This window comes from Nesoenas mayeri (assembly GCF_963082525.1).
Source record: "Nesoenas mayeri genome assembly, chromosome: 5".
NCBI lineage: Eukaryota > Metazoa > Chordata > Aves > Columbiformes > Columbidae > Nesoenas > Nesoenas mayeri.
Genome location: NC_137548.1, coordinates 44,232,494 through 44,304,246, shown reverse-complemented (window position 1 = coordinate 44,304,246; position 71,753 = coordinate 44,232,494). Strand labels below are relative to the sequence as shown.

Here is a 71,753-nt window from a genome sequence, read left to right as displayed (position 1 = left end):
ACCGTGAATGACATCTGGATGTCACTGAAGTTAGCGGCACTAACTAACATACAGTGAAGTTACATACCCACTCCCATCCCGGGCACTAGATCTTTATCCCCTCACCCATGAAGAAGTTTTTCTTCTTGTGAATGTAAGGATAGATGGATCATTTGTTCTCAGCTGACCTGTTCTCCCACAGACCATCTTTGAAGCCTGGTGATGTATGTGCATGTCCATTACTCATGACATTGGTAGGTTTTCCTGGCCAAAAGACAGCTCCAGGAACTGAGACTCCTACCTATAGGTGGCTAGTAAATTTGGAAATTTCCTGCAGCAGGAGGAGGTGGACCTAGGTGAGAGTATACACAGCACTGAGAAATAAAAGTCATAGTAAGTTTTGTGGACTGTTCCTGGCACCTTCCCAGGATCAGTGGTGGAAAAGCAGGTAGCCCCAGGGAGATCTGGGAATGGGCTTTTGTTGTCAGAAGGTAGTTACAGATCTTACTTTGTTCTCTGCCTATATTCTTTAAAATTGGAAAAGCTACTTCTCTCCTTCTGTCTGTGGAGTCTGGGGGTGGGAGACCTGCCCCAGCTGCTCCTCCTGTGCATGGCAGAGGTTTGCAGAGCCTCAGAGATGCCCGTTGCCTAGATACAGGGCAGCCCAGCTTCTCAGTCCCCCAGACAGCCCTGCCTGGGGGAGGGCCTGCAGCGGGAGAGGTGGGGGAATTGAGTCCTGTGCTCCTGTGCACTCAGAGGCAAGAGCATTAAGTCCACCTGATGCAGCTTGTAAGCTCAGGGTTTCCTTTTACTTTGCTATCATTATTATTATTTATCGTTATTATTAATAGGGGAAAAGTGCAACCCAGCTGCTCAGTGCAGAGATCTGAGTGTTCCCGCAGGGTGAAGGGCTTCATAACACTTAAAAAAACAGCCATTGTGCTGTCTCTTGAATAAGCATTTTATTTCACATGCTTGTTCTGAGCCTCCTGCTGTTGCTCACACTACAACTGCTGACAAGTAGCCCTCCTGGCAACACAGCATCAGAGCCCCTGAGCTGCCTCCCCTCTGGCTGAGAGCCTGGGAGCACAATGTGAAGAAGACAGTGACTGTTGAATATTTAAAATAAAGTATTTCCTCTTAAACATGAAAATGCTCTTTGCATTTCATACACATCACTGCTTGGTGACAGTAGTTGGCCAAGTCGTGCATAATTCTTGTGTGCAGATAGGACGATGCAAACTGCACTGCAAGAACTTTCTCCTCTCTTTTTGGGTGAGCACATGAAAGCTCATCAGTAGCAGGATGCCCTTTTGCATAGCACATGTGAACTTTACCAAATAGGTTCAGTCAAAAATAATTTTTAAGCTCAGTCACTTTAAATTTGGGCTGGTTCATGTTGTAATGCAATGTTTTTTGCTATATACGTCTGTAGAGTACTGTGCTGTTTCAAACAGCACTTAGAAACCCTGTCAGTGAGCTTTAGTAAAGTAACTGTAATTAAACTTTAAATTGAGATAGCACGCAAGATCTCTAATAACGAACCAGGGTCCTCTTGTTTGAAGCACTGTAAATTTGCATGACAGAAATACTGTCTGATCTAAGACCATGTACATTCAAGTTTAAGATAGGATAAGAAAACGAATGAGTATGAAGCAGCAGTGGGGAAATGAACACGAGCAAAGCCATGCTGAAGTCAATGGCCTTACTAGAGACTGGGCTTGGTCTTATATAGGTTCCACACTGAGCTTCTAAAAACACAGTATCATAATCTCTGTGACATGGAGCTCAACAATGGACAAAGTTCGTACTGCATGAAGATTGGATCATCTTGCTGAAAGAGGAGAACACCTAACTTTGAGTTAATATTAGAAACAAAACTGTTGGAAGACTGAAAACCTGAAGGGTTTCAAGATAGATAGCAGAAGGTCAGGAAACTTGGAGCAGTTTTCCCCAGGTCTTTAGAAAACATTACTTCTGAAGGTATTTGCATCTTTTCAAAATCAGTGCAAACTGATTGATGATGCAAGCGTATTGTTCTGATGTTGTAGTTCACACTTTGTATTTCTATTTACACATCTATGAAGAATGGCAGAGGATGAAAGATGTGGCTCACTGAGACTCCTTGTGAGGAGACCATTGAAAGGCCGGGATGTCTTGGCTTGTCTTTGTGTTGGCTCTATGTGTATAAATATACATATATACATACATATATATCTATGAAAATATGTACACAAAGCCACTGGTTGTCTGCAAATAACACTGTTCACAGAGGCTTAGTATCTGCTGTAAGCAGAAAGGACAAGTCCTTCTCTCTCCTACTGGAGGTGAGGTTAGACATAAAATTGTTATAGACTGGTAATGGGGTTTTGTTGTTTACGTTGTTTATTTATCTCTTCTTCCTGTCTTTATTAATAAATTTGTTAAGTATTTTAACAGTTTATTTTTTAGGTAGGTAAAGCAAGGACATGCTAACTAAAGGTATCAATAAAATGTTATATCTTAATCAGATTTTAGTATTTATATCGCTCTGACCTGTTAGATTCCTTTAAATTCCTATTTAAAGACACACCCCTTTATCTTCCCTGATTTTTGTTTGTTTATTTTTCCCTCTATAGACAGTAGGCAAAAGGGCTGCATAATTTCTGGAGTGAAAGAGTGAGTGGGAGGAGAGAGTGTGCACTCTGGTTCCTGCTGAAATGAAGAGTAGAATAACATCTTTGGGAACCAAATTAGCATGAAGGAGCTTTAAAAGCAGTGACCAGAATGGAGATGAGATTCTTGCCTCCGTAGACAGATCCATATGAATAACAAGACTGGGCTGAACATCAGCTTTACGGAGAGAGTAATGAATCATCACTACTCAACTGCCTGTTTACTGGGGGAAAAAAACATAGCTCACTACATACAGGTGGACAAATAGCTATGGAACTGCAACAAATCCTGATTAAAAAAAACTGTTTGAAAGAGTTCTAAACCAGAGTTAGCTATGCCACAGCACCTCTTCTTGTGGCCAACCTGTAGTTACAAGTGGTGATAGGAAATGAATTGAACATGTGCGATACTGAAACACTGGATTAAAACAACAACAAAACCCAACAACAGCCAACCAACCAAAACACACACGCACAAAAATAAACAAACAAAACAAAAATGAACCTTATTTCAACTTTTATTCCAAAGAAATGGTGGGAGTTTTGTTTGTGGTTTTGTTTTGTTTTTCCAGAGCACATACAACAGGTAGATCCAAAGTCTGTAAAAAGCTTGAAGTCTAGTCTCAAGGTTTTATTTAGTGAATCCACAAGTACAGTACTCACTAGCGAAGATTAGCAGTGTGTTGAGCTTCAAATCCTTTAAGCAATTAACCCCTCTTTCTAGGTTTAGCACCATCCAAAATTCTAAACTGAAACTAATGAAAGAGAAATGGTACAAGATTAGTGAACTTTTAAGTGCTATCTTTCCCTCCAGCTGTGGGACATCAAAGATGTTTAAGCCTTCATTTTCTGTAGCTTTATTGAAAATGCTCTCTTATCCTTCTGAGTGATGTGGAAGGGATGTTACAGCTGTGTTTGGGCATGGCCTCAGAGCATTTTGCTGGTCTTTCATGACATTGCAAAAGCTTCTTTTGCCCATTATTGATTTTTCTCTTTTTGAGACAATTTTTGTCTCTCTTTTGAGACAATTTGCCTAGAAAAGAAGAAGGTCTTGGTTACCTTCAGAATGATTTGTGTGATGATGATGACTTCATGCAGTGGAGACGTCATATACATACATTTGGAGTTGGATTCACTGAATCAAATTTTTTAAATGAGTAAGACGCAGTGTATCAGCCTGTTAGAACCAAACCTACCCTTAAATCACCAATTAAAGGAAAATAATTAGCATTGAATGCTAAATTTAGATTCGACTGTACTTCAGAGGAATATTTGTTTAAAGAAGAGCCACCACAAGGAATCTTGGCTCTGAGGATCACCAGGAAAAAGCCTATTTATATATATAATGGCCATGTAGCAACCAGCTCCAGAGGCGAGTTGCTGGAAGTGACATCTGATTTATTGCCCACTGCAGCTTTGAGAGTGTTTGCAAGCTGAAGTATCTGTTATGTTTAGGATCATTATAGCTGGGTTTTATTTGCTTTTAGAGGGAGAAAGAAAATAAATACTTATCCTTTTTTTTTTTTTTTTTTTTGTGGCTTCTGGGTGTGGATGACTTCTGTGGTTGCTTTTGGTTCTTAAGCAATGCCAGCCTGGGCTACTCAGTGTCACTGGCGCTTTGCCTGCACAGGGAGCTGAGGCTGCTCCATGGGAGGAGAGCTCCAGTGCTTACCCCATTGCCGGGGGGGCAGAGAACCCGAGCATGGTGCCCCAGAGCTTACCCCATTGCCAGTGGACATCATCCCAATGGGGCTGTGCCAGAGGCAGGCAGGGGTAGGTCTGGCAGGGTAAAAAAAATATGTTGTTACTCTAGCGTGAATTCCCAAGTGGGGAATTAGGACCCGTGCTCTCAATAGAAGTTTTCTGCCGATTCTGGTATATCAGTAAGTTTACAGCTGGTTTTGGTTCTGCCTCTTAAAAACACAGTTGTGTCAGTGCATCGCAATTTGAAAGCATCCCGCAACATCCAGGTGGAGTGGTCTGTGGAAGACGCTAAGAATCTAGCTAATTAGTTGTTTTATATGCTATTCACACCAGTGCTATCTTGCATCCTAGATTCCCAAAACACTTCCTAGTCTGTACGCAGTGGAATTGAAAGTGGCCTTTTAAGTAGTGACATAAGCAAAAAACTGATGCCTTTCACTGAAAAATGTTGATTTCCAGACTTGAAAATGTAAAATGTTACATTATCTTTAAGTTAGGGTCACACAGGAAAGGTGTGTTCTGTTTCATCCATCTCATGAAGCAGATGTCATGTTTTGAAATTTTATAAAGATTCTCTTCTGTTGTGGTCCAAAAATATAAACCCTGCTATAGTTTTAAATAAAGAAACAAATTAAAAAGATATAGATCTCTATCACTACAAGATGCCTTTTCCAAGAACCACCTTGGTTTGGCCTGGCAAAATTTTTAGGTCAATAACCTAGCAATTTGGTTGCTTGTGTTCCCTGGTGAGAACTGGGAAGACCAGGAATGTCAGCCCAAATCTTCTGTGTCTCAGGTTAATGCCTGATCAGCCACACCTGGCTTGTTAAAACTTTCTCTCTTGTTTTGATTGAAAGTTCCATCCTGGATTCACAGAAATATAACAAAGTACCTGTTTTCAAGTCTTAAGCCAAAATGAAGCAACAATTCTCTCTCCCCAAACTGAAAGAAATTCTCAGCTGGAAGATTCAGGCTTTGTCTGGAAGATGTGACAAACTCCCAGGAAGTCCATGATATTCTGTAATGCAGAACGATAGGAATAGAGGAGTGGTCCCCACAAACTCACAGCCACTAGGAATGCTGTCCAGATAGTTGTGTTTGCAGAAGGTTAGAGTTCTATTTTGTGTGGTATCAGAAACCAAGCAGCTGTTCATAAATTAGTAGTCCATATATCAACAGCCCTAGCTAAGATTTCACTGTGCAAAATCCCACTTGCACACAGTTTGTACTGGAAGGCAACCTCGTTTTAGCTAAATAGAAAAGCTATACAGGTGATTTGGGAAGCAGAATACAAAAAGATGAAGAGACTTCAAGAAGTTACAAAGTACATCTCAGAGCTCATGTTTTCAGCTTCTGGCTAAGCTATATTACAAAAAGGTTCAAACTTTTTAAAAAAAATTCTGTTTGTGCCAAAGGAAAAAAAAAAGCTAATGAAAGTAAATTCTTTCATATAAGATCCACCTCTTTATGCCACCTATACTGCCAGTATAGGTTTGTGTTTTGCACAGCCCTGAGTAAAATTAACTGAATGTCCAGCATAACCAGAGAACACCCTTGCTAGAGTCACTAATAATGAAAAAAAATGAACTGTTCTCCTATAAACTGTCTGTTCACTGTTCTTGGCTGAACCCTTCCTACTCATGTATTTTAATATCCTTGTCAGGCTGTTGGCAAGACACTGAAGCAGCACCAACCATCCAGTTAAAATATAGAGTAGCCAGAAGTTTCAATCAACTCAGATTTCCTTGAACACTTACTGGACATTCATTCCAATTCCTATAAAAATGTCTAGGCAACTCATTGCTTAGTGTTTCACCTAATTTTGTAGCTGCTACTTTCCAACAGTGATTTTAAAATGTAATTTTACAAGTGTTACTTTTACTAACTAGATTTTATTTTTTCATTGTGCAGTTTTAGTTGCCAAGAGTATGAGGAGAGTGGAGAAGGGACCAGTGTTGTAACAGGCAACACAGAGTTCTGGTCATTTTTGGTTCTGCTGCTGTTAAATATATTTCCACTGTTTCAGATGATTGTAAAAAATAGTATATTGTGAATATTCAAAATATATTTTAAAAATAACCCATTATTGGGAAGAAGTGTTCTGCGCTTGGTAAGACTGACTATAACTAAAATCTTGGCTGGTCTGATAGCTCTGGGAAAGAATACTCTCTTTTCCTTTTCTGAGAAAAGCTGTGTGGTCACAGGAAAGTACCCCTGGTAAATCAAACCCAACCAAGAAAAGGAGAGGAGAATTTTTCACCTATGGACACTTTCATCTTTCATGAAGTTGTAGGGTCCCAGGATCCAGCAACAAGGTGGGTGCTTCAATGCAAGACGTAGATTTATCTGAAGGAGAGTCTGGGTGTAGTGTGGAATCAGAAGATGTGGTGTGGGGACTGAGTGCTGCAAAAAAAGCAACATGAGGGTGCCCAGAGCAGGGCCCATCCTGGAAGCTGCCTGCGATTCCCCTCCTTTGATAAGAGGGGCTGAGCAGGGAATGGCAATGGGGTTTGTGCATTAGAAGAACAGCTGGCTCTGTGCCCTTTGCAGACAGCCAGCACTTCTCAGACCTGGGACTTCTGTGCTTCCTGTCCCTTGCTTTCCTGAGCAGTAACCTCCCCGTGCTACCCCCATAAACTTAAGAGGAAAAATGGGGGAGCAAAATGGTTTATTGAAAATCTTATTCTGAGTGGAGCTGTATCAATAAGCCCATGTACCGGGTAAAGAAAACCACCCTCAACATGATGAAAAATAAATCCCACTGAGTCTTCAGCATCCTGCCTGAGTCACTAATTCCCCAAGGCAGAAAACAAAGCAAGTAAAAAAAGTTTGTTTTCACATAGCAAAGCAAAAACATGTCCAGTTCTGATTTAAGATGAGTCCTGGGACTCCTGGGAGACATCTCTTTAAAGTAATGTGGGGCCAGTAGAGGTGAGTTGACAAATACACAAATTGATTTTTTGTCTCTTGCTTTAGAGAAAGCACCTACAAATTTCATCGGGACTCATGCCTACATGCATTCTGTGACTGGAGCTGCCTCAAAGCATATGAGGAGCAATGACTGTGAGCACTAGGGTGCAGGGAGGGTTTAGATGTGTGAGTCAGATTTTCCATGAGCACGGCTCCTCGTCTGCCTCCAATGGCCAGCACCAGTGGGACATTGTCCTGATCTTTCCTCCCATCTGGCTGCCTGCACGGGCTCTCCTCATCACTCCTGATGCCACACTCCACCCATGGCTCCTCTTCTGGTGCTTTTTGCTCTTTCCTGAAGTCCCTGGCAAAGGCTTCAGCATCATAAGATTTCGACAGATAATATCTGCAACTCATGAGGGAAACAGCGGAATAGTCCTCTGGTTCCTTGAGGCTTTATAAATATTTCCCAACTAAAGGCGGTTTATAAATTTACTCAGCTCCAGAATTGCACAAGTTTGATGGAAATTCTCTGCTTATGATGCGATAAGAGAGCAGAGAGTGAGATTTTGTGCTAGCAAATGACCCCTGGCTGGAAGCAGTCTGTTGATGCTTTTAAATGAACTACGGCTGCAGAGCTCAGGGCTCGAGCCAGAAGCACAATAGAAGGTGCATTATTATTACTGTTCTGATTATGGCAGATAATTTTGCTGTTCTCATTTGCAAATTTAATGGTTTGTTAATAATGTCTGATTTGGGAATATAGTGCAGCCTATCAACTACGGGTGACATAATGGCATTGATAAGGGTAATTGAGGTTGTTGCTATAATCTTGTTTGCTCTTCGATTTGTTAATTGAAAATGACTTATCTTAATTTATGATAGAAAAAATTTGTTTCTCTGTAAAGCCTGGGCATCTTGAAGAAAAAAGAGATGTGTCGCTCTGCCTTGTTTGTATTCTGTTGCGATATCTGTACAGCAGTGAGCACACAGAAGCAAACCAGTCTAATGTGTGTCAGCTATTGTATGTCTGCGTTTATATTTTGTGTAAATAACAGCATGTGCTGTTACTTATGGCTGCGTGTGTCTCTTGTGGCAAGACTTGGTGCGTTAGTCTGTCTGGGATATGTGGGGTTGATTAGAGACTGTTGTGGGAGGAAATGGAAATGAGAGACAGGCTGCTGAGTATTTAACACTGGAGAAGAAACTTGGCATTTCATCATCTATCAACGTTTGCCCGTAACTACTATTAACATTAATTATGGAAATACTTATGTGAGCACCCTGTTAGCCCTAATTAGAGTTAATGGAAGATATATGTTGATGTTAACAGGGAAAGGGACAACCAAGCTTCCATTTCTAAGGTTAAATATTCAGTAGCTCCCCCTTAGACACCTCCAACATCCTATAATCATGCAGTCAGATTTATGCAAAAGCAGAACAGTTTCTCCTGCCTTTTTTTTCTTCCCCAATTATGGCCACCTTACACTATTTTTGCTTAAGTTAAAGAGCAAACGACGTGTCAGTGGCCTCCGTTACCTATACTAATGTAATTATACTAGTGCTCCTCTATTTACAGTGCACCTCAGAATCAGACTTTATTAGCAAACCATTTGCTGTCCCTTTTACTGTCTTAATGAATGCTAGTAGAGTCACTTAAGAGGAGCTGGAAGGACTTGGCTTTGTTCTGAACACAGACCTTGTGATTAAGAGCTCAGGGTCTAAGCTCTTGAGTAGGTCATGTAATATCTGAGGTCTGTAAAGTTCCTATTACTGTGCTATTATTTGAAGCTGTAAAGCCAACAAACAAGCAAACAAACAAAATTTCCTTGCACTCGTTAGCTATCTTTGGTATTTTGAAAACCAGCATTGCTGAAGAATTGAGGCTGCAAGATTTACAGCTTGTCTTGTTATCCTGCTGTTGTGTATTGGCATGTCCCAGCAGGTCAGTTGTCCTTGTGGGATGTGTCTTTTCAGGACTGACTTGGAAACTTGTAACCTGCCCTGCAACACCTGAGCCTGCCTTAGGTGGTGTCACACGCACTTCAGGGCACAGTCTGCTTTCTCATGGTCCATTTCCTTTGCCATGGACATATGTTGTGATCTCAGATGGTGTATTGGGTAAAAAGTGCTGCTTTTTTTTTTTTCCCTCATGATCTGTTACATAGTTATGGGGCTGCTTGTTCATCTGATCATCTCTTATTACTACCCACGTACTGTGCAGGGCCCCTTTGAATGGTGCTTAGTTGCACCCTTACAACCCATAGCTCCTGGGTGCTTGTTGGCTGGAGCTGCAGGAGCAGCATCACCCCAGCTTTCCAGCTGCGGAGGCTTTCTCCTGAAGCAATTCCAAGTATCAGCACATCCGCGCTTGGCTCAGGTTGCAGAGTCTGCCCCCCAGCCTGTTGCTGCTGAGGTGGGCAGCGCTCACACGTGGGGAGCAGCAGGCGAGTGAGGGGACAAAGCCACTCCATCCTCCTGCAGGGCTCTGCTCACCGTTACCCAGAAGTGAGGAGGATGGTAGATTTTGATTTAGCCATTTGTCAGTTTATTCGCTTGATGTTTCTACTTTTTTTTTACCAAGTGTTTCAATACAAGTGCCTGTTTTACTTTGTGATGCTTACAGAACCTCTTCAGCTTTGTAATTATATATGACTTTCCTGACTTAATAAGTAATGCTTTCACAGGTCAGATCTATGTGGACTTTTTTCTTTTTTCTTTTTCCTTGATTTTTTTTTTGTTTGCTTGTGGTTTTTTTGTTGTTCATAGGTGTGTATTTTTAATGGCCATCTAAAGTGCCTGTATTTTAAGCTGGTGGGACATACCAGCTTTTAATAGCATTTTGCTCTAGGATTTGGAGTAAGCTTTATCAGTTTGAGAGCTCTTGCTGGCCATTGTTTAAAGTGAGCAGATACTAAGAAACTTTGTTCTATGCTATGCAAGGCTGCTAATTTAGCTCTTACCTGTGTAATTAAAGTAGCAAAATCTCCTACTGCAATATCACTTCCTCCACTTTATGTTAAAGAACAATTTTTTTTCTGGTGTATCTACATTTAGATTCACTAACAAAAAGGATAGACACATCACCTTTAAAAAGGAAAAAGCCCCTGCATTATAAAGTTTCTATTAAATTGTTTGCTAAGCCTTCAAGTACAGTTGGAAAGAAACTGATGCTCTAAAAGGAACATAGTCATGACATATCATTTTATTTCAGCTAGAAAAGTGTGGTCTCACTTGGAGCAGAAGCTGCCTCTTTGAGGACACGGTCTGCTTGTGTGGTTGGGAAAATAAAACACTGAGCAAAGATATTGTGAAACCCACCCTTTGCTCCAGGTGAATTCCCTTGTTTTTGTAAGCCACTACAGCTGTGCTGTAAAACAGAGATCTCTAAGCAAAGCTAGGGTAGTAACCACTGGTGGTAACTTAAAGCTGCCTTCATGAACTAAATCCTACATTTTCTGTCCTTAAAATGAACAGAGAATGTGTGAAGTAAATTCCTTCCTATCTTGCTTATGACTCATACAGTCATAAGCAGATATACAGTTTCTCCAGCCAAACCCTTGCACATCAATGTCTTAATTAAAATCAGTTTGTTTTGTAGGTTAATTGCTGATACCATACCCACAAGTGTAGTAATTTTTTTCTGTTCAATGGCTGAATGAGCTCTGACATTAAAAAATATCCTGTCCTAAAATGGATTATTTTTTGAATCTCTAGACCAAACAATAGTCCAGGTGAAGGCACTAATTTCAGAATCACTGAGCCAATAGTAAAGGTTGAAATAGTGCAACTGTCATTATTCTGGGTGTTTGGTATAGGCTTAGCAGTATCACGTTGATTTACAGAAAGGAATCATCCCAGTTGGTACTGGTATGTTCTGTAGTTATCTGGTCACCTCTGACTTGCCTTCTTTACCAGAAGGATATCCTGGCTATTACCCCAAAATGCTTTGGAGCCACCTAATTAATTTGTAATCTTCCCAGTATAGGAGGGAAAGCAGCAGATAAGTATTAGCTGAGAAACCCGAGCAGTTTCACCCTGGGGTAATGGAAAGTTAATGTATTGTATGAGAAGACATCATCTCACCAAAAAATGAAATTCAGGAGCTGGTATTTCATCATTATATGTAAAGTGCTTAAATGGGGCCTTGCTTGGCATTCACTTTTTTCCTTTCATTCATTCTTTTTGACTCACATATTTGTTTGGATGTTTCTGAACAAAATTAGTCTTGCTAAATGACAACACATATGCAAAAATCAGGTGACAAAAAAGATGAATATGGTATACGATATATGGTGCAGATAACAGTGTCAAGACACTGCTGTCCATGCGACCAGAGGGCAGGGTGGTGTATGGGATGCTGTGGTGCTCCTGCTGCTGGCATGAGTTGAAGTGTAACAGGTCCATGGATGTGTGGAGTACACATGGCCCTCCCACAAGGGTTACGTGAGGAAACTAACTACCATCTCCCCTTGATGTCACTGAGAAGCTCGTATGTCCCTCCAGTGTGCACTGAGGCTAAAGGGAAGAGGAAGATTCAAGCCATGAGTGATGGCAAGGTGTGTTTTCACATCTTTTGACAATCACCAAGTTGCTTTTGCCCTTCACCGCTGGAAGTCCTGTGCTGGCCCTTTCCTTACCCACAGGCTAGGTGCTGGTAACAGAGCTGCTGCAAGAGTAAGATGTCAGTGCCTCCAAACAGAAGGTGAAGTTTCAAAACAGGTTGGCAATACCTCTCAGCTCCTAATGATAATGCCTTTTGCCTCCAACACAGGAACACCTTTAGTGCCATCTGCATGCTGTCCAGGAGCCCTGGGGCACGGGCAGCAGTGGTCAATGAGGAGCCTCAGCTGTGGACAGTGTCCGATCTCAAGATGACATTGTTTGCTGTGTCTCTTCCTATCAGTAGAGGGTTGACTTAGGATTCTCCTAGAGAAGACGTGACACTGTCAACCCGCAGAGAAAACTTGTAGGGAGTGTCTGTGAGGGCTGCAGGAGAGCATTTTTGTAGACATCAGCTCCACATGGATACTTCCATAGTTTTGAGATTATCTTTGTGGAGAACGTGGCAAATGTTCAGTACAAGCCATCTGATCTTTTTCTGTCCAGTTGTCATAAGCTCAGAACTGTGTGGTTCATATGAAGGGCCCCACCTGGAGTTTTGTACCTGTACATTTTTAAATAATACTGGCAGTCACTCAAAATGCTAACTTTCATCTAAAAATGACAATTTTAAAATACTGTCTTTCCGGGTATTGCCTTTCTTGACTGTTTTCAGTATAGGAAGCGTGACACTCTCATAGCTTATTGCATTAAATCTCTCAGATTCCATGGGTGGCAGATAAGTGGTGGTGTTAATCATATTAAATACAATGGGCTGGGGAATGATCACAATACACCAACTTGAAATGACTTGCCGGAGTCTGTAAGTTTCTGTGGGAGACATTAACAGAGCTGGGGCTATAAAGTGGTCTGAGCACTAGACGGGACACCACAGAAGCTGCCCATGACACTTGTGGGGTATCCTGGAGCAAAGCTTTATAAAGGACACCGTGCTTCAGAGATGGCTTTCAGACTGTAATGTGGAAAGCAATCTAAGGCTTAAGTGGTATTAATGTTCTGATGCAAGGTGGTTTGTGTGTCATCAGATATGCAGAATGGTGACGACAAATCTTGTTTTGAAATTTGTCATAAAATTTATCATCAAATGTATTTGCACAGCAAGACTCCATGATGTTTTCAGAAAGATTCTTCTCCCTATTCTGGCAGCAGTGATTGGAGGAGATGCTGTTAAGTGCTGTGTCACTTGAGGTAACTTTTCTTGTCCAGGATGCAGAGTTTAGAGCAGCTCTGCAGCCTAACTAGGAGAATGCTTTAGAAGGCTATCTCCCTGCTGGGAACAGCTTCAATATCGTGTTGTCTTATGTTTTCTCAGCCTAAACCTGGGCTGCTTTGGCTGTTTGCCTTGTAAACCTGGCTTTTATACTTTCAAACTATATGCTTTTTAGCTGAAAGGCAGCACTGCTTTCAGATTTCATGCTGATAAAGAAAAGAGACATAGCAGAGGTGGAGGTATAGAGAACTTCAGCCACTGAAAACCAGTGTGATTTTGCAGTCATGGAGGTTAGCCTGTTGAGTCCTGCCCTTTGCAGATCTGGTTTTATCATTATTCTGTTGTCCTCCCTAAACAGTTTGCCTAGACTTTGTAGAAACAAGAATTACTAGATTGGGTCAGACTGTGTTCTGGCTACTTTTGGGTGTGAAGAGCAAGATGCTCAGCAGCCCAGCTACAAATTGTTGGGTTTTTTTTACTGTTTTAAGGCCATGTGAGCTGCTCATGTCTTTATCATTTGTTGATACATTTTGAATTATTGCAGCCCCCTTGATTTGAATTAGAGGAGTTTTTATGTCTTCAGTTTCTAATTCCTGACTTCTAGTAGGTAAAATACCAGTGAAGACTGAATAAAAGAAAATTCACCAGCATCCAGAGGATTTCCGTGGTTAAATTTGCTGTTTCAGTTTTGAAAGTGTCCTTATGATACCCCGTCAGTACATGCCAATTCTTACTACATGTATGATTGATGGTGCTTCAGGTTTTGCCCCAGGCTATACCCAGTCTGCTTGCAAGCGATGCTGATGGTGAAGTTTCCACTGCTGCCATTATGTGTTATTTAGATTACAATAGAGCTAAAAACCTGAACCACTTCCCAAGGAGAGAAACAATCCTTTCCCCCCAAAGCTCACAAACCTTAAAACAAAGCCTGCCTGGGGACACTCTTTGGCACTGTATTAAATATCCTTGCTGAGAAATAGTTTCTTACAATTATGGCCTTCCTAATAGGCACTGTGGGTAGTATCAACACAAAGCTGTCTGTATTACATGGTTTGACCTGTTTTAACCTCAGTCAGTCTCCTGGAGATGTAGAAAATATCTGTGCCACACAAAGGTCTTGCTTTTCAGGCGGAGTAGAAGTGGGTTTTTTAGAGTGCTAGCTTTCTAAGAGATGTCATACTTTTTGTGGGTGAAAGTCACCCTGCTGAGGCTATCTGAAAGCCTGCGCATCCATGTCATCAGCTCATGAGCTGCTCTCTTTGTGTGCAAAAATGAATTGGTCCCCAAGTCTCTTTGCTTCAGACCACTGCAGATGCGCTGTGCTTAGGGAATAAGGGTATTTTGGCAAAGCGGGTATATTGTTCAGGATGTTCTCCTCATTAAGGGGAAATAAAGGTATGTTCTTTTAACTTTCAGCTAACGTGAAGTGTCTGACCCAGATTCAAACCTTAATGAAGACTAGATCCCTGATTTTGCTAGGTTTTTACATCCTTAACAAATTTTTTTTTGTTTTCTTTCTCCCCTGAAGAAGTTTCAAGTCTGTCAGCAACATAAGTGGGATTTGGATCAACCTCTGAGCAGTTAAGTAGTAAGGAGATTTCTGTAAGGTTACTTTGATCCCCTCCCTGTATGTGGAAGGATGAAGTTATTGTGAGGGAAGTGTTATAGGTGGCAATTGCAGCGACCTCCCCTGTACTCTTGCCTCAGCAAAGTAAAGCTGTTGCCTCCTCAAGACTCTCCAATGTGTGTACCCTTACTGCCTGGTTTTCCTGCAGCATGAAGCAGATGCCTTCAACCTCAAGAGCCCCCCGAGTGGGGCATGGAGGGAAGCTCAGCAGCTGCGTGACCCCACGCTGCGCTCAGCAGGATGCCGGTGGGTGCAGAGGGGCGGCCACAGTGTGCAGAGACCTGCTCCCCTCTCCTTCACCAGAGCTGCAGAGCCAGGCTGTCCGTGCCACTTCGTAAACATGGTCGGGGCATCAGCGAAGGAAGTTTAATTAGGCATCTTTTATTTCCGAATTCCTGACAGTGCTGAAGCGTGCTCGCCTGGGCTCGGCAGCAGCCAGGCTGCCCGTGATGGATACTGGGAGAGGTGGACGTGTTGCCATGGCACTGGGAGGTGTCTCCGCACCCCACCGCGCCGGCAGCTGAGTCGGCTCCCAGCAGCATGTCCTAATTGCGGCTGTGCAGCGACAAAACAAATACGCGGATTTCCATAAAGGCTGTAATCAAAGGAGCATCCCTTGCTTTTTAATATGTGCTGAATGCGTTCATTTGTAAGCTTATTATGAGTTCAGAGAGAGAAGCTATTAGGGTGATCATTAGCTGCCTGTGCAACTAGCAAGGAAAACCATAGCAGGTTCCAGAATAACCCCCTTTTAAATGTCCGCACTCTCAGATGCATTAACAATAACCAGCTATGCTGTCTTTCATGTTTCCCTTGCCATGAGTAAGGACAAAAGAGAAAGAAGAAGGGGGACAGTGAATTGCACGCTTTCAAAATAAGTTCAGATGGAGAGAAAAATGAGGTGTTAAGAGAGCAGCAAATTCACTAGCATGACATTGTGTGTCGTGATGCAGTATCTGTTATCCATTGGGGAAGCAAAAGCAGCTGGGAGCCAGCCTGTGAGTCTTGGCTCATATCTCACTTAGTCCCCCTACTCCTGTCATCTATGTATTAATTGTGCTGAGTGTCTTTTGTCTGCCTGGAACCTGATTGTGGCTGGAGTGCTTAGATTATACATCTTTTGAAGGAAGAGAACATTTAGAAACACATATGCCAAGATTATGGGATTTATTAGCTCTCGTTTATTTTCCCGTAGAACATCTGAAGCTCTGTTGTGGGCTGTGACCATGGTTCTCTCTCTGCTCCTTCTTCCTCTTTCTTAATCAGAAATCAGAAATATCAGTAGCAAAATATGTTTGATATTCATACCTTAATTGGGACAGTTGTGGTGGAGATCAGTCACATTTACCTTTCAAAACACATTATCTGCAGTTTTGTGTCTTAGAGTAAGTTAAAGGTGCTGATTGCAGTGAAACTCAGCTTAGATTTGCACATGGAATATATATGAGACGTATAGCAGTTGACCTATATGTAGAGTAACTTACACTTCATGTCTACCTCTCTTCCCTAGGTCATTTCACATGACCTTTGCTGCATTCAGGTTTTTCTGGACATAACACACCTATAGCTTGTGAAATGTATTTATTTCCTAAATAAATAAATCACTCTGAATTGTAAGCTCAGTGGGATAAAGACTTTTCTATTGTGTTTAGAATCCAAAGCACTTTGGGATGCAATATTAATTTTCTTGTTAAAAACATTTAAAAGATGACCAGAATTAGACAAATAATGCCACTTCTCAGATTTCCAGCAATATTATTTTCTGGTTTATTTGGTATTACTGAGATCCTTCATTTAAGATCTGTTTTTCTTTCAAGATCTTTTTCCTAACCTTTGCTTTCTAGACTGACTAAACCTGACTAAACTGACTGGATTGGTTTTGCATCTGTGTGGGCAGTTAACTTGAACAAAGGGAGGTTTTTTTTTTTTTTTAATTATTAATTTGGTGGTGGTGATGGTTTGGGGTTTTTTGGTGGGTGGGTGGGTTTTGTGTATGTGCTTGTGTTATTGTTGGTTTGGGTTTTGTTTTTTAATCCCTTCGAAGTTCTGTTTGGGATTTCTTTCTTAAAAGCAATTAAGACTATCAGTCCCCCAATTAAATGGTATTAAAGGGTGGGTTTCTCTTTCCCCACCTTCATCTTATGAAAAAGCACTGAGAACAACAACAACAAAAAGTTAACCTACTGATCTGGAGCTCCATTCTGCATTAAAACAGATGATAAAAGCAGAGGTTTCAAATTCCTTTGCCCACGGGCCCTTGGCTGTGCCTTTGCCCAGCTGGTCTGGGGCTGCTTTTCCTTGCTAAGGAAAGATCATCATCATCTTTTCGATAGGACAAGGCCCTGTGGCTTATAGTAATCCATTTTGATTGCTTTCTTACTTTAAAATCAATCATTTTCTTCCTCTGCATTGTTTCCCCAAAGCCTGCAAAGTATCAAGAAACTTCTTAAAATATTGGAAATCATGGGCTGAGGAGGATAAGGTTGCCACAGCAACTGCCCAGTGTTTCTGAGACTTATTCCTACCTCTTTCAAAACAACCACGAATGCCATAAACTGCTGAGGCATTCGCTGCAAACAAAGCAAGGCTGTAGAAAAAAGAAAATGGAAAAGAGCACCAAGGAGTCAGTTGTTGTTAAGGCAAGATGTGTCAGGCTAAGGGGAAAAGTGGCAGGTATTTACACTTCATGTTAAATGCCCTAAGCCTCTGGAGTGCCCTGCAATCATCTGGAGTGTTTGAATACCACAGTACCTGACACGACAGCGGGTAATATCACTTGGCTTGTGATGCAGCTCCGTGATCCACTCGAGACAGTGACATCTATTCTGTCCTGAAGGGAAGTGTTTTCAGACATAGGAGGCCAAAGTTAGCCACCTCCCTTTTGGTGTGCTAAACAGGCTTTTTTCTGGGACAGAAGATGCCAGTCACAGAGTGTAACTTGTCAGCCAGAAGTAATCAACTTTTTCACGGGTTTGGGACTGGTCTCAGTATGGACTGGTGAACTGAGGGCTGTACTGTGGGTCAGGAGATCTAGCACATACATTCTCCTTTTAGCTTTGGTTTTCTTATCTGCTAGACAGAATTAATATTGTTATATTATCAGTGCATACAATCTTTGGGTCATCTATTTAGAAAGACAGACAATTAGTACCATATGGTTCCATTGTTCTATGGTTAATAAAAGGGCAAATACACCTGTGAGCTATCTGAGGACTTTTTTTTTTTAAGGAAGAAAACTTAAAAGGTTGCAGGCTATCAGATGTGTTGATTCTGTATGCAATATCTTCTTTCCTGAGGTGGCTGATGTCTGTGTGTGAAAAGATGTACGAAAGAGCCAGACATGATGACCTGTTGAACATTGCTTGGGAAGGGGCCAAACTGAGCGGTTCGTGTTTCCAACAATGCTGTATGCACATTTGCAGCAGTTGAAACTGAGTGGCTTGTGGTCTGATGCTATACTAGCACTTCAAACACATACCCTAGCAATTTACCATGACATTTGGAAGAATGAGTTCTGCTTTGGGACTTCTGAATACCCATTTTCAGTGTCTGTGCAGGCATGGGAGATTCTACCTCCATATGATTTCATGTATTTTATGCACACATTGTGCAAAGTTGCAAATATAAAACATAAATGGTAAGTGTTGTGTTACTGATTCTCTTGCAAAGTTGGTGTTTTTTCTGTGAAGCTTCAAGAGGTTCAGTCCAGCCCTCTTTCTCCTCCTGTGTGTGACTGGTGTGCTCTTATGCACAGCCTTTTTGTGGCAGAAATGTGTCTTGGTTAAAAGCAGACAGACAAGAGTCAGGATGCGACATGGTCCAGTTGTCCTCAATGCTCTGTTTGAGTAGGAAGCAGGGTAGTTTTAGCAGCAGCTCAGATTCATTTAAATACCATCCCAAGCCTCATATGATTTTAGTGTTATAAAAGCCAACCAGGTTGTTGTTTTAAGGTATAAGATGCCTCTAAGGGCTTTGCTCACTCAACTGCACTGAGGAATTAAATGCTCTGAGGCAGTGCAACAACCTCATTCGCTCCAGTGTTGCAAGGCAAGGCAGTCATGGCTGGTAAATGGACCCATATTACAGTGACATTAGCATTTTAATACAACTAAATAGGAGGTAGATTGACTGTAATTTAGTATCTAGTTGCATGGCCTTGTGCAGGTCCCCTCATCACTGCTCCACAGGGGCCGATTATAGTTACATAGTGCACTTTGGAATCTAATTGGATTTACGTGCAGTAATATAGTCGTGTCACAGCAATGACTGCTATGCAAGCACGATGAAATTCCAGTGCAATTAGTTATTTATGTAGGAGCAATAGTTACAGGGTAATGCATAGGCTGACAGCTTGTTCCAAGCTCCAGTCCAGGAGCAGCAAATATTTTAACTTTTTTTTCTGAAGCCACTGCAAGGGAGTGGTATATCCATCCAGATATATCCAATCCTGCTTCCACAAAGATGTTTCTCCTCACCCTTCACCACAAAAGCGCTGACCTGTTGCAGAGGTCCAGCAGGACATGACTTCTGTCTTCAGCTTTGTCTGAACATACAGGCTGGCACGTGTTTTCCTTTCTCTAGATTCTGCAAATGTGGTGAGCAAAAGGCACTGGCAGTAGCCAGAGGCACATGTGAAGCAGGACACCTGCATGCCATTCATCTGGTGGCCTTCCTGCTCTAGTTAGCATGCCAGGAGACTGGAGTTCTACCAAAGACAGGCCTTGCTTCTCTGTCTTGCACTCTCCATTAATTTCTTGTTTCCCTTGCTACCTGTTGAGTGTATCGGATTATTTTGCCCCCTCCCTCTTTGTTCTGGCTCTCCAACTCTCTGTCTTGCTACGTGAGACCAGCAGGAGTCACAAGTTTTGCTGCTTTTCCTCCATCAAAGCCCACTCCTCACAAAGAGCCGCCCTGAGAGCAGTGAGTGTGAAGAGGAGCCAGTGCTCAGCAAGGCTTGTTGTGGTGGCTGGAAGATGAGCGAGGAGGCAGGAGAAGGTGCCAAATGCAGTCACTTGGCCGGCCCAGGTGGCAGCCCCGAGGTGGGAGGCTTGGCCTTGGCCATAGCTTCCGCTTCCACTGTCTCTCCCCAGTGATTGTAATTGAAGGCACCAGCCTGCTCAAGTCACAATTAGGCATGGTGGTTTTCACTTTCTGCAGTTCTCCCTAATGACAAAATTGTAGCTATTAACCAAAGGGAATCTGTTTGGCAAGGACTTCCTCCCCTTTTGGGCCATAGAATAAGATGGAGTATTGATATTGTTTGGCACCAAACATGCTCTTTTATCCCTTCTGACACAGTACCTGCTGCTACCCACTAAAGCATTTAAGCTCTTCCTCTCTGTGGTGCGGTAATTTCTTTAAAATGTTGTGACTTAAGAGGAATAAAAGAACAAAATTCCTCTCCCACGCAGACCTTTGAGGGCCTGTAGGAATGTAATTATATCCAGTAGGAGCAAGAATGCTATCATTCTGGTTACTTTCCTAATGATAGGTTTGTATAGCACACTGTCACCTCTGCTTTAAAGTTGGAGCCATCTTCTCCTGGCAGCAGCTCTCCCAGGATAGTGGCATCACAGGACAGGACAACTGAAGAAATTGTCTCTCAATTGGACATGCAAAGCACAGGGTGAAGTGTTTCCACATACAAAGAAAAAGATAAAAAGTAAGGGTATGCACTAGGTTCCAACTGTCACAAAGGGGCTCTCTGCTGTGGAATAGTGACTCTGGCTCTTGTCCCAGCTGTCGACTCTCCAAGCCCCTCTCTGGTGGTCCTGGCACCTGCTGCAACCATCTCCCAACTGGCGACATAACAGCCTCTGAACTTCCACACTGGTAGTACAGCCGTAGTGATCCAGGGCAGCCTTCGTACACAGTGTTGTGAAGCAGGACAATTCAGACACTGCTTGGCAGATGCTTTCAGGACTTTGCAGGAGAGATGGGTCACTTGGCTATGGATGTTTGTAGCCTGCAGATTTCAAAAAGGAAGCTATCCCTGCACTTCATTCAAAGATGCAGGCCCATGGTGACAGAGGAAGGACATTAAATGTGAGAGATTAATGCAAAACAAGAAGCCTATGAATATTCATTATGCATTTTATATTGTAATAATTTCAGCCACCTTGAAACTCTTTGTTTGCTTCCTGCCAACAACAAACGATAGACTTTTACTCACAGAAGTCTTAATGGGAGGCAATTTTCAAAGGCATGTTCACAAATGTTTGTGGAAAACAGATGTTAAATGCCCCCCCCTCCAGAAATCATGATGAAATGCTGGCAGAGAGAGAAGAGATAGACCCAGGTGATCCCTCACAGGAACTCAGTGGCTTCAGCAAAGCTGCGAGTATTCCAAAACAATTTGCAAAGGATGAGTGAATGAGTTACAGTGCTGAACAACCTTGCATGAATATTGGACCCTTACGGCATGAGGCAATGTTTGAATAGTTAAAGGCTTCTCCTTTCTCACAGGCCCTGCAGTGTGGGGCTGGGTCTGTGTTGTACGAGTGGAACAAACTGCCTGGGAGATGGTGCCCTGAGAAAGGAAGGAACAGTCAAACAAGAATGTTTTGCACATTGGCCTGTAGTCTCACCTCACCTTTGCGTAGCCGAAGACTGTCATTAACATTGTGCAGGCAGAAATTAAAATTTACTGAGAAAATTGTAACTCAAGAGCAGCAGCAGTCTGCACCCAGGTCTCTCTGCCTGCACCGGTTTGGTTGGGCAACACAGCGGATTCACTGTGTCGCTTGTGCCCTGGCAGTGACAATGAGGCAGAGAGTGAGGAAATGGTTTGCTCAATTTGGCGTGAACGCTGGCTGGAAGAGCGAGGGATAGAGCCCAGTGTCTCAGGCCGCTGCTCCTAATGGCTGGGCTGGGCTTCCCAAAGGTGCTTTCCATCTCCCTTCCTCTGCCTTTTCCATTTTCCTGGTAAATGGGCTGTAAAGTCACAGCAGATTAAAGTTTGTCTAAACCTCCTATAAAATATTGAAGGTGCAGCTGGTATTAATCTAGTCCTGTTGTGGTATGAGGTGCATGTGTAATGGGACTATAGATTTAGATGTGGTCTGTGGGCATTTAAAACACCCCAAAGGTTATTAAAGAGATTCTGAAGAACTGAATCCCTCACTAGGTATTAAAAGCTCTTCATTAGTGCTAATGTACAATAAATTAAGGTGGCAATTAGACTGAGCATATTCATCAGGATGGTGTGTTTTAATAAATTGTGTATTTAACATGATTGCATTTTATTGACTTCTGCAGTAATTGCTTATTTTTCTCTTACAGGACAAGCTTGGCTAGAAGGAGATACATGGGACATACAGACAATTAACTAGAAAGACACTGAGCTTCAGGTCTCAAGATTTGTGCAGGTGGGTCTTGTTCTTTCTGCCTGCTTTCTCTGATTCTCTGTCAAGACTGTTTAGGTGCAGCTATGGTGTGCAGGAGGGGAGGTGGGAAATACACAGCTCATCTGCCATCATGTCACCTGAGAGGTGTACTGCAGCAAGTTGTCCCACTTTGGTCCCCTAATCAAACTGTCTCTATCTCTGTTCTATCTAGAGGACCACACTGTGTGTAAATGATACTCTGAGAAGGTTTTCTGGAAGATACCACCTGCTACATACATCCTCTTAGCAGACCCTACCACTGTGGTTTAAAGGGGTTGGATATTGCTTGCAAATAGCAAACACAAAAATCTACCTGAGAGGGGGATACTCTGTGAAGGAAGGTGAGCATGCTGAGCCAGGTCCCCATACCTGCAAGCCAAAGGGTGGGCTGCCATGCTACTGGGGAGACGATGCGATGGAGTGATCCCGAGTTGTGGTGGTCCCTCACCACTGGGGCAGCTAAGAGCTTCAGAGGTGTTTCTGGTCACAGCTCAGCTGGGACAGCCTCTAGAAATTGGAGCACTTACCTGGAGGAGAATCTAGTCCACATTTTCTAATTCCTTTTAAGGCTGTCTGGCAGTGGTTCTGGAGAGCTTCAGACATGTCTTCTGCTTCTACTTGGTTGAGTTGTGTGTGAATATGAAAGTAGGTGTGAGCTAGCACCATTTGCTCCTCAAGCTATTGGCTAATATTTTTGTACTGCAGAACCTCGGTTTAAAAGAACCAATAGATCAGTTCAGTGGACCAGGTATGTATGTTGAAGGCAAAGAGATATTTGTGTGCAAGGAAGATACACATCGACAATGTGATAAAAGATAAGTGACTGAAAAAATGGTTTGCCTGAACGTGAGACAAGGTGACCCCTAGAGATCTCCTCCAATCTTGATAATTCTGTAATTTCTATCAAGTATTAGAGGTGGGCCAACTGAGATGAGCCATTAGGTGAGTTCACAACATCTGGATTCTATTCAGTGAAATACGAACAGTCTGCAGAAGTATGTTATGGTTGAGGATTACATGGTTGGAATAGTGGGCAAGGAAAATGGTTTACACACAGGTTTTCAGTAGATGGTAGGAGTGGTATGATATGGAAGATGCAAGGATTGAGACTGATGAAGATAAAGTGCTCATAAGAGTTCTTATAGACTGGCACATCTGAGGGATGCTCTTATTCTTCGCACCACAAGGGAACTTGGATATGTCTTGGGGAGCTGTTGAGAAAAAGACCTTTCACAGGGAGAGTGGTCAAACATTGGAAGAGGTGCCCAGAGAGGCTGGGGAATCTCAGTTCTTGGAGATACTCAAAACTCAACTAATGTGACCTCGAGAAACCTGCCCTAACTTTGAAGTTGGATCAAATTTTGGAGTTGGTCCAGGTTGAAGGAGGTGGGTGTTTGTACTCAACATCATCCAGAGGTCCTGTCCTTCCTATATTTTTCAGTGATTCCATCTCCAAGGCAAAGATAAAGGAGCAATCAAAGTAAAACTGCAGGTTTCAGTCTAGTGTGAAAGGGATGTTGAGGTAGAAGGAAATGTCAGTGCCAGCAAAGAGAAACTTGGAAGCAGTTTTTAAGGGTGTGGCTGAGCAGCTGCCTTTAGATATGTGAAGTTCAAGGTAGCTGCAAGGCATGCAAAATCAAATTTCAGAAGGAAAGAAATAAATGGTGTCTGGAGAACAAAAAAAAAATGCATTGCCTTGAAAAACTAGACTTTATTCCTAACTGATTACAGCAGCTGGGGTATGTTTCCTGGCTACACTGCTGGGAATGTTTAGGCTCCCCATCCCTTTGCAAGATAAAATTCGTATTACTGGGGGAAATGTAGAATAATCTGTCTAAGAAAAAACTGAACATTTATAGCTACATTTCAGACAAAAACAAATGCATCTCGTATGTCTCACAGGTCTGAGCTGGGACAAGCCAGGGAAAGCATCTGTCAGCCGCTGTCTTCTGCAGTTCTGGCTGTTAATATTTGCTTAGCGTTAAATGTCTCCTGCAGAGGAGAACTTAATCTGTCACAAGTTTGAGGCCCGGAGGAGGGGAGAGAAGATATTTTTAAAAGGTAGATTAAGGCATAGGGGTTCAGTTTTTATTGCTCTTGCATCGATGTGTAGTAGGAGTAACTTTAAAAATGTATCTTTTGTATGTGTGGCTTAAAAAGAAAAGTGGAAGGAAGAAGCAGCTCCGTGGGTCAGGACTGTCCTTATATCTCAGTTATTTTCTCCATTCGGCCTGTCATCAGGTACATTCAGCTACTTAGTAAGGCAGCAGTTGGCACAAATGATTTCACAATTACATTCTTTGTAAGTAACATTATTTGCATTTTGCTTGCATTGTTTGTAAATAGAGTTAGTTATATAATCTTCACAGTCTAGAGCACTACTACGTATATGAACTAAATGGTGATATATTTCATATACCCTGGCATGCTTGAGCTCTGACATGAAGCAGTTTTATGTGCTGTGTAAGAGGTCAGATCATGCTTTTGGTTTGGTTTGCCCTGTTTTAACCAGTGCAATCACAAGATCCAAATGGTGAATCCCGCATATGCTGTCTGGGAATCTGGGTCTGCAGCAGAAACTGGAAGGGTGTGTTATTCTGATATGTGCGGGTCTGTCTAAGCTTCCAGTTCCAGCACTGAAACAGTTCCTCAGAGCTCCTGTTTCTCAGATCAGATCAGTGGGTTGGCATTTTTTGGGAGTCTGCATTGAGCTTGCACAGCGTGGAAGCCCTGATATGTTCGGGTTTTGGCTTTGCCAGCCCAGACCTCGCACTGTCGCCACTGACTTCCATTTGCACATCCGGAGTTGAAGGATTTTGGCATTTGTGAGCTGCACTGGGTGTGTTCCTGGCTTGAAGCACAGCACAATTAGTAGGGTTGCACTTGGTTGTTACTTTGCTGTGTGAAGCGTGGTGGGTTTAGAAAATACAAATCTAAGCCCAGCACCACCACTGTGGACAATTTCTTGCCCTGGCAAACAAGGGAGTCCTCACTTGTCAAAGGTGAGTGTGCCTGTGTTCTGCTGCTCCCAGGTTACTATGACCGCCCAGCCCAGGCAGTGAAGTTTTCAGGACCTGATTGCTCAATGGATTTAGAGTCTCCCTTCCCTGCTCGTGTCTGGAAAATGTTTTAATATACTGAGTGGCTGCATGGGCATGAGCAACGCAAGGAATCATAGCTTAGGTTTGTCCTTGAAAAGACAAGGAGTCCTGCACTCAGCTTGTGTAAATCAGAGTGGTTCCAAGGGAGGCCTCTTGTCTTGCAGAGGAAGCAGGCTCAGACATGGCAAGTAAAGTAAGGCGGGAATGTGATTTATCAGCTCTACAAAGCAGCAAGACAGCATCAGACTCAGGAGCTGCTGCTGCTTCTTTGACCACAGGCAATGATTTTCATGTGGGTGCCTCTGCAGAGATGAGTGTGACTGATGTGGAGTGGCATGATACGGCTAAACTGGATTACTTTTTATTCCTTTTTTTTTGCTATGGTGGGGAGTGGGGGGGTGAGGGTGGTGCGCAAGGCAGCAGGACTCAGAGGTTTCCCGGATAACTTTCAGACTTTGGCTGATATGCTGAGGTTTAGCCATCTTCGGTTTCATTGGAGCATAACTTCTTTGTGTGGCGATGGGTGCCATTAATTCTGGGGCTCCTGAAGTTCCAGTATCCTATCAATTTGTCTGTATTTTCTTATTCCTCTCTACTATAGTATCCAAGCTCATGGGTTAGAGGACCTGAAGGTTCACCTTTCCCATGAAACTGAAGAATTCCCTCCCCAGCTCTTTACTCTTCTGGACTTCAAGATCTCCTTTCTCTGTGAGATTTGCAGACATGACTTGAAACACTGTCAGGAAGCTGTGGGCATCAACTCCAGGCCCATGTCAGAGCTCTGTGCCCCACTCCATCTCCTACAGTCATGGTCTTGGCTTTGAGTCTCTCTGAGCAGAACAGATATACATCTGATATATAAGAAAATAAACTTTGTAAAGAAAAATATTGCCCTCATTCTCAGGTTCAGATTCAGGTTTGTGTTTCTCCAGAAGTGAGGTGGTCTGTAGGACTGGCTTTATGGAAGAGATGGGTTATGAAGCACCTGGGGTTTGGGAAGGCTTCTCTAGGGATGGAAGCAAACTTGTGCCTCTGGGTTGGCATATGTATGCATACAGCTGTGCACAGTGCCATGAATGCATTATCTTCTGTTTCAGTGGAAGTTTTACTATGTTACGTATTCCTTTGTCTGTCCCTCTCAGGTATTTAGTGATGTAATTGCATACTGTGAGACACAGTCACTTCATTAAACAGCAAGCAGAAACTTTCTTCCAATGTAGCCTCACCTGGTCATGATTTAGAGCTGCCCTTCCAATAGAAGTACTGTCCTGAGCAGTTTGTTGTCTAATTGAGACATGGGTTTTCAAAACTGGTTAAGATTCCTTAGCATTTTTTTCATGATTTTAAAAGCTTACCAACGTTGATCCACAGGCTGTGCCTGCAGAAGGCCTGTGAAGGTCGGGTTGTAGGCACCAGAACTTCACTGGCACAGTGACATTTCACACTGCATGACAAGCAGGTGCTATGCCCAGGCTGAGTAACTGTGAGGACAGCCTCCTCTGGCCTTCCCACATCCACACGCTGCAGTCATTCCCAGCCCAGCTCCTCCAAGTGCCTACAGATTTCCCTGAAAATGTTGTCCATGTTTGTGTGGCATTTGTTCTTTAGAGGGAGCTTGTGTGGAGCTAACTATCTGAAATGCTTGCCTGTGAGTCTTTCAAATGCCAAAGCTGCTTCTCGCTCCTGTATCGATATGACCTTTCTTGGTGTGAAGTAGACAGGGACATTCGGTGTTTCTTAGACTCAACAGTCTTTAGAGACTGGGGAAAAAAAAATCAGCTAGAGCTTTCTTCTCCTGAAACCTTCCTCTTCACATCTGCATTCTCCCTTATAACTGGAAAAATGCAAAGGGACTTAGCAGCAATCATTATCTCTTACTAGTGTGTGCTGTGTTGCCTTGTACGTTGTACCTGTACAGGTGCCTTGTACCTGTACAGTATTGCCATGAACCATATGTTGACCTAAAGAAAATGGGAAGAGCAACAGTAACTCCAAAGTGTCAGAAAATATCTAACATTCAAACTTGTTTTCACATGGACCAAAAGACGTGCTGTATTCAAATACAAAGGCTCTTGTCCTCAACAACTGTGACCACTTTAGAATGAACCAGTTCATTGAATGCTGAAGCAACATTGTTTGTCAAGAAACCAGTTTCTGGCATAGCGCTATTTGTAGTTACTTTCGCTTTCTCTGAGAGACTGCAAATAATAAGATGTAGACATTAACACCTCATGAATGTATTTAACCTTCCATTTAGCTATAGCTTTATTCATCATGAGTGTAGATAAGGATAGCAGCAAACAATCACTGAAGCTTAAAGAACATTTTTAAAATAAGTACCAAGGCCTCATATTTGTTCTGAAACTGTTTATTTTCAGGGAATACTGTCTAATTGAATTGTCTTGTGTGTTGTCTTGTTCGGGCAAGAAATTAGCCCTTCTTTTTGATGTATGCCACAGGATCTGGGGGAAATACAAATGGAGGTAGGATTGTGTCACTCGAATAAAAATGAGTGTGCTAAAGAAGTGCTGGTGTTTTGCAGGAAGACTTGGATCAAGGAGCCTGAAGACCATGGAGGGAGACTGCCTGAGCTGCATGAAGTACCTGATGTTTCTGTTCAATTTCTTTATATTTGTAAGTGTTTAGAATCCACTTTCTCTCCTGAAACCTCTGTTTCCAGCAGCGTGCTGCTTCCCAGCAGGGTAGGCTGTAATTTGGTAAGGTTGCCACAGTACAGAATATCCCCTCAGCTTTGCACTAGCAATCACCGAGGGTTTCACAGTGTCCAAAGATGCTCCGACATTCAGCAAGCCAGTGCAGCGGTCACTGTTGTTTGAGTTATTCCTGTCCTTGGCAAGAGAGACGAGGGGGAAAGCTGTAACTAGTGGTGTATGTGGTCTGTCTTTGAATGGCAGAAGAAATTATTTTCCAGTCCTGGGTGCCCTGCTGAGGTTTTCACTAGGAAACACAGTCATTTTCCGACCTTATGTGACCCTGTTGCTCCTGTCTATGACAGGAAGGCTGGGAACACCCAGCCATCCTGGGCTGTGTAGCGGGGAGGTTCCCATGTGCCCCTTCACTGTGCTGTCCCCTGCAGATGTGGCAGCAGCTCTAGACTTGGTCTTCCAGCATTAGGGGGAGTAAACAGCTGATGTGTCAAGGAAGAAAGGTGGTTTTGCTATTTATTTTCACTTAGCAAGAAAGAGACTGAGTAGCATGTTGGCAGTCACCTGCTTGGTGGAGAGTATACGCCACGAAGAAACACAAATTCTCCAAGCGAGCACCTTTGACCAAAAGATAGTAATTAATCCAATTTTCCTGCAGCTGTTGCTTTATGTTGACCTGTCTCGCTCTCTCTCCTCTCCTTGTGCCGTGACAGCTGGGAGGAGCATGCCTGCTGGGCGTTGGGATCTGGGTCATTGTAGATCCCACAGGTTTTCGAGAGATAGTGGCCGCCAACCCTCTGCTCTTCACGGGAGCGTACATCATGCTGGCTATGGGAGCGATGCTCTTTCTGCTGGGCTTCCTTGGCTGCTGCGGTGCCATCCGTGAGAACAAATGCCTCCTGCTTTTTGTAAGTGGCTTTGTGTTTTTTGTTGGCCTTTTGGTGTTTCCCAAGAATGGGAGTGATTGGATAGTTGATGTTGTGATAAGGGCATGAATGGGTGTCTGTTATTTTAGCCATTATTCCCTTAGATAATAAATAGGTTTAGGGTGCTTTAACATACAGTTAGAAATACAGAGAATTTGCTTTTTCCCTGTACCAGGCTTGAGCCCAGTGGATACAAAGTCTAGGAGTGTATTTTGACTTTGTTAAGCTTTGTTTCAAAATGGTCCTCTTTCTTTTGTTGTTGTGGGATTTTTTGTTGGACTAGAAATGGTCGTCTTTTGTCCATCTAAAATGCACAGCTCCACTTGTGGATTCATTCCTCACTAGTTCCCAACAAAGCAAAGGGACCATACAGAGCAGAGCATCTGTGCAATGGAGCTGCCCGTGTCAGCAGAAATGCCCAGCTCGGAACTGTGTGGTGGCCTTGCACTGCAGTTCCCAATAGCTGATCACTGCCCTACACAGCCTGCTCTGTTCCTAAAATAAACCAGATTTGTTATCTTTGAGCAGTTTTCCCTCTGGATGATAGGATTAAATTTCAGCCCATGTGCCCATCAAGTACTATTTGCAAAGAGGTAACCTCTAAAATAAGTAATTTTTGACATCCACCGTAAGTTCTTATACTGCAGGTTTTCCAGCCATTATCTCTTACTGGGAAACATTACCAGCTGTGTGTTGAAACACAAAAATCATTACTTTTCTTTTTCATATTTGTCAAAATGTTTCTCCCTCTGGGTCTGATGGGATTTGGGGGTTTGTTGTGTTTTGGTTTGGTTTCTTTTGTGGTGTTTTTTGGTTTGTTTGTTTTGTTTTTCTTGCTCTATATTGTTTTTTTTTTATGATTATATCTTGCACAGTTGCTTCATGGTGCAGAAGAGCTTTGTCTCTAACTTTAAACAGAACAGGAAAGTCCACTTTCATGAAGATAAATCCATTTTTTCCTAGAGATGAGCCTGGCTCCACTGAGATAAATTCTCTCTCCACTTGGCTCTCTCACCCCTTGAATTCATAACTTGCACATAAAAGCCCTTTTTTGGAAGGCATTGTATGTTTGATTTCTAGTGACTCACCTCAGAAGTAAATCAGAAAACCAAATGTATCACCTGTGAAGTCACAGAGATCTGCCCAGGGGAACCTAATAAAATGCAAAAGGTCAGGGCCAATGAGCCTGAGGTTATTCCAAAGCCTGTCCCTGTCAGTTTAGGGAACTAAAAGTTATGTTTGATGAGAAGTCTTGATTGTAAGTGAATGGGAGAGTAATATTTTCAGTTTGGACCACATATGCTGCATACAGATTGGGAACCTGGCTGGAGGAAGAGAGCTCTGGGCTGTGCTCCCTCCTGATTTAACATCACAGTTACACTGTGGTTTGAATGTTCCTCCTGGTGTTTTAGTTATACTCTGGTACACTCCATTTTGTGGTTATTATTTTCCTGACTCTTAGAGACAGTTCTGAGCCCTGATGCTTTATTTATTTGCTTGTATTATTATTTTATTTCATACTTGGAATGTGAGAAATATATGGGCTGAAAGTAGTGCCTTAGACCAGGAGAAACTCTGAAATAATTACTGGAGGAGGAATTAGTGTTCCACTTTGATCAGGTCTTCCAGGGCTTCTGGTATTAAAGTCAACTGTTTTAAACAACCTGCCATCTCATGTCCAACAACAGTGAAGCACTTGGACAAGAATCAGTGCTGATATCAAGTGAGAAGAGGTATACTGCTAATTTCTGCTTTTTGGGGGGCCACATCAGCTGATGTTAAAATGCATAAAACATTTGTGAAATGAGACGTCTGATGGGAGTAAGTTTTAGGCGTTTTAAAGGCAAACCATTCATGAGTGTACGCCAGAGAGACTGCACTCGAGTAAATTGAATGCAGTAGCCCCTGAAAGTTTTCAGCATGAAAATGTGGGTCCTTTGTGTTAAAGGCAGCTCTTTTTGGAACAGCGTTGCTGAAGCTGGGACAGTAGATGAGTTGAGAAAAGGAAACATAAAAAACTGATTTGTGGAAAATTCTGATAAACATGTAACCATTGCCAGGAGCTAAGGCAGGATTTTGACCAACACAGGAGACCCCACTCCTCAGGGTGTTCACCTTGGATGTGGCACCTGTGTTTAAGTGCCAGGTCTCAAACGTGAGTTTGAACTTGAAGGTGCCATGTCCCATACACTGCACTATTTAGTGCTTTCATATATCAGTAATCAATTTAATTTTGGAAGGCAACACATAATAAGCAGATTTTGACTCTCCTTAAAATGCAGAATGAGCAAGTTCTGAAACACTGATGATCCATCTTCTTTTTCTCATCAGCCCTAATGGCTGCTCATGTTTTTTCTACAGTAACTGTTACAAATCTGTAATGCAGACTGCACAATGTAAGTGTAAATCAGTTTGGGAATGATAATGAAGCTTATCAGAGATAATCTGGGAATGGCTGCTTCTACTTCTGCAGAGGCCTGTGCTGGAGCTTGGGTGAACATGTGTCTCCCAGTAATCAGTAAATGAAATGCAATTAGCAGGGTGATGGGATTAATCACTTGATCACCACCTTAGACCTCTTAGTGACTATAGTGAGATCCCTTGATGGATGATGATGTAAATTTGCAAAGCACCGTTCATTCTCATCACTTGTTCTTTGCCCTCCTGTGGTGAAATTAAAAACAAAACAGTCTCTGAGCAGGGGGAAAAAAAAAAAAAAGTGACACAGAAAACTCCTGCGGTAAGAATAAATTATAGAGTTAACTACTTCAGCAGTATCAAGCAGCAGCGTTCTGTTAGCACCAAAGTCTCTGCTCATCTGACTCTTCTTGTTTTGTCATTTGAGCCCAGGATCCTTTTATTTCCACTGCAGAAGCAGGAAGACAAATGGGACAGGGTGGTGTGCGCACTTTTCCAGTGGGGAAAAGTTGCTTACAGCTCTGATAATTGACAACAAAACATTTTGCCCATTCCAAGCAGGTAGTTTGAATTGTCTCTCCATTACCAAAATGCATGGTGCACAGCATTTCAGACACTCTTTATAAATCACTGCTTGGGGATCACAATAGTACTTCTGGTCCCATCTGCCTTCCTTCTGTTTCAGAAAGACCTTCAATAACCTTCTCACACAAAAGACCCCATCCAGACTTCTCCTGTGTTTATTTTTATTTGTTCCTTCAACCACCTTCACTGATAACATGGACCACATCTTTATTACCCTCCATGTGATGTGGGTTCTCCCTTCACTTATGTTTTTCTTACATGGTGCCAAAACCTGAATTCATTTCTAGACATTGACTCAGTTTTGTAAAATATTGTTTGAGTCTGTGGATTAATTCTTGGGATCTTTGAATTTAGAGGGGATGAGTCTCAAATGGTGATTTTTCTTTTTGGCAATAAGAACATAAAAATGTCCATGTAGTTGAGACTTACGGTTCCTCAATCCCACTGTTTTGTCTCCAAGAAGGGAAATAAATGCCATTTCAGGAAAGGGTGCGAGCCTAGCTACTTTCTGCACTGTTCCCACAGGAGTTCCTTGGCACCAACATTTGTTGTTTTAAGGATGTTAGAGGGCACATCACTGCACATTCCTTTTACTCTTTGCTTTGGATTGAAGCAGCATCAAGATAGCATGCAGCATCAATGTAACTGAGAATCGATCCCAAAGCCAGGTTGAGTCCTGAGCTCTTTGACGTCAGTGAGTGCTTTCCCGCCCTGGGAGATTTGTCCGCTTCAACAATCTTTTCCCCTCTACTGGAGTTTTACCTCTAGCTGTGTACCAGTTCTCTGTGCCACCTCGGGGCAGGAGGGTCTGGGGTGGCAGCCCCAGGAGCTCATTCCAGGCAGGAAGCACCCACGGTGCCCAGGGGGAAAAGGTGCCAGGGCAGCTCCCTCGCAGCGCAACCTCAGTCTCCCTGGGGATGGAACCTCCTAAGTGCATCTGATTTATTTCCATGGGGCATGATGAATCGCTCAGGCTTGGTCACATCACAGAAACAAGATGCCCTTAGTAAGACTGAAAACCAGACTTTTAGACAAAAGCAGTGGAAGGTTGCAAGGGCAACAGGATGAAAATACAGTTCCAGCTGAAACTGAACCACCATGTGCCCCTCTGCTTTCCCTTCTCTTCCCTAAAATTACGATGACATAAGTGGAATGGTTTTATGTCAAACTGGATGCCTGTTTCTCATTTGCTACCACTCAGTGTACTGGTTATTGCTTTTTGTCAAGTCTGCAGTGTGCCCTTAATTTAAGGTTTTGAACATGCACACTTTGGATATTATGCAAGACATGGATGATACTTGCATAATCAAGCTACAAATATGATGGGGTGTTACCAACTTTCTATAGAGGTTCTGCATGGTTAATATGGATGGGTGACCTGGTTGTTAGCTGCAGTGGTTGGCTGGCTGTGTGAAAGCAAGTCTTCAGCTCCCCTTGTTGCCTCCGAAGTTTCCTGTGGTTCCCAGTGTATGCATACCATGTCAGGATGGAGTAACTGTGTTATTTCATACCAGCTGAATAACTCACATAAGTAACTCAGTGCAACCCCACTGTATGGAGGGGAGTATTAACCAAGGCTAAGCTTGTCCCAAAATGCAGAATACTCTGAAAAGAGTTTGTTACAGGTGTAAATATTTGAGTACATGTCTCACTACCTCCTTCCATACAAAATGAGCCATGATCATATTACAGTAAAATAATTTATGTTGTGATGGGGGGGGAGGAAAAGGGGTACATCTGTAGGCATACACATGTGATAACTTACGTGCATTAATTCCCCTCACTGTGTCAGGACAGATTAACCCCATGTGAGTATCTACACAATCCTATAACATTTTCCATCAGAGTGGGCTTTACTGTTTTAAGCTGATGCAGATTGACCACAGCACATTATGGGCCCTGTAGCCTTATACCCTTTCACCCTTCAGAACCAGGCAAAAGCATCTCAAGCTCCCATGTCATGTAATGTGGTCAGAGAGGGGCTGTGACTGCTCCAGGTTACTGTCTCACAGATTTTTTTTCTAATTGTCAGGGGAAAAAGGTTTCCATCTCTTTGATGACTTTTAAAACCTTGTGTTCCTACTGCCTATTGCATGCACCTAATGGTATGCCTGGGTTTTTTTCTGCATCTTCTCTTTTCCAGTTCTTCATGTTTATTTTGTTGATCTTCCTGGCGGAGCTTTCAGCTGCAATCCTGGCTTTTATCTTCAGAGAAAATGTAAGTATCCTATTATCCTATGGTGGGCAAAATCTGAACCCTGGTGGATTTGTACACAGCTGGAACGTGGTGTTAGGTGGTGTCTCATTTGTTTGTAGAACAGCTGTTTGTTCCGAATACCAACAAACCTGCTTCATTACTAGCCCCAGTCTGCAGAGCCACCAACAAGCTGGTGAATGCTAATGTACCTGGCTTGTGCAGGGTGAATGGTTTTTGGGTACACAGGAGAGACACACTAGGGATCTACTTAAATCCTGAAGTTTTATGAGTGTTCCTGATTCTTTTGCAGCCAAACCAGCTGCACATTCCATCAGAGAGGAGTTTTATAATAAAGTCACGCTAAGTTTAAAAGCAATTATTTTTTTTTTTTTTTCAATAGAGCATGTGTTTAATATTAATATTATTAGTGAAACCTCCTGTTTCTCCAACAGAACCAACACTTGCTCTGCAGTGCAGAAACTGTCTTGTGCCTCTTCTAATCATATTACTTCCTGAATTTTCATGTTCTGGTGCTCACCAGATTCCTCTCAATGCAGTTTGTAAGATGTCTCCCATGTCTTCCCATGTCCCATTTTGAGTCCCATCAATGAATCCCTTGCATATTGCACAGCTTACAAGTTCTAGTCCTTCTCTCCACAGCTTCCTGTGATGTAACCTTTCTCTACTCTGCTGCTATGCATATTATTATATGGCCATCATCCCTCCTCTATGCTAGTAGTAAGCTTTTACTACACTAGTAGTAAGCACAGTCTCATTTGTTTCTCTAACCAGCAGAGGTTTGTGCATTCTTTTTTAATGTTCACACATGTGCAAAGAAAAGCCTGACTGAACTAGGTCTGTCCTTGTCAAGCCAGCCCATCTTTGAAATATGACTCTGAGTGGTGGCTGTGAAAAAACATTGGCTAGCAGAGGTGGTCACTAGTGACTGTTAGTATATACTTTGTTTATTTGGCCTCTGCCAGTAGTAAGAGAACATACAGCAGGTTTCCTGTACTGAACATGACAGAAATACAGCATGAGCATGGAAGTGCCATATATAATGATGACTTTCTTGAGCCAGGATATACTTTTAATTTGATTCTATAAAAAATATTTTTATAAGCAAAGAATCAAGACTTGGGAACCTCACAGCAAGACAGTGTGTTGTTTGTGCAGTAGGATGGTCTTGGGAGGAGATAGTGGCAGGATTTTTTTCACCTTTATAAGCCAGTCTTTGCCTCAGATCTGAAGGCACAGGGGAAGGGATGGCACTCTGTACACAGAGTGGGTGCCTCATTCCAGCCCAGGCTTTGAGACCATGCCTCATGGAAACAGCTACCACTCCATAAACAGGTTGCAGCATGGGGGGGTCTTATGTGTTCTGGTCATCACAGCTCTGCTGTTAGGAGTTTTCAGAAAATTCCTTTGCTTCAGCACAAGCAGCAGACCGCACATGTAGAAACTGCCCTGCAGACCCTGGTACAGGCTTCATGATGGAGAGAGAAGGTGGTCTCTGGTGAGCAGGTTCTGGGAAAGCAGTGGCAGCTGACTGCTCCCACCTCCCAAATGCCCTGTGGGACACTGGTAAAAGGCACGAGAACCTAGACAAGGCTCAATGTGAGTCCTGTGTGCAGGGTGACCATGGGGCTGGCTGTGTCCTTGTCCCTCCGTCACGAGGGAGCCTGCTTACATCTTGCTTCTGGGCAAAGCATCAGTACCTTCCATTGCCATGGAAGCCATGGGACATGTGAGGCTATGTTACCTTGCAAGATAAGGTCACAGTGGTTATTCTAGACTTCTGTGGCATCTGGCAGTGATGGTGTGACATAAAACTTGAAGGAGAACAAACTCCCATCTTTCCTGAGCTTGTCTTTTTTTTGCGTCACCAGCTTCCCACTCTGTCAGAATGATTGACAAGAAGGGCTTAAATGTGAAGGAATGAAGAATGTCAGATCCCAGCATAGCTGGAGATGGCTCTATGCAGAAGTCTCAGTCTGTAAAGTCTTGTGGTTTTTTTCTCTCCTCAAATTTCTTCTGTAAAAAAAATTGTTTTGCTGTAGCTCCTCTAGCTTGGTGGCTAATTTTGCTGTCATCTTTGGGTTAGGAGGAGGCCAGATGGCTGGAGAGGGTGTCCGTGGGGATGGGAGTGGTCTTCCAGTGACCCCGTGTCAGGAAGAATTCTTCACAGTAGCAGTTTAAGGTCAGGTTCAGACGTGCTTTTCTCTTTCCTATCAAATGAGTTACTTTCAAGGCATATGGTAGTAAATCCACATTTAGGCAACCTAAATTTCTTGGAAACTTACTAAGTGGGTTCCTGTGATGGTCATTGCACCAGTCCATATGGCTCTGGCCTCACTGGGTATATAAAATGAGACAGAAGAGAAAAATACGCTCCATCTTTTCACTTTCCAGATAATGTTGAGTGCAACTTTCTTTTGTATAGTGTTTTACATTCCAGCTAGGTCCCAAACACTCAACAGAGTTAAATTATTAATAGCTGAGGGAGTGAAAGAAAGTAGGAGACAAAAATAAGGGAGGAAGGAGATGTTTTCTGCTGAGATTTGACATGAGAGGAAGAGTCAATGAAGCAGAGTGGGGTGGCGGGATGAGTGAAAGTGGTATTAGTGGTTATGAGCTACTGTGATGTGCGAGTCTGACTAGACACCCAAAGAAGTTTTTTAAAGCAGTCTCTGAAGCAGAAGGCTGCTGTTAATCAGCTACAGGAGTACCAAAGTTTCTCTTCTTTTGTAAAGGAGGTTTTGGAGGGTGGAGGAACCCTTTTCTTCTAGAAGATCCCTCATAAACTAAAGTTTTCCATGAACAATAGAGACAGGCTGTGGAAGAGCAACTTGACTGATGTTCAGGAGTTGCTCTAGATATGCCCTTCAGAGGTCTGGATGGGAAAAACCCCCAAGGAGTATTTTACTCTTTTTTTTTTTTTTTCAGATAATTATCTTAGTAAGCAAGCAGGGTGGTAGGAAGAAAGTAGTCCAGTGGCAGAGCTCTTTGGATTTTTAGCCTCAGTTCTGAAACTTGATAGACAAGTCACTTGGGCTCCTGATACCTCTGTTTCCTCAGACATAAGGCAAAAGCTGAAGAGTGTGCAAAGTTCATCCTTTGGTTAGGAAGCTGGAGTCTCTTAGATGGAAGGTGCTATGAAGAGAGGTGTGCAGGACAGGCGACTGCACAAGCCCTGCACTGTGTCAGAAGGACACAAGGATGCTCCAGGCAGGAAACAGGGACAGCAGTGTGCCCTGTTTCCCACAGGCACCATGAAGCCAGCTTCTTGCACAGCATTCAGTGTTACTTGGCACAGCGCTGCACGAGGAGGCTGTGGCCTTCCTGGCCAGTGCCACCACACCTGTATTGAGCAGAAACACCCTCTTCTTCATAAACCCCCTTCACGTGGCTGCAGTGATTCCAGCCAAGCTATTTTTTTGAACCAGTGTGACAAAAAAGTCCCATTTCATTCACTAGCACGCAGATGTATGCATACATGTGCTTCTTGGAGGCGTTCCCCCCAGAACAGCTAGAAAACACCTGAACAGCTCTTTATTGTTCATTACTGTGGCTGATGTAACTATTTGTCAGAAGCATGTGCAAAGATGTAGATTTATCAGTAGGTCTTTCGCTCCCTTCCGAGCAGTTCTTTCCGTAGTACTCCAGTGTGCACAGACTCCATCAGGGCTTCAGCGAGAGAGGAGCCATGGACATCTAAGTAGGACTGTCTTGCTGACTTTTATGCTCCTTTGTCAGCAATTTTTTAAAATAAGATAGATGCTTCTGATGATCTTTTTTTTTTTTTTAAACATATTTCTGAACTCAGGACAAACAAGAGCAGCGTGATGGAATCAGTTATTTTCCTGGCAAGCTTACCCTTCCAGTACTAGGTTTCGTTTTAGGCCGTCTCGTAAAAATTGCACACAAACTCTGATCAATTTCCTTTGGGGTTGCTGCTGTCAAAATAAGGTTTCACTTTATATTTATATGACTTTAGTTTTAGACCCTGCCAAAGGCAGTCAGCTGGGATTATTACCAACGGTAATATCAATTTCAAAGTCCACGATTCAGAAACAGACAAGCATCAAAAAAATGCACTGGGGTCTCTGCAGGTTAGAATGCTGTGCAGATAGAATGCACAGAGAAAGGGAAGGAAAGGAGAACACTGAGGACATGTTTCAGCATCTTCTAACCTGACCTTCCCTCAGTGCGCCAAATTCCCAAAGGGGTATGCCAGTCCTCTCTGATCTTCCGGTATTTTAATTTTCAGGAACAAAAAATGAGCTAATCTGTGTCTCATAAAAGTGATTTAGGAACTTGGCAGCATATCTCATTAAAAGGTATAATAGTACATCATTCGAGTCTTTGTGACAAAGTTTTACCCAGTATTGATTTAGTCATTAAATGTGCCTTAGTTCATATTTGTAAAAGAAAAGTCAATATGAAGTGTTATTTGGGGTCTTTTAAAGAGTCACCACAGCCTTCTCTTTTTTTCATTAGATTTTGTGACAGAATTACAAAGGAAACAAACAAGCTTGTGCTTTTGTGCCCACTCATGCATCTCATACGAGCGATACGAGCGATATTTCATGTTGCGTATCAAGGACCTGAAACCAGCTCGTAGCAGTGTATGTTGCTGCATCTGCAGTGCTGTATGAACAAGATGGGGAAAGGGGGTGCCTTTTTCAGGCAGCTTAATTTCTTATCCTGCAAATATGCAACACCTAGAGCAGAACTATATCCAGCTGAGTCCAACCCACTTTGCTGAGACTTTGCAGTGGCAGAGATTTTGCCTGTGTGCATTGCAAGTCACAAGGTATTTTAGAGAAGGGACCACACAAGTCAAGACCTATTGGCAACCTGAAAAGGGGGTTCCTTGATGTTTTCATCCTGAAGTGACAGAAAGGTAGAAAGATTGGAGTGTTTAGTTTAAGACTATGAAGTTTGTATATTTACTAGTCCTCCAGAGAGTAGTCCTAAGTAAATGCAATTTCAAAGTATCTGCCTTTTTGAGGACACTCTGAATGTTGGGTCAGGTTTTCTATTATACAGTAAATGTAAACAGGAGTAAATGAAATTCCATTTGTTTTTATTATTGACCTTAGCAAAAATTGTTTAATTATCCAAACACAGGAAATATAAAGAGGATTTTTTTCTCCATATGTGTGCGTCAGTTTAGATAATCTATAGCATTGTCAGGGAAATGGTCTATTTTCTGGTTTATAAGCTGACTTGAACAGTTCACATTAATTACATGTTTTTTACTTCCTTTTCATTCCCAGAAAGTTTGGTATTAGAGCTTGATTCTGCTTTCTCACACATGGAAGTAAATTCAGAGAAGTTGCCATTAGTAGGAAGTTAACTGGTTTAAAATGAAAAGTGAGGGGGAAAACATGCTTTGCCTGCAGACCTCAGGAAGCATAATGAGTTAAGCTACTATTTGGGTGTGGATTTGAAGATATTTCTAAAATCTGTTTTAGTCCTGTTTCAACTTATGAAACACATTCAAATACCACTGGATATTTAAAAAACCAACCGACCTTTAAATGCAAATATTAGGTTACAAGTATAGATGTAATTCAATCCCTGATTTTTAATGAGCAACAGTTTCATTGGACGAGTACCTTTCACTCTGGATATAGTTATGGTTCAGGCAGTGGCTTTTCCCATATTTCTCCTCTGAGGTTTGGAAACAAAAAAAAAGAAAACTAACCACCAGCATTCACCAAAGAGAGCTTTAGAGGGTGCTTGGGAAAGAGGCATTGACAGTAACTTGTGCATTTCCACCCGTCTGTGTGTTTCAGCTGACCAGAGAGTTTTTCACCAAGGAGCTGAAGAAGCATTACCTGAGGAACAACAACACAGACGTTTTCTCTTCCACCTGGAACTCTGTCATGATCACAGTAAGTCCGGCCATGCCAGCCCCAAGCTGTCCCTGCTCAGCCATCCTGTTGTGTCAAGAGCAGTACCGGGGTCATGGTGGCAGTGAGAGGGAGATGAGAATTCGTCTGGCAGCCGGTCTTTCTCAAAGCGAATTGTTCTTATCTACTAGAAGAAGTCCTCTGTGTGTATGTGTACATATGTGAATGTAGTCCTCAGGACAGCCCATGGTGTATCTCTTCAGGAGGGAGGAGGAAGATGTCAGGCTCTGCAGATGAAAAGTCTATTTTAATCTTAAAAGAAAAAGATGATTGCTGCCCTTCATGCTGATTCGGGACTTTAATAAAGACATTTCCTTTTGCTGACTGTAAGGAGACAGAGTCAGAGTATGACTTGAATCCTTAACAAGGGCCTGACTTGAATCTAAAAAGGGACCTGACTTGAATCACCTAGCAGTGCCTTTGAGCAGCAATAATCCCGGCCATTAGCGACGGGCAGAACAGGCAGCTGGGAGCCTGGATTGTACTGCTGGCTCCCTTACAGACTTGCTGGGTGGTCTCAAGCAAGTCCCTCTGGATGTGCTCCAAAGCCCTGTGTAGTTTGTGGCAATATTCCCAGTGGTACCTTAGTGTATAGGGTATGACATGGGAACAGTGGGACTTTATAAAAAGGCTTTGACGAAACAAGCTCCAAGGTATAAAAAAACCCTACTTCTTTGGAAACAACAGTTGTTTTGTCTCTGCTTTGACTAAACCTTTGATCCCTACAAGAATAGGTCTTTGGTAGATTTCTCTTATCTGCTTTCAGGGCAAAGTGTCAACTCTGTCTTTTCTTCTCTGTGCCTCTCCCTAGTTTGCCTGCTGTGGAGTGAATGGACCCGAAGATTTTGAAGCGGTCCCTCATTTTCCACACTCTTCTTGGGAGACAGCAACACCAGAGGCTTGTTGCCAGCGAGAGATCCAGAGCCGGGAAGGGATGTTTGTGAACAAGGAAGCCTGCCTCACGGGCATCGAGAGGTTTCAGAACCGACAGGTAAGGGAAGCCAAACACCAGGAAAAGGAGTTTCACAGCGGGCAGAGAGATGGCTGTCGTGGTCATGGGTAGCTAGTGAAGCTGGCAGGTCATGCCATTCTGACTGTAGCTGACATCCTAATTACACTTCTGCTGACATCTTTTGAAGTCGTGGCACATGTCTGATTTTGAAAATCCCCTTTCATTGATGGTATGGGCTGCCAAGTCCACGTTGTGCTATATCAGCAGAAAAATTAAGATTTTCTCAAGGAACTCAGAGGTGGAGTGGAAATTTGTGTCAAGTTTTGTTGTGTTTCTGATGGTTAATACCGTATCTGAAAAGTTAATCAGCGAGTCAGCACAGGTCAATAAGAATGGGATGGAGTTGGCTCTACTGGTTGAGGTAGTGGCTCCAGTTTAGTTCACAAAGACTCCTCATCAACAACATATACAAACAAAAGATTGAGGGTTAAGCAGATGCAAAACCATGTCTGTTTTCCAAGGTAGAGAAGTGTTTGAAAGCTGCATTTCTCTGCTCTTTTATTCTTTACAGTAGAAAAAGCGCATTTCTTTTCCCAGACATCTCTCTTGACTTATTTCCCAGTACTAGACTGGAACAAGATGGTTCGTTATAACGCCACTAACGCTGATAATTTACCAATTCTGTTTTGTTACATTGTAACTGAGAGGTGAAGTTTAAGAAGCGTAATAGCAAAGCTTTTGGCTGTGTACGCTTCAGCACTAATAAGCCAACTGAGCTCTATACTGCCATTTGTACAGGCCTCCTTTTCTCTCCAGACTAAGCAGTGGTCCTCTTTTCAGCACCTGATAGCAGAGTTTGAAAGGGAGTACAGGAGTTTGGAAGCAGAGTGTGAGCTGTTCATTGCCTGACAGCTGGAAATGGTTGGCAAAGATGCTCTGGATAGGAGATCATAGCAGACAGCACCACACTGCTTCTGTCAGGTCTGATTGCCATGAGTAGATGGGGAACAGAGAATGACAAGCAGTGGGAAGGGAAAGAGAAGTGCATTTTGAGAAAGGCTTGAAGCAGATAACAGATTTAGCTTTCCCTAAGTGATGATGCTGAGGCCTGCTGCTTTTATGGAAAGGTGAGCCCTTGACACCACAGAGTGTTGGTGGGAGAAGCCATGTACACCGCAAGTGTCACCAAGCATACAGTAAGGCACTTCTGTAAAACAGGAGGGACACTCCCAAACAACTGATGGCTGAATTCAGGCATTCCTGGAGCAAAGCCAGGCTCTTTAGACACTGTACTGGTAGGACAGAGCTGGCTACACTTGTGCTCACCCCAGTTTGTAGCCATCTGAGCAGGGCATGCTGGTAGTTGGGTTAAGGTTGCAGTTCTGGCAAGAACCCAAACATTTTGTTGCTGCACTGAATGCTTTCCCCCGAAAACTGGGCTGGAACATGGCCGGAACAGACTTGCTGCTGCTGCGTTGTCTCATGTTCACAAGGGCATGATTTTAGCTGCTCGGTTACTGCCTCAAGAGGCTGAACTCCCTGGGTCTGCATCATGAGTGGAACCTGTCTGTGCTCTCCTCTCTTCTGATTGTGTCTCATCTGTAGTGACTCATGCTGCACTCCTTGATGATGTTTTCCCAAGTGCAAGACCTTATGTTTGACCTTGTTGGACTTCGTAAGGTTCTTGTTAGCCCATTTTTCCAGCCTATCCAGGTCATCCTGCAGGGTGGCTCTCCCATCCAAAGTGTCAACTTCAATACTCAGTTTGGTGTCATCAGCAAATTTCACCAGGCTACACTTGATCCCATCATCCAGATCACTTATGAAGATGTTAAACAGTGTTGGGTCCAATATTGATCCCTGGGGTACCCACTCATGACAGATTGCCAGTTTAAAAGGGAGCCATTGACCACCACCCTCTGGGTCTGGCCTGTTCTCCCACCCACCTCAGAGACCACTTGTCTAGACTGTAACACACCAGTTTCTCTTGTAGGCGGTGTGGGGAACCATATCAAAAGTCTTAGAGAATTCCATGCTCCTTTGGGAGAAGGCACAGACAAAAGGTCCTGAGATGTGCAAGAGATGCTGGTTTTGAGAGAGGATTCAAGAATCTTCTGCCTTGGCTTTAAGTAAATAATCATTTTCCCTAGCCAGCTGGGGCTGCCTGTCATCTACCCTGAGGATCCTTTCCTCTGTGTTTAGTCTCTGCCCTTGGCAGAGAGAGTGCATCTTCTGGTGCTGATCCTCTCTGCCCTGCAAGAAGTCATGGTTCCTCATGGTCGGTGAGGGGTTGTGAGTGTGGCCCACTCCCACCCCATCACAGCAAAACCTTCCCCTCCCCGACACCAGCCTGTGGGGCTGGAGCAGTGGGATCGTCAGAGGAAACCGTGTTTGTGGTACCTCGATCTGAGCAAACCTCTTGTACAAGGACTGTGCTGTCAGGAAAACACGAAGTGCTGTTCAGGTGTGTCTCACCATGTTTTGTCCCTCCTAGGGCTGCTACACTGTGATCCTGAACTCCTTTGAGACCTATGTGTACCTTGCAGGAGCCCTTGCCATTGGAGTGTTGGCCATTGAGGTACGTACTGCTGTGTGACCAGAAGAAAAGCCTGGCCGGTAGACGTCCTGCAGCAAGGCAAACAGGCAGGCACTCCCCTTGGCAGGGGAAGTTGCTCCTGCAAAGCACGAGCAGGTTATCAATTTGTGGTTTTAATTGCCTAGAAAGAGCTGGGTGCTTGGTCCTTCACCCCAAAAAGCAGGGAAGTAAGCTATGCGGCATGCCTGCAGAGGTTTAAGGGACTCACCACCTGCCCCTGGGGACCCACAAAGTTACTGCCCTCGTAGTGGCAGCACCCCAGCAGGCTGACTTAACCTGTCACTTGTTTAATGTGTTCAAACTCTGCCTTTGCTTTAAAAACTATTTAGAGCCTGAAACTGTATTGGCTCCAGAGCATTTCCATTATTCAGCCTCAGTGTCTGGCTCTTCAGTGATGATTCTGAGGAACAGGCTTCCACCATACAGGACAGGAGCCCAGAAGTGATGTCCCTGCAGCACTCTGGGGCAAGGCCATGTGCTTTCCCCAGTCCCTTGTCTTGTGCCAAGGCGAAGGAGCTGGACAGAGCCCTAGCAGCCCCCACAATGTCCCCGCTGTGCCTTCTCTGGGCAGTGGGAATGGTGTGTGGGGCAGGGAACACAAAGCCCATTCCCCTGTGACACCAAGGGTTGTTTGGGAATGAAGCCAAGCTGCTGCTGTAGCCACAAACAGTTTGGAGAACAGGAGAAGGAGGGGCAGGATCAGCTTCAAGAAAAAAGGGTTTAGCCACAGGGTAAACTGGGTGGTGGGAAGGGTCCCCCTCACTGCGCCACTGACTGCTGGACAGGAGAGAGGGATGGGGGTGGTCCTGGGGCTGGGAAAGGCTTTGCTGATCTTCTGGAAGATGCAGCTGACTCTCATGGTTCTCTTTTGGTTTTGCTCTCTTCTTGCCCCTGCCCTTTCCAGCTGTTCGCCATGATCTTTGCCATGTGTCTCTTTCGTGGGATCCAGTAAGGGGCAGCCTGTGAACCACCATATTCCCTATGTGCTCAGAAGAAAGAAGGAATATCAGAAGAAACAAAACCTGAGAACACCCCAAAAACTTTATTTTTTTTAACAAAATGGGGTAAAAGGGGGGGGGGGGGGGGGGAAGAAGAAAAAAAAAAAAAGAAGGTTGTAATATATGAATGACCAAAAGGATTGTACTTCAGGGGCTGGAACTTTGAGGTGATGTGCACTACACTGTACACCGGACCCTTGCCCAGAGCCACCCGGAGCAGCCATGGAGCAGGAGCCCAGCGCAGCCGATTGCACTAGAGACTGACCAAGCCGGCGGGGGAGCAAGAGGATGAGCACAGCTGCCTCTCTTGCAAGGCCATGCCTACCTTTCATGGCTTTATCATGTTTTAGACAGCAAAGGACTGAAGAACAACCACGCAGGGGCTGGATAAGGCAGCAGGTTGGCTGAAGTCTGTGACTGTCCAGGGGGTTTCAAACAAGTGGTGGTGGCTCATCTAGGAATTAGGTAGTCATTCACACTGGGTTTAATTCCCAGCCACAGAATGGGAATACCCATTCTTCAGTGGAAGCTTTGCCCTTGTCACCTGAAGCTTGTCAACGATGTCATGCACTTCAGTGAGGCTGGCTTTCCTCTGGAGCCCCAGGCAGGGGCAGTGTGGTCTCACTTAGCCATGGGACTCAGCTAAGGCTGGCTGATGGTCAAGAGTTTGGTGCCTACCTTTGTGCTTTTACTAAGATTTACTGTTCATTGTTGTGAAAGAGAGCAAATGGTTCCCTGCTGTGTTCCCATCTCCTGGGAAAATAATAGTTCTGGTCAAGAATCACTGATGCTGCTGCCTTTCTGAGAGGGGAAGGAAATTGTGTTTAAATCTTATCAGCCTTTGCCTTTTCCTTCATACTTGCAAAAAGCAGTTTGTGGTGCTCTGTTAGAATAAGTATTTGCAGTGGTTCCTACATGCTTTCTAGCCCGAAGGGCAGGTCCAGGTATGGTGCTGGATGTGTGGGGGGCTGAGGTTTGCCAGCCGCTCCCATGCTATTTGCCTGAAACAGACTTGTGGCATCATTTCTGCTCAGAGGATTTCCCCCCAGATCCTCCCATCGGCTCATGACGAAAGCATCCTCAGAATTGTTTTAGTCTGCCTGTTAGTTGAGAGTGTTTCCTCCCTTGAGATAGTTTGACATTTAACTAACATGTCAGCTACTTAATCATTTGGAAGTAAACTTGAGCAACATGCCTGGGACTGGACCTTGGTCAGAGATTAAGATGGAACTGCAGAGGCCCCAGGCAGGCTCTAAGAGCACCCAGGGTACAGCCCAACCACACCAGCTCCTGCTCTGGTGCTAGTGGTTATCAACCTGGACAGGTCACTGGATCCTCTCCTCTGGAAGCTTTAACACCTGTTGCCTTAATTCTTCATCTGGTCACTCCCTGATCACAAAATCATTTTGCCTGGGGGCAGACAGAAGGAGCTGTGGTTTCGTGCTTAGTTTAGGTCTTTTTACAATTTTTATATGCTCAGATTACGGAGTGCTTTTGTTTTGGCTTAAATCAGCCCTTCTGAAACCTGTAACCACTGGCAAGGAAGGAGGAGGCAGAAGGCAGCAGTGAGGAGCTGAGCAGTAGCCTCATGGCCTGGCTTTGCAGCAGCAGATGTGCTTTTGGCTGCTACCTTGCACCACTGGGGCTGTGTCCCTTCAGCTCTCTCAGGGGCACTGCACAGGCTATGGGGATGGGAGGAAAGCAGCAGAAAGCCTGGGCCATGATAAAGATCCTGGCTAAATATCCAGGCCACAGAATCAGGACACTAAGGAACAGGAGTGAGGCATTAGAGCTTTTCCAACCTTTGTTTGAGAACAACAATTTGCTCATTAGCAGGACTGGGCAGGGGCAGGTGGAGCTGCAGCCACCGTATTCCAGCAACAGGAGACCAGGGCTGCTGAGCAGCCTCAGATGTTGAGTTAAACCTCATGGAAAGGTTTCCTGAACTATTTCCTTCTGGACCTGCTTTTAATGAGGCATTTTAGCGTTAAATTCTGGTCTGCTGTTTAATGAAGGAAAATAGTTTTGCTAGCCAAAACCCAGCAGTATTTGTAGCCGACAGCAGGTGCTACACTTAAGATAGGAAAAATCTGTTGCATCTTACTAGTCTTGCAGGGAATGGGCCAAGCAGAAGGCGAGCTGATCTGTTCTGCTTCTGCCTCAGGAGCTGATGTCAGTAATTGTTCTGGGGGAGCAATTCCCAGGGGAGAAACAAAACCATCAGCAGAGATGGTAATTTGGCTGGAGGTGAGCAAGAGAAGCTGAACTGCCTCCCCAAGGCTCTATTTTTTTTTTCCTTTCCTCTCCGTTTATTATTCAAAGGCCTGGCTATCTCAGATTAGAGCCTGGAAGGCAAATACCCAGATTTGTAACATGGTGTATGGTTGAAGAAAACAACAAACAACCCTTGAAGGCCTTTTCTGACACTGTCTGGTGCCAGAGCATCAGGTGTTAAATATACATGCCTCATGTAGGATCTCTGCAGGCTTACTTCTCTTTGTTTTTCCTATTCCTGTACTCATTGCTTTGTCTGTTTTTAGCTTTTTCACTTTCCTGCTCCCCTAATGGTTGTCCCTGTATCTTCAAAAAGATTTCTTATTCATCTGTTATTTTGGCCTTTGCAGTTGTTTCTTCTCTCTTACCTTGTCTGATCCCCCATTGCTTTTTTCTGGATGAAGACTTCAAAGCCTCTCTGCAGCTGGCTGGCATGCCCCTGGAAACACAGGTTGAACCCCCAGCAAAGGCCAGGCAGCACGTTTTAAACAAGAACAGGAAAGAGCTGTTATGTGCAAATCTGAGGCGACCTATGGAAGTTGGTAACATGCAGAAGGAATGCCCCACTGGAGAAATTTAAGGAACAGGCAAGCCCAGAAAGCAGACTCCTGCTGTGTGGCAAAGCATGTAAATTTGTTGGGTTTGTCCCTTGATCATGTGGCAGCCCCCTCTGTTGTATGGTAGCTTTCAGAACAGTAGGCAGGAGAAGCAACTGCATTTTAATATTTGTTTTTAAGAGCTCTGGTGAATATTTTGGGGTCCAGGGCTCAAGCTCGACTCACTGCTTGCTGGAGAGCTCAGGGCAGGCTGGGGACCAGTGGGAGCTGCTGTGCTGCTGTCTCTGCGGCAGCACTGCGACCACAGCCCAAGCACCTTGGATGGAAGGAGTAAAGAGCAGCCTGTGCCTGCAAGCCCACAGCCCCTCTCAGTGCCCCTGCCTCCCCGCTGTTATTTAATGCTCAAATGACTGTCACAAATGCCTGGGAAAAGGGCTGTGTGTGAAATAATGTTGGAAATCTATTTTAAAAACTGTAAATGTTCTTTTTATTAGATAGTGGAGCTAATTTATCCTGTATTCCCTACTGTAATGCTTTTTTATATTGAAAGGATTTTTTTTTTTTTTTGTAATATAAACAAGAACACAAGCCTGAAGTACTCTGCACGGTTTTTGTGTGCATTTCTTAAAAAAAAAAAAAAAGAAAAATAAAAGAAAGATATTGTGACAGTGAAGTGAAACAGCTTTAATTTTTCACTATTTGCTTGGTGTTAAGTACAGTCACTTTCTTACCAGAGGAGAAATAATAACTCAGGTACAGCAGCTAAAATGAGGTATAAACTGAAGTGTCCCATCCTCCCCCCTCCCCCTAAGTAAAAACCCTTGACCAGGAATGAGAGGCCAGCTTAGGACAGACAGAGCCTCTCCTTTGTCACCAGCTCCAGTTTGCCAGAGATCAGTTAGGCATAAATAAGGTGATGTAGGGAGTTATGAGAATGATGAGCCTTCTTCACCCTCCAAAGCGAGGGCTCTATGAATGCAAGGGTTTGGGTCCATCTCTGGCAGAGAAAGGGGGTCAGCCTTAGTCCCAGCCCATGCCTGCTCAGAGCACAACCCCCTGGGTAGCACAGCTCCCAACCCTGCACAACATTATACAAATGCAGGTAATTCATTGCAGTCTGCCTTGGGAGACGATGTCAGTCCAAGGCCTTTCTCACAATTTAACAGATAAAGGAAACTGAGGCCTGTGGAGATGGTATTTTTTTTCTCAGCAGATCAATAGCAGAGCCTGAAGTGATACCTCAGGCTTTTGATCCCAGACTACAAGCTCAACTGGCACCTGCAGCTGTGATGCCAGCAATTCTGTCCTTAGGGATGTAGTTCTGTATATATGTTTCACCATCCTCCTCCCTTTCCCTCCATTCACACCAGACTAAAGACACAAGCCACAGTTGGGTTCTGGCAGTGCTGCAGATGCTCTCTGGTCTCCATCCTCAAATCACTCTGAGAAACATCCTCCTAGACCTCACCTGCTACAAATTCACCTCCTCAAGGGGACCTGGCCAGGTTTTTCCTGTGGCACTTTGCTGATGTAGCTGTTGCCAGGCAGGGGCATCTATCTCTCCCATCTCTGTTGTAGAAGAGGTATAGAGCCCCAGTCCACTTACACTTTCTACATGGTCCATTTATTGCAAGACAGAGCAAGAAGCACAAAAATAAGACAACTTCTCATCTCTCCTCTTTTAGGACTAGGTACCAAGTAGCATGAAAACCTTTACAAGACCACACGCTCCAGGTATTGCCCTGTGTTGGAGCAGAAGACAGCAAATGGCAAAGCTAGAAGTGTCTCACTGTTGTTAAGTTTTACAGAAGCAGCTGCTAAGCCGGGAACCAGAGGAATCAGACCTCACATCATTTAAAGCTCCTTTGGAAAGCTGTAACTGCTTTCCCTGATTCAACCATCAACAAGTATTCAGAGAACTGCTCTCCCATAGTGCAGCAACTCATTTATCTCACCTGTTGGATGGCATTTTAAGGTACCCCAATGAGGCAGCCATCTACAGACCCAAGGTCTAGGACCTGCAGCTAACACAGATGGGAGGACAGCATTAAGACGACCCTCCATTTTCTCCTTCTGCAAGATTGCTTTTACTGTGGTCAGTTTTACTTGTCTTTCCTACAAATGCAATTTCCCGCCCCCCCCAAAACCAACAATCAGTCTGTGTATACATTCATGTGACCCCAAAACACAAAGAATCAAGCTTCACATACCTATACCAACAACTACTACCACTGCAGCTGCCCATGCATGCAGGTGGGCATGCAGGGTAAAAGCAAGAGCCACAGCGTGCCACACTCCGGCTCCCACACACAGCATCACTCTGTCTAACTTGTGATACTCTCCAGGCTGCACTTGATCATTTCCTGCCTCACAGGGAAAAGGTTTCCCTCCTGGAGCCCAACTCTTCCACCTGACCAGGAAGGCTCCTCTTAAACCTAAGTTTTAGTTGCTCAGGATCATATTTTGGACACGTTGAAAGCAGCTTGGCAGGTATGTGTTATTGGGAGGCTCCAGAATTTAGCATGCTGTTGGATGTTGCCTCTCCCTTTGATTTACTTCTTAGGAAAAAAAGTTAGTTGTAATATTTCCTGGTTCAACTATTTTCAATGTTCTTACCTGGCAGACATTTTGCATGGCCAAGAGGTACAATGCACACAGTGTGCCAAGCTTATGCAGCTGCTTCTAAATGCCAAAAGCACTAACACAACACACGGTAAGTACCCACTACCTTCTTCTAACTCCACTAAGATATTAAACAGCAACAGCTGTAGATCCCAGTCTCACCAGCGGCTTGAGGGCTGTTTGTTCCCACCAACATTTGTTTGCATAGGCAATTCTCTATGGGGATTTTGGGACATCAGCTCTATTCCAGGGAACACACTGATCCAGTCAAGAGCAGCACATGAGTAAGAAGTCCATATCCTGTACACAGACCTTAGTCCCACAGAGAACAAAAAAATGCCACCCCCAGCTGTGGACAGGGATAGTCCACAAGGAAAGCACTAGGAAGTAGGGCAGCCAATGCTGTTAAGCCCAGTAGGTGTTGGAGAGACTGGCCAGTGAGTATTAAAGCACACAGAATCCTTCTTTTACTGAATTAGAGTACAAAATAATGCCTTCATACACCTTCCTCCTTGCTTCATCCCAGTTAAGTATATTTAATGCAATGAACTGGTGCTCTCTTCTCAAAGTCAGAAGAGCTGTGATGCCTGACATCAGCAGAGCTGGAACACATGTCCCACAGCTGGGGCTCATCTCCAGAGGCTGTTCACTGACCCAAGCAGCTGTACCAATGCTCTCACTAGTGCTGACCACAGGAGCACTCCAGCCCCTGCTTAACTGAAGCACCAGACCCTACTTCACATCCACCACTGCTGCTACCACCAGAGAAGCTGCAACTATAGGAAGTGTTCTGGTGTGAAGGGACAGGACCCCAGTCCAGAAACTTCATGAAACATCCCAAGCACAGGGATGGCTTTGTGCTCAATGGGCTTTTTCCAACAGCTGCCTTTGCTTCCCACACATTCTAGTTTAAGTGGCTCCGCCCTTCCCAGTGTTGTCCCTGTGAAGGGATCAAGCAAGAGGTGTCCCTCATCTTTTGCTCTATCTCCTGCAAAACTACAAGCAGGGTTGCACCTCTGGCAGCGAGGAAAGAAGAGCTGTTTGCAAAGCGCTGAACTAGACCTGATGCAGTCCAGCTCCCAACTACCTGGGCAGTAAATGCTTGCTAAAAGGGGAACAGGCTGTACACAAGGGCACAGTCCACCAGGCAGGTGCAAGAGTTACCATGAGGAGTAGCTGAGTCCTTCAGCTGTTTCCTTACCACCCGGTCTCCTCAGGGATTTGGTTTCAATGTGCTAGTTGTATTTTGTGCTTTGTTCCAGTGGGTTCAGAGCCTGTAATCCCGTTGGCCAGTTTCCCCCAGGAAACTGGCTCTTTTCCCTGAGCCTGCCAGGCCCACACACCTCCCTGAGCCTTCCTCCCTCTGCTCCTTGCCTCCTCCAGAGGGGCTGGGGGACCTGCTGGATGCTGCTCCCCCACATTTCACCTGGCAATACCACCAGCACCGGGCTACACACTGATTCATGCCGGTAAGTGGAAAAGAAGGAAGTCACTTTAGAACAGAAAGGGACTAACAAAAAAAAAGTTATAATTATAATGCAAGATTACCGACACAAACCCCACCCTCCCACCCTTCCCATGACAAAAAGCCTAGGAATTAGACTTTCTTGGGACGGCGTCCAACTTGGTAATAATAATAAATGCTGATGAGGATGAAGAGGACTCGGCTGACCAGGAGGAGCACGGCACCTGTGGCTATCCGGCTGCTTTCAACCAGGGAGACAGTGGTAACTGGAGAAGAAGCAGGGAGACAAGGCAGAGGTTGGTGATGAAAAAACAAACGGAGACAAGTAGTACAAAGCTGTTTTCTACTGCCCTCTAACGCAGATTCCTAGGAAGACCAGCTGAGCCTTGCAAACACTGCAGGCCCACCAGGCTTACATGCACAGCAAAACTGCTCTTCACTAGCTTGACTGCACAGCCCTGAAGTTAGCCACAGGTGTACAGAGCCCTCACTCGCAGAAACCCTGCTTTAAAGGCAGCCCCATGTTCAAGTAGCTACAGCTTGAAATGGTCACTTGAGCAGATGTTGAGTTAATGTCATGCTCAGGTGTTAATTGTGGAAGCTGCATGTTCCTGAGTCTGCTTTGCAGTTTGACCACTTCAGTGCTGATAAACATTTTACAACTGTAGAAGCATCTACAAAATACATAGAGTCCACACACACACTACCTCTTTTTTGGCTGCCAACACACAGCCCATATCTAAACCAGCTACCTTATAATAGTTAGTGAGCTGCCAATATGCATACAAAATCCCCTTCATTGTTAAATATAGACAAGCTCCCTAGAAACAAGCTGAACTGTTATTCTCTGTTTTGGCAAGACTCAACATCCTCTATTTCATGTAGGCTGCCACAGTCTTTTCTTGTTGGCCCCACCTAGGCAGCCCACTCCAGGAGATGAGCTGTGCTGGTTATGAAGGCCAGGATACTTTTAGGAAGAAAAAACCAAATGGTCAGAGGAAGATGTTTCCTCTGCACCTGGGCACCCTTCCGTGAGCAGCCCAGGGAAGAAGCTGCTCCATAGAGAAAGAAAAGGGAGAAGAGCTGGCAGGGAAGATGCTCTAAGGGCCAGGTTAACTTTGCCAGTCCCACTGAGCAAAGGAGCTGCCTCCAGAAGCAGCACAGAGACGGCTGGGATCGATGGCTGCTGTGGTTGTGCCAGACAGGAGGCAGTGACAGCATCTTCCCATCAGCTGAGTCCACTATGACTCCCAGGGCCTCACCCCACAACCCCTTCAGCCTGGAGTTCACTCCATCAGCCCCAAGGGCGCTGCTCCAATTTCACCTTCAGTCTCACTGTTCATGCAGGTTGTTCTCCCCATCTCCCCTCTCCCTCCCTGCAGGGTGCATTCCCATCCTTTGCATTCTCCCGCCCCGGGTGGCTGCAGCCACTCACCCAGGAACTGCACGGCAAAGTAGCAAGCCTCCGTCAGCAGCGTCCAGCGGATAATGACTTTTTCAGCCGTGTAGAGCGCATTCCACATGATGAGCGCGATACCTGCGGGGGACAGCAGAGAGCAGCTGCCCGAGGGCCGGGGGATCACCGAGAAAGGGCAGCCCACCTGCCTGCCCCGGGTCACTCGCTTCGGGTTCCCCCGGCGGAGACGGCTCTGGGGCAGCTGCGCCCTCCCCGGCCGCTGCACTTCCCGCCTTGCCCGCACGGTGCTGCTGCAGGCCCGGGAACCCCGCCGAGGACCCCAAAAACACGCCCTGCAGCACCCGCCCGCCCTTTGGTGTGGGGCAGCACCCTCTGCAGCCTGCCGGCCCCGAAGAGGGACCTGGCAGGGCATCCAGGAGGTGCAGTCCCTGCAGCTGGGGAGCACCTGCAGAGCTAAACGAACCCTGCGTGTTTAATCCCTCCACTCATTTCCTTCTCAGGATCCGTCCTCCAGGCCCCCTCACCTTCTTGTCCTGTGCCCCACAGCTCCTGGGCCTCTTGCATGGGCCCTCCGGTGATACCACCCCCCAGCCCTTCTCCCACGAGGGGGCTCTGGCCCCAGCTGCAGCCCAGCCCCCCATCTATCATTCCCCTTTGCTGGGGCACTCGGGGGTACTCCCCCAGGTATGGAGTGTGCGCAGCTCCTACTAGGACAAAGCAGCAGTAGCTCAGCTTTTCAAAATACCCTTAAACAAACCATTTCTTTGCTAAGAGCAGATCGTCTGCTCTCCAGCTGCAGTTGTCCTGCTCCTGCCATTTTGGAGTCTTGTCCCCTTACTCTATGGGGCTGTGGTGCTCCCCAGGTAAACCAGCACAGCACTCACTGAGGAGGGCTCCTCCGTAGAGCCGGATGGGAGTCTTGCTGCTCACCGATTCCTCCTCGAAGACAGCGTCATAGAGCTGGTCAGGGAAAGCAAGGGCCTGGCAGAGGCAAGGGAGAGACTGAGCAGCCTGCACTGGCCAGGGTCATCAAAACATGCCTGCCTGGGCAGCAGCACTCCAACACCAAGCCTTTATGGGATTAGAGATACTGGCCAGGAAATTGGAAATTGAGGATGCACAAAAAATATCAGCATGTCAGCTACAGGCTTCGTGGCTGGTTTATATGGCCGAAGCTGCCACACCATGTGTGGTTTATGACCCTGCTGATGAAAACAGACTCCAGTGACGGGAACAAACCACCAAGGACACTGCTAGGAAAGCCCATTACTGAGACATGGTGAAGGCAAAGGCCTCACAACAAAAAGCAGCAGCATCTGCTGAAGCAGAGGAGGGGAATAATGCCAGGACTGAGAAGCGACACTGGGGGGACCCCTTTGGCTGTCATGAGCTGGTAGTGCCCAGGACCATATCCCTCACTTACCATGATGGCAACCCCAGAAAACATGATGGCGGAAACCAGCTGCCAGACCCTGAGTGAGAGGGAAGACAGAGCCCAGTGTGAGCACAGGAGCGATCCTACCACTCATGCTTCACAAAGCATGTTCCTGGCTGCCTGCTTAAGCATCAGCCTTCATCCTCCCCTCGGCACAACCCCAGCAGACACAAGCTTCCCGCGGGAGGACTTGCCTCCCACAGACCCCCCTGTAGCTCCAGCCCCAGCATGCAGACTGGCCTTGCTGGTGAGGTAGAGCCAAAATCCCCCACACCCAAGCAGAGGAGGGAAGTGACTCTGCCAGGAGGATGGCACAGAGCTGGAGGTCCCCACAAGATGCACCACCCTGTCACACATGAGACCAGGAGCTCCTCCAGCTCCATGCAGCCCCTGTGGTTCCCAGCACCTGCTGGGAGACAAGAGCTTAAGGGCCTCAGGCTGATTTATAGTGGAAGAAAGCAGAGCTCGTCTGGTCCCATGGCCCCCAAGAAGCCCCTGCAGGGAGCAGTGACACTGGTACAGCAGCAGAGCTGGTGTCAGCAGCCAGAGCTGTCAGGGATGCTATGGCCAAGGGCCCCTCAGACAACCCAGCTCCAAGGTGGTCCAGTATCTTACCTGAGCCCCAGCGGTTCCCGGACAGCAAACTTGATTTCATTTCCCAGTACTTGGCTAATCTGAAATTCAAATAAAAGGCGTAATGTGACTGGGCAGATCCTTCCCCAGCCTTTAGGCAGTATTTGCCAGTCCAAAACAGCATACCTAATCTCATGTGGGAGCTTATCTCTAAGAGGGCTGGAAGGAAGACAAGGACATGGGATTCATCTATGACCCCTTGGTCCCAACACCTACTGAAGACTGCCTGGATTTCCATCAGGAGCTGTAGCCTCTACTGCTCCTTGCTGGGATCAGCAACCTGCAGTGTGGGGCTGGGGCAGGGCCAGCATGAACTCCTGCCTCCTCTCACCTATGTACGTAGGGAACTGGCTCTTCCTCCCACACACCACCTGCACGTCCCATCCTGATGAAGCACAGGTAATGACTGAGCCCAGCAACAGGGCTCAGGTACTGAGGGAGCTTTTGGTTGCAGAGAGCTCTCAGAGGGCTCTGCTGCTCCCCACATGCAAGCAAGGAGCCAGGCAATGCCCTGCCAGCAAGTTCTCTAGGGAGCATCCCAGACAGGGCTCCTGTGGTTTTCAGCCTTTTTCTCCAGCTCTGGTACTCCACTGAAACACATTGTCTGTTTGCAATTCATGCATCTTCTGAGAGTCACCACTTAAATTGCTGTTCTAGTGTCCAGGCCACTGGCTGGTAGGCATTGGTTCTACCATGGTCCTACAGCACCAGCTCCAAGCTAGCTCATGGGTGTCTCGACAATGCAATTTCGGGAATGGAGTAAAGCAGCTTGAGGGCAGAGCTCACCCTATTACCACAAAAAAGCCATTTTTTGCAGCTCACATGAACCCAGCAGGCTGCATGGCCCATTGCTGCTCAAAGACAGCATTGTTTATACCACCATGGCCTTTGTGCCTCCCTTTACAGGAGCCCCATGGAGCTGTGAGCCCTGCTTTTGCCAAAGAGGCTGCAGAAGTTAGAAGCAAAAAAACCACCCCACACCGCATTGATTTGCCCAAGCAGAAGGTCTCTTTTCCATCATTACTGCACCCAGGCTTCCCATTCCGCTACCCTCACCTTTGAGCGATGGACCTCGCCGTCATCATCCTCCCCACCGACCCCCAGGATCTTGCGCGTCTTCAGCCGGCTCACCAGGTCGGTCTGGCTGTGCTTCTTCATCAGTGGTGGGGGTTGCTTCGCTGCCATGGTGGTGACCCTCCACCTCCCAGCCCTCAGCTGCGAGGCAGTGCAAGGGGGCGTGGGAAGCGGCTCTGCCGTCACATGAAATTTCACAAAGTTCAGGAAAAACAAAACGAAACAGCCAACACCACAAAATCTTCCTGTTAGGCCAGCAGGTGGCTCCTCATCCTCCCAGAGCAGGGAGTCCCAGCTACAGGAGGCTCATCTCAGGGTGATCCTGAGGTCACCAGGATCTGCCAGAAGGGGGAAAAAAAAATATACATATATACATACACATAATGTACATTGTACATATAAATAAATAAATATATATATCTCTCTCAGAGCAGTGTGGCTTTAGCATAGCTATAAATCCTTTTGAGCAACAAACTGTAGTTTGGCCTATCCCAGGCCGAGTAAAAGCCCAATGCTACCTCTTGGCTGCTTCTTAGATCAGGGGAATTAAATGCTTCCCAGACTAGAGGAACTGAAGTAATTAAGTGATGCTTAGTCTTCTGTCTTTCTCTATGCTGTATATCACACCCTTCACTTGCCATTTCAGGCCAAATACCACATAAGGCTCAGGTATTTGTGACCCACCCCGACATGCTGCAGCCCCCACATTGTGCTAGGACACACCAGCCCCCAAACAACAAGCCAGAGGCAAGACTTTGAGTATACATTACTTTCTGGGAAAGGGAAGATAATGGCAACTAGAAACTACCAATACTATCTGGTATAAAAACAGGACAAAGGTAACTGACAGAAGCTACAGTGGAAGAGAACTTCTGCCTTGGCATGGTGGTATACAGGTAGAGGTGTCAAGAGTCCCATGAAATCACTCTGTATCATCCTGCAATCACAAAATCATGGAAACCCTCAGTTCAGAAAGTTTTTTCTTCCAATTCATCTTCATTTCATCCTGGCTCAGCTGAACACAAAGACATTTTCCTGTTTGCCACTTCGCCCTCCCAGATGACCCACAGACAAATCCCCATAGGCACCAGGCACAGCTAATCCAGCCCAAGCAAGCATAAGGCTCAAGCAGTGATAGTCCTGTGCCCATGCCAAGCCTTCCCACAGCTGTCCCAGGAGGAGAGGATTTATGCTCTTGTCTAAAGACAAGAGCCTTCAGGGAGTAATGAAATGAGGTACCGGTTATTTTGGGATCAAGCACGCGAGTGTTGTCCCGCTGCCTTGCAAGGGATTTCCCTCTCGCAGGAAAACCCTTCCCTGTGGTTGTCCAGCCAAGAGCAGACAGTCACGTCTGCAAGCACCCAACCTAACTCTCTGTAAGGCAAAGCTAAGAGATCTCACTGGGACAGTGCAAAGACTGAATCCTGTGATCAAGTGTTTAACAAGATCCCTTCAGCAGACAAGCAAAATTATTTTCAGTGAGCCTGTTCAGCTACTCAGGGCTTTGCGGGTGCTTCTTTTGGACTGTAGGGGGGTTTGGTTGGCTGCATTTTTTCCCCTTATTCCACTGAATAACTAAGCCCAGGTTACTGGAAAAGCAGCACAGAGCCAGATGTAGCAGCCAGGGCCTGAAAATATCTCACAACAGGGACAATGGAAAACAACTACTCAGTAAGAAGATGGAAGCTGTACACTCATGCCTGCATTTGAGCACAAGGCAATAAAACTGAAGAAGTAGCTGCTACCAGAAAAGTTTGGAAGATTTATCATATCTGGAGTTTGCTAACCCAAGCTGTCACAATATTTTGTATGTACTCAAATCTAGATAATCTGCACAAAAATCCACCCCAAAGCCAGCGTGATGTGTCAAACAGAAAACCTTGAACTCTTTTTAATTTCTTTTACTACAGATCCTGCAGTCCTTTCCGCTCCTGGCAGGCACAGACCCACAAGGTTGGATACCAAGTGGTTTCCCCACCAGAACTGCAGTGCTGCTGAAACCAGAGATGAGCTGTTGCTGTGGAATTTCTAGCCCAGCATTTTCTGACTGAAGCTATCCAGCCCAATCCTGAAGCAACACTCCTCTGCTGAACGCTCCCCTCTTTCATGCCAAGCCTAAGCACCACTCTGAGGCCACCCCACACCCCTCATCTGGCTTGATGCAGCTCCTGGGACACAGGGAGGACAGTCCCAAGCAAAGGGCTGATGCACAGTGCTCACACCCCTGGAAAGGCACTGAGTACCTATTCAGCCATTCTCCCTCCCCTGCATGCTTTGATGGCGACCAAAGCAAAGACCTTCCACAAAGACTTGGTAGCTGAGGCAAAAGTCTGCCAGAAGGCCTAAGCAGCAGCATCCTACTGGACCTGGGTCACCAAAACCTTTCCCAGGGATGAGAGACCTGAGGCTTGCTGGACTTGGAGTGCTGAGCCTGCTGGCTGCACCAGCCTGGCACCTCTGGATCCCTCTTGGTTTCTTGCCAGGGAAAGCCTGATGCCCACACCTCATGTTCTGTCTGCTTCATGGTCAGAAGAAGAGAAGATTTGCCAGGGGAAAAACAGGAGGGAAAAAAAAAAAAAAAGGAGAGAAAAGAAGGGAAAAGGACTTCATCTCTAGAAAAATGGCTCCTGAGGGCAAGAAGCAAAGGAAGGTGGCGGGGGCTGAAGGGCTGACTCCATGACTCACCAATGAAGACAGCAATGAACAGCTCTGTGATTACAGAGGCAGTTTTGCAACTCTGACCACAGGCCAAAAGAGCAAAATTTGCCTTCATCAGTTGCTTTCAAGGCAGGACTTAGTGGAAATTTACCCACATCATCATTAGCACTGCTCTCCCATTAAAAATTTCCACTAATTTGTGGTGAACCACTGTCCAAGAGCCAGGACAACAGAGGCCAGATACAAATGCCAATAAAACAGTCACTGAAGGCCATTCTGGTACATAAAACCACACTCCTACAGCACTAAGCAAAGCTATGGCATGGCCCTGCAGCCAGTCCCACATCTCATTATCCTCATCTTCCAGAGAAAGAGCCAGTCTAATGAATATGGAATATTAATGAATAATGAGCTAACAAATGCATTAGCACTAATTCGAAGACATTTAGATAGAAGATGCCGAGGATTTGAAAATGTTATACTTACAGGAATGTATCCTGACACCCTGACAATTTAAAGGATGTTTTCTATTATCCCGTGCGTTTTTAAAGGGAAACCTCCACCTCCTCCTCCTGCAATTCTTCCCTCCTTAATCCTTTTTCTGAGCATTCCAGTGGCTGTGCAGATCAATTACCATAAACAGGCAATTCCTACTCCCCATGACAGCTCAGTGATGGACAGTGCCTATGCGCAGTTGAAAAAAGGGTTTTCTCCTCCAAAACCCCTTTTCTTCACAGGCTCCTTTCAGCATCTGTTCCCTTGCTCAGCTGTTCAGCACACTGCACTCAATTTTGATAGCTACTGCTTCGTAGTGCAAAGAAACCTCACTGGTGCCACGCTAATGATAGCTCCATCTCTCCCCACCTCCACAGCTCTTCCCCCAGCATCTCTGTTTCTCTCTCAGCGTCTGGAGAGCAGAGGAGCTCTGCAGCACAGGAGAGGGGAGACTCAACCACACACGCGATGATGCTGCAGCAGCCAGAGCCACACAGGCATCAAGGGAGGTGCATGGGGCTGTGAGTGGGGGAACCAGACCCCATTCCCACAGGCACCAGAAGCAGATGTCCACAGCTTCAGCAAACTGCTGCCGAGCAGCTGATGGTGCTCTCCTGCCCACCTGTGAGGACATGGCTCCCTGGGGCCATGGGGCTGCTGCTTGTTGCTCAGCTGGACATTGTTTTGGTGGCGCTATCATCCAGGGTGCGGCCTTTTACCTGACAAAGCAGTTTTGCTGAAATTAAAGAGGTGACACTGCAGTACTTCTCACTCTAAGGGTTTGAGAACACTTTCAATGTGCAGGCAGAGGAAGAGAAAATAAATCAGTCAAGCCAAGATAATGTCTGAGAGTTTCTACATCTAAGCTGGCCACAAGTTTGTTCATCTCTATCACGATCAGGACAGAGAGGCAACTCTTGCTATCCTGTCAGGCTCTGCTTTTAAATTTCCCAAGCCAATATGCAATTTCCCAAGCATCTTTCAACACAGGTTGAGAACTGCTAGTAAATACAAAGCAGCAACACCGTCCCTTTACAATACTGGAACTGCTCCAGAAGGGGAGGTCTCCAGCACTGCAGCAGCACAAGGGGCTCTGCACATGGAAGGGGTGCCCAGCACAGCATCTGCCCTGTGTCCGGCTCTTGCAGCCGAGCTGGTGCCCACAGCATTCCTCTTGCAAGGCCCTGGCAGCCATAACACATCTGTCCCTCTCTTCTGCTGTTTCTCCAGGCTCTGGTGGTTCTGTTTCTTTCCCAGTGAAGTCAGTGCCAGGACCATCACAGCTGCTCTGAACCCCACACCTACTCAGCCACAGAGACAGCCAGAAAGCCTGGGCTCAAACACATGGGCAGGGCAAAGGAGAGGCAGTGGATGCACAGTTCAGAGCAGTCATACATAAGCAAGACCAGCCAGAAAGGGAAAGACAACTTTCCACATAGGTTTTTCAGCCAGACAGCCATCTCTTCCCTTTTCTTGCCCACAAGGCCCATTAACAAAGTATCTCAGTGTCTGACAATCCCACTTTACTACAGCCCTGCACCTTCAGGACAGACTATATCCCTGCTTTGGAAACACCAGAAGATTAAGAACAGGATACCCAGATGTATCTTGGTATCTTGGCTCTTGCAAGCACTAAGCTGCTGCCTAATGAAGTGGGATCTACAACTCCATTCACCCTCCACTTCTTCACATATGAAGGCTCAATCTGGTCACTTTTACATGCATAGTCTCTTGGTAAACAACCTCAGATGCCTCAGGACTCTGAAACTGAGGGATGAGGCAAATCCCCCATGTTTATTCCAACAATACACCTGAAAGCCACAAAACATGTTTGTGGATCCTATTCAAACAGCCTAATAAGTTTCCCCAGGAAGCCCTGGTGGAACAGGCCCTGAGCCAGAACTGTCCACGTGCCAGGTGACTACAAACGTACAGCTATATTCATGCTGTGTTTCCGCAACTGCACATCCCAAACCTATGGTCACTGAATCAGCTCCCTGCCTAGATTTCTATCCAGCACATAGGTCTAGACCATTAGGACTTTTCTGCCACCAGGGGCTGCAGCAGCCCATCACTATCCCCATCTCCCAGTGGATGTCGTCCACACCAGCTGCAGCACACAGCTTTGCATGTTCTAGACTAACAACTCATCTTAAAATAACAGAATAATTTGCACTTTTTTTGCTGTGAATAATATACTGTGACCCATGCCCTGGATGAAGGGTGTAAGCTCTCCACCCTAGAGAAGGTAAAAACCTCTCCCAAAGCAGTTTCTGCATGTCAGGAAGCCTCGGAGATCTGCAGGGAGTGAAACTTGATCAAGCCAAAAATAACCTCATGCTCAGGCAACAATTAGCACTCAGCCACCACAGCAGCATGATGTGGCTGCTACTCCCGCTCAGTCTGGCACAGTCTGTACACCTGAGCAACTGAGATACTTCAGATTTCTCACCTGTAACATGCCAGGTACACAGGACTCCCTTCCCACATAAATACCAGCTCTTTCAGTATAGAAGCCTCTTTGTAGTACTAGTAGGAAACATCTCTTGCCAGAGGTTCATTCCCAAGTCCACCACAGCCCTGCTGCTTCTTTAAGCAACTCCAACAGGTACAGGGACACTGTGTCCTCCCTAGGGAAAACCTAAACACCCAAACAGGAGATCTCCTGTCCCTATACACAGTGAAGGTGGAAAGGCATCTACAATGGGTGCCCCCAGATCAGCTCCTACAGACAAGCCTCTGGAAATCTCAAAACCCAAACCACCTGTGATGCACGAAGAGTCTCTTGAGGCATGTCCAAAGCACACACTGCCAGTTAGACATGCCCCATAGCCAGACACGGCCTGATGCCCTCCATGCAAGGTGGTGACACACTGTGCCTAATGCAGCTCCAGCAACCACAAACACAAATGGCCAGCGTCACCACTCAGCAGGTGACAACCTACTGGAGAGGTAAGAGTTGTGTTACTTACCCTGTTACCACTGCAGGTTGAGAAGGACATCCAAAGCCTGCTCAGCCTCTCCTGAACTCTCACTTCCACCTGCTTTAGGGCTGCATCCCCCAGGCAGGCTCAGCCCCTGCACCCCCATCGATGCAGCTCTTCTCCCACAGCCCCGGCTCTCCCAGTGACCCCCAGGCACTGCAGCTCCTGCTCACAAACTCTCTGCAGCCATAAAAACATCCTGCCCCAAGAAGCACCACAACTGAAGGCCAAGCCATACCATCTGGGAGGTATAGCCCAGATCAAGGATTTTATTGCCCATGGGTTTCAAATTTCCCTTTGCAGGGAGCACAGGAGAGTTTCTTTCTGTATCACAGGAGGTGTTATATTGCAATCAAAAGCTGCGAAGTGCTCAGCTTCCCCAGAACAAGATAAAAAAGCCCTGTTGCTCTACTAGTTTCTCAAACGGGAGCTATAATTAAACACAGCAACCACACTCCTGTCAGCCTGCTAACTAGCACCTGCAGCAACAGCCAGCCCCTCTGCACCCAGCAAAGCAGGACCGGGCTTCATCTCAGGGGAGGACATGGTTGTGTGCCCCAGCAGCAGCTGTCAGAGCAGTCTGCAGCACCCAGAATGTGCTCGGTCAGGCACCTGCACAGCAACAGGCACACACAGCACCCCCAGGCACCTTGCATGTGGCTTGGTGGGCTCCAAAATGGGGGACAAACAGACCTTGTGTTCTGTCCACCACACACATGCACACACCCCCTCTGAATACAAGCCTGGCCGTGCTATCCAGCTTTCTCAAGTAGCCAATCCCTTGCTGCTGAGGAGTGTTTTGGCTGCAAAGGACAGAAGGTAGAAGCCGCTGAAGCAGCAGATTGTACCTATGTTGCTTGCATATGAGTCCATCTCCTCAATCATCCTCCTCCTCACCATGGAGGCTCTCAGCCTGGCTGACCACAGCAATCTGTCACCCCAAAGCTGCCCTCGCTCTCCCTGATGGCTCAGGCAGCTGCACCCCAGCCGGCACCCAGCCCCTCACCTTCACCCCGCACAGCCACCACCCAGCATTCCATTTCCCAGGGAGCTGAGAGCTTGCAGAGAGAAAGAAATACAACATATTTGGATTGGAGACTGTTTTTCTTTAAGAGCATTAAAGGCGAATTCCTCTTTGATTTCCCAGCTGCCTTAGACAGGTGTTTGTGGGAGACGGTCCCAGAAGCTTAGTGGGCCATCTGTCCTGCAGATGATTCCTACAGGGAAACATTAGAAGAAAAAAATAAAACCCATATGCACACATATAAATTAAAAAACAAACACACACCAAAAACCTGACTAAATCGACTCTTGCTACTGGAAAAGAGCAGCTTTAAAAAGCCAGAAGAGCCCTGCAACCAAAGAGGGTAACAAAGCTCAATTTTAGAAAATCTGATGTAACTCAGTATATCTTCTCTTGTGGCTCACACCTGAGGAATAACACAGGCTCAAAAAAACTTTATGGCAAGTAGCCCTGGAACCAGGGAGAAGCCCAGACACACGCTGCTTACCCATGACACCACTGAATACTGGATTATCACGGTAAAATGGGGCTTTTTGGCACTTCTTGTCCCAACAACCTCAAACCTCTCCAGATCTTCTTTCCACTTTGCCCCCAAGTACTTGACAAGTTCCACTCACAAACCCTCCAGGAAGCCAATGCCCTTTTCTCCCAACAAATGTCTAGTACTGCACGTTTTCAGAATTCAAAAGGAAATGGTAAGAAACTACAATTTGGGAGATTTGGTCCCTTCAGCCACACACAAGCCCAATCTCCCTGTGTATACTGTCACAGAGACTAATTTTAAAGCTATTCTTGATAGATTGTCCCCCAAAAGAAGATGAACTATATCTCCAGCAACATTAGTTCTTTATCTATGGTCCAGTAACTTACCCAGCACAATGTAACTACTGCAATTTATAAACTACCCACATGTGTACAACCATGAAATAGAAAATAAAACAAATAAGGCTGTGCCACTCCAGCACCCCAAAAGCAGGTTCCTGACCTGTTTCATGGGTGGATTTGCAGCCCCAGCCTGAGAACACCTGCTGCAGGATGTCCCAGCACCATCAGATTTTTTTTCTTCCATTTTTGCGGAAAACAAAGGGTTCTTCTTGTCCCATAGTCTGTCATGATATGACCAGATGTGCGCCTAGGCGCACACAAAGCAGGGGGAAGAAAGGGCAGATGAATAAATTTGCATTAAGCAGGGAAATTGCCTTTTGGTCTAGCCAGGACAATTCCCAAGTCCCAGGCAAATGGGCCCTCACAAGACTTGTACCTCTCATTGTGTTGACAATAAAATTCACTTTACAGCAGAGAAGTCCTGTGAACCAGGCCTGATATGAAATAGCCCAAGTGACCATCAGTCAAAATAGGAGTCATCACCAGCCCTATGTTATAGAGCATTTCCCATATTACATGGTCATATCCACATCCTATAATAGCATGTTATTTATACGAATATATAATAAAATTTATTATTCATTATAAATTATGTTAATAAATCAAGTGCATATTATTTTTCTGTAAATATACAAATGTATACAATATAATTATATATTTACATATATAGAAATATATAAAAATATCTATTTATATCAGCTACAGTTTGGTTTGTGTGGACTGACTTTGGATCCTGCTGCAGGGTGACAATTTCTTGAGAGTGGTTAGTAAAGACAATTCTGGAATATTTTGGCATTCACCTATGCTTTAGTCTCAGGGGAGAGAAGAGCCCCAGGGAGCAGTTTGTCCCAGACTCCCTGCTGGGAGATGTCAGCCAGGGTCTTGAGTCCTGCTTCTATTAGGTTAACCATTTACCGTGGTAAGATCAATGCCATCTTTCATCTCTTGTCCTTGGACTACCACTCTACACACAACTTGGACCCATCACCTGCAGTTTGGGAACACATTCTCACTTCCTACCTAAACAACTTGCTAATATGAAGCCCTGCTTATTTGCATGCAATTACAACTCCAAGTTTATCACTCCCTCATGGCTCCTTAGACTGAAAATAAGCACAGATATGCAGATGGGCTCGGGAAGTTGCTTAGCAGAAGGCCTTCCAACAAAACATATACTTCGATGACTTGGTAGCCTACCCCCAACTGGCAAAAATCTCCTTCTGGCACCTTAGTGGTTTCTATGGCAACTGGTCAATGCTAAAAATGTTAGATACAAAATTCCCTGTGTTGGGCAAATAGGAGCTAGGAGGACAGATTTAGAAGAGGGAAACTTCTAAATAGCTGCTGATAGAGCACAAGTTGGTGGCAATTCTCAAAAGAAATTCCTAGCAATTGGCTAGTGGGGCAGTGTGTGTGCATGGGGACGTGTCTGTGAAGCACCAGGCTGCAGCATCCCACAGAATGGTGAGAAGCCATGAGTTGCACACTCTCCTCAACAAAGCACTTGGAAGTGAAACCAGCTGCTCTCCAGCAGCATATTACAGTCCAGCATATAGAATGGGAAGCCTGAAAGCTAAAATACTAGTATATTATAGGTCTGGCAGTGCTGCTGCCCTTCCATGCAATGAAGACTGGGTCATTTAACCTTTCAAACCTCAGTTTTCCCAGTTGTATGTGAAAAGTAAACCTACCATCCAAGTTCATAATTATGTTCAGCAGATACAGCACTTCAAAGGCGACCACCCAGGCTGTATCCCACCAGCGTCTGCTGCCTGTTTGTGATGCTCCTGTGCTGCTAAGGTTACACACTCCCATGCAGCACCCAGTTCATTATACATGACATGTCAGAGGCACAGGTGCCCTCCCTGGCCTCAGTAACAACCAGCTTAATGTGGCATCAATTTTTTCTGTCTGTCTTCTTTCCCTGCTGGTGGGAGAAAGCACTGTGGGGACCTTGGGGTGAAACATCAACACCGCCTTCACACATGCCAGAGGTTCTTGGAAGATCCTCCTGGTCAGATTAAACCCATATGCGTAAAACCAAAGCAGCCACCGCTCAGCACAGTGCCATAAAGGGGAAGGCGGAGGAGGGAAGCCCGCTGAACTACCAAGAGCAATCACTTTTGCTAGTGTGGTTTTCCAGTTAAACAGCTCTAAAGAACCCACAGGCTTTACCGTGATGCACCCACCTTGCACCCCCAGGAGCTGATACAAACCTGTCTTTGCTTTTATTTGCTGTGAAGTCAGGGGAAAAGATTCTCTGCATGCACATGGGTATGTGTATATGCATTTCTGTGTATGCATGAGCTGTCAACCCCTGAATTATGCACAGATCAACAAGGCTCTTTGAATTCCCCAACTGTGAATTGCATGACATTTAATCTCAACCTTCCTTTTGGATTTCATAATGGACATTATCAGCAATGGGTATTCAGCACACAAGTACCCTTCAGAGAGCTCTCATCAGAAAAAGGAAATAATATAAAGAAGACTGAAAAAGACAATGCCTCTGATGTGCGAGGGGTTCTACAGATTCCACAAAAGGACAGTGTATGTGTACTGTGAGGATCACACACAGAAGTCTGCCCTCAGTGCAAAATTGAAAGCATTTCACAGGTGGAGAAAGTGGGGCTTGTAAGTCAAATATAACATGAACCTATAGCTCTCCTTACCTCTCTCTTTTTGGCTCCGGGAAATAGGCAGGGTGAGCTATCTCCAAGAGGTGCCTTATTTTCAGACAGGACACACCATCTGTAATAGCTCATCACTTTCCACAGACTAGAAAATGAGCAAGACTAGGTTTTTATAGCATTTATATGGATGGGCAAGACAATTCTTGATCCTTGCAGCCAACTTCTCGCTGCCTAATCCCAGGCAAATACTCTATTTTGCCCATCTCACAGCATGGTGTCACACTTTGGGATTACAAACAAGCTAGACAACAACCTGCAGGGAAAGAGGATCCTTTCTCTTCTGCTGGGCACAGAGAAGCTATGTCATAAGTAGACCTGTTCTTATTAGTTACAGCCACAGAGGACACGCATCAGCCTAAGGAACTAAAGCAAGATTTCTCTTTTTATGGCACAGAGGAGACAAGGGGGTGGATGCCAGAGTCTTGCATCAATAGCTTTGGTGATGGAGGATATCTGAGAAGAGCTGAGAGGTCCCACAGTCAAGGAGCTCTCTCCCCATCTCATTTGGCACATACGAGAGAAGCCTTAAGAAAGGATAAAGGTACTACTGACTAGTCTTTCTCCTTGCCGAGTTACATATTGACTCCCTATCTTTGTTTAATTTCTCTACCTAGAGACAAGGAGGCAACAGGGACATCCAGGAAGCCAAGCAACAGCAGCATGTACACTGACAGATGTCCCACCTCTACTCTCAAGGATTGTTTAAGGATCTTCCAGTGTTTCTACACTTTAAAGTCTCAGACACTTGCACACAACAAGCTACAGTAATAGCAGCATTATACAACAGCAGTATATATGTGTGTGTGTGTGTATACGCACACAGTGCTTTGCTGTGTGTACATGTGTATATATACATCTCCACAAGCAAGAAGTTAGCACAGCCTCCTGCTTAGAAGAGCTCATGACACAGAAGTGTCAGGTTTAGTCAACACTTTCCCCATTACCTTACCCATAACAGTGGCACTGGGGATTGCAGGCTGGTCTCTTCTGTCCCATGTTCTTTGCAAGCACCAACAAAAGACACATAGTTTGCACAGTGATACAGAGCAGAGAATACATTATCTGGAGGAGATAAGCTCAACTGCTTTATTATTTCTCCATCCATCAACTCTCAACCCATCCTACTTGTCCATAGATTTAAACAGTGGATGTTGACACGGCTCACAGGAGGGACTTGCTGAACTCACGATGTACAACAGCTGGGCTTTTGCCAGCAGACAAGGCAAGAACACGTTCATACACCACAGTGGGCAAACAGTTGCACTGGGCAGGGCAATGGGGGAGAAGGGTGGAAGGATGCACTATAGTTGCCTGCAGTTCACAAGTACCAGATTTGCGGCCAGCACTTACAGAGACTCCACCAGCAATGCTGATATTAAAGGCAGCTAAATTTTACTCTCACTTAGCATGAAAACAAACTGGGAATTTGCAGACAGATGGTCTAGATTCTTCAGTCCTGTTCAGCAGAGCCTTTCACTCATGGCAGATTTCCACTTTCCATGAAGCAATGTTTGGGTGCTCTCTATTGCTATCAGGCAGCTTCTACAGTAACTTCTTTTCCTAGGCCACAAAGAAAATATTGGTGAAAAGCCAACGCCACACAGCTCCTCTGGACTCTGTATTGCAATTCTTGGGTTTTTCCCTCCTCTCCGCAAGGAGGCAGCTCGCATTTCTGCCTCCTTGGAATGCACTGAGCATTTACCCTCAATGACATTCCGGGCAGCTAAACTTAGATCTACAACAGAAGGATTCAGAGGAACTCAAAATCATGACTCTTTAAGATACTTTGTTTCCTAAGAGGACGGCCTGCTTCCTAGAACTCCTTTCCTGCTGGCAATATGATTCCCCCCTTTCCATAACGCGTTCCTTCCTCGGGCTCCATACGGCATGGCAGAGCACCCGCACCCAGGCTGTGCCCAAGTCATCGCCCAGGTACCTCCCACAGCTTTTGCAGTACGTGGGACCAGCAAGGCGGGTGCCTAGATGGGTTTATGTTGTGCATAGCAAGGGGGTTATGTCATCCATAGCAGGGCAGGGTGAGACAGCCAGGAAGCCTGAATTCAAGGCATCTTCATGGCCATATGGAAGAGGGGATAGGAAGCACAACATGCACAGGTTGACCTCAGGAAAGCTGTTTGCTCTTTGTCACGGCCATCTGCACCCACTGCAGGCCCAGCTGCGAGCCGAGAAAGAAACCCCAGTGCCTAACAAGGGCTGGAGTGATTTGAGGGCTCGGCAGTGGGGTTCCCAAAATAACCTCTGTCAGCTAGAAAAGCTTCTCAAGCCTTTTCCACAACTACAAACAACCGGAGACCAGAGGTTTGTATTTCACTCTTAAGATTGCACCACTACAAAAGAGCACTCCTGCTGCCGTCATGGGCTTCTGAATGAACGCGTACTCAGGCACAAACACGGGCTGAGTCACCCACAGAGTTTCCTGAAGACTTGTGGGTTTTCTCTGTAGATCTCGTTTGGTTGCTGACATGGTCCCAAACTGTTTATTTTCTTAACCCCAGCATGATACGGCTAAAAACAAGGAGGCTGCAGGCCTTTGTCTGCTGTTCTGCCTGCACTTGCCTTCCTCCTGTGCCCCGGCTCTGGGCAGCTGAAGTGCTGCCTGATTTTAATAAGAAAAGGAGGGATTTCTCTCCTGTAGGCAGCAGCAGGCAGCTGCAAAGGGGACTACATTATAATCTCCCTATAAAACACAGAATCTCTTCAAACAAATAATTAGGTTGCCAGTGGCCAGTGTTATCCAACACTCCTATGTGCGTGTCTCCTGCTATTTCAACTCAGCGCTAATATCACTCCCCAGGAAATCGGGCTGTCAAATCACTGTTTATTTCCAAATGTTTTTTCTCCCCATGCTCTCCTCAGCACCTTTGATTTAACTTACCTTAATCCAAAGCCCTCACAAAAACTTCTAGGAAGCTCTGCAGCAACAGAGCCAGCTACCAGTCCCTCTGCTCAGACTCCTGATGTTGGCCCCACGGGTTCAGAAAGTGAGAACACAATTTGGAACCACTTGCATCAACAGAAGCCTCTCACATTTAGCGCTAAACCCGGCTATAATTGTGCTGACAATTTGGTGACAGATCTCTCCTCTCCTGCAACCACAGCAATGGTCAATATAAATCTGGATTAGAGCTTTCTTACAGACTCTGTTAGTGGCTTTAGACATCCCCTTGTGTCCTTGGCTTTGTCTCGTAAGATGAGCTGTGTAAAGCACAGTTCATGGGTCCAACCAAGGTCTAGTATAGATGAGTCAGGTACAGCATAAGCAAGGATTTCCCCATCAAAACCAATGCACAAATGTGCTCAATATATTCCTATTTTGCTCACAGAGGGATAGAGACATTTACAGATTTAACTGACACACAGCCTCCCTTACAGGATAAGGGTGAGAAACGTACCAACATCGTTAATCCAGAGGCAAAGTTTGCTGCTGGGGTTTTATCAGAGCCCTGAGCGGCAGAGCTGTGGGACTGGCATGGGCTCCTGCATGGTGGATCGCCCAGCACAGACCCTGTGCATCTCCAAGTCATTTTCTCCATCTGCCATCTGAGGGCAGTCACACTAACCAGCACCACAAATGGGTACTAAAACACACTGCAATCCATTAATCCTTGCAAGTGACACAGAGCTTCAGAAACAGAAGAAACTGAATAAAGCCAGAGAGTAATTTATCATTTCCCTTCATATCTGAATCACCAGGCTGTCTTTGGTTATAGCTGGATTTGTCTTTGAGAACATATTTTAGCATCTTGAGCAAAAACTCTTCACTTAAGACACTGAGGGACGTCGTGCTAGCCTGCAACCTCCAGAATATAATCAAACTCATATTTTCCAAGAGGAGGAAGGAAGCAACATGAACCAGGAACACCTGGTCACCTCTTAAGTGTTGTTTTTCCTGGTCTGGAGAAAGACCCAGTATATCTGGGGCTAGCATTCGATCTTTCCTCCCAAGACTTGTTTTCACATTCCTACGTCAAAAATACAAAACCCAGAAGATCTACTTTCTATAAATAATGTCCCAATAGTGCCAAGGTCACCAAGCCTTTCCTGCTGGCACCAGGCCAGAAACAGAACATAAACAATCTCAACATCTTTCTGGTGCATGTGTGCTTCTTTTTTTCCTTTTTTTCCTGTACCAGGGGAGAGCTTGAAGCCAAAAAATGTAGCACTAGGAAGACAGACACCCCCACTTCATGGTCCTCTCTCACTTTTGCCAGCCCAGAAGAGTCCCCAGCTCAACCCAGGTCAACATGCATGGCAGCCCATCCCACCTGCAGCAGAGGGAGATACTTCTTGTGTTGTATCAGTTCTCATTAAAAATATGGGTACTTACTGAATGAAGACCAAACACACACATAGGAAGGTATAGATCATGATCCAAATAGCTCAAAGTGATGCTTGTAACCACCATGTGGAATGACCCCTCCCAGCCTCAGCCCCCACTGTTAAACACTTTGACCTTCAGAGAGCTGCAGAACAAGCAAATGGCAGCTGCAGGTGTACTCTGGTCTTTTTGCACACTTCAGCACTTGATGCTCATTGAGTACAAGAGAAAATCATTTCCCTTTGGATCAGGCCTCAGCCTCCACACAGCTTCAAATGGACAGCAAACTTCAGGGCAGAGCATCTCTGTGATTTATGCTTCCACAGATCAATGGAGATGCTCTTCTGCCTGTATCTCTCTACAACAAATCCTTGCTAAAGACCTGCCAGCAGAAAGGATAAATTTCCCTTGAGACTATACAGCAGACATCATCTCTTCAGCTTTCTGATTGGGACAAACCAGCTACCCAGACAAAAGCTCCCTTGATCTTGCTCTGCACAGCAGACAAAGAAAAAAACCACATGGACACATTTGAAAGCAACCAAGTCCCACATATCCCAGCTGCCACCAGTACTTAGCCCCTCTCTGCTGAGGGGAACAGGACACTGAAGGTTCATGGTATCCCCCGCAAACCACTGTGCACTCATCAGGCGTATTTATCCAGCCTATTTGAGATATGGTTATGGCTAGTTGAACAACCTTTCTGCTGAGTCTCAGGATCTTGTTTGGTTTTTGCCAGAACCTTT

The 71,753-nt window shown here is 45.2% G+C and overlaps 2 protein-coding genes across 2 annotated transcripts; one reads left to right on the top strand and one right to left on the bottom strand.

The window, feature by feature from the left end:
* Positions 1 to 27,747: 27,747 nt before the first annotated feature.
* TSPAN18 (tetraspanin 18) lies at positions 27,748 to 44,406 on the top strand (the record flags this gene model as incomplete). The annotated part of the gene is made up of 7 exons (XM_080345446.1): positions 27,748 to 27,827; positions 28,573 to 28,767; positions 33,932 to 34,006; positions 39,790 to 39,888; positions 40,718 to 40,897; positions 43,353 to 43,436; positions 44,359 to 44,406. Exons 1-7 carry the CDS (start codon positions 27,765 to 27,767, stop codon positions 44,404 to 44,406), a joined length of 744 nt encoding a protein of 247 aa, XP_080201572.1. The 5' UTR covers positions 27,748 to 27,764.
* Positions 44,407 to 51,502: 7,096 nt separating this feature from the next.
* Positions 51,503 to 56,040, bottom strand: TP53I11 (tumor protein p53 inducible protein 11; the record flags this gene model as incomplete). Its single annotated transcript, XM_080344538.1, has 6 exons — positions 51,503 to 51,636; positions 52,806 to 52,907; positions 53,672 to 53,768; positions 54,211 to 54,259; positions 54,838 to 54,896; positions 55,912 to 56,040. 6 exons carry the CDS (start codon positions 56,038 to 56,040, stop codon positions 51,503 to 51,505), a joined length of 570 nt encoding a protein of 189 aa, XP_080200664.1.
* Between the last annotated feature and the right edge of the window lie 15,713 nt (positions 56,041 to 71,753).